Source organism: Capra hircus, chromosome 16 (genome assembly GCF_001704415.2).
Source record: "Capra hircus breed San Clemente chromosome 16, ASM170441v1, whole genome shotgun sequence".
NCBI classification, from domain to species: Eukaryota; Metazoa; Chordata; class Mammalia; order Artiodactyla; family Bovidae; genus Capra; species Capra hircus.
This window is the reverse complement of record NC_030823.1, coordinates 42,398,283-42,469,792: the sequence shown is the minus strand read 5'-3', so window position 1 is coordinate 42,469,792 and position 71,510 is coordinate 42,398,283. Positions and strand designations below refer to the sequence as shown.

At 46.4% G+C, this 71,510-nt stretch overlaps 2 protein-coding genes across 3 annotated transcripts in view; both read left to right on the top strand.

Annotated features, from left to right (window-relative positions):
- On the top strand, window positions 28,725–60,527 carry SLC25A33 (solute carrier family 25 member 33). Its single transcript, XM_018060386.1, has 7 exons — window positions 28,725–29,026; window positions 44,463–44,642; window positions 50,539–50,616; window positions 52,601–52,701; window positions 55,181–55,247; window positions 58,539–58,819; window positions 60,025–60,527. Exons 1-7 carry the CDS (start codon window positions 28,971–28,973, stop codon window positions 60,225–60,227), a joined length of 966 nt encoding a protein of 321 aa, XP_017915875.1. The 5' UTR covers window positions 28,725–28,970; the 3' UTR covers window positions 60,228–60,527.
- TMEM201 (transmembrane protein 201) overlaps window positions 65,157–71,510 on the top strand; it is a 26,387-nt gene continuing 20,033 nt past the window's right edge. The window contains exon 1 of one of the 2 annotated variants that reach the window (XM_018060385.1): window positions 65,157–65,389. In XM_018060385.1, coding sequence (XP_017915874.1) covers window positions 65,277–65,389 — 113 coding nt within the window. In that variant the 5' untranslated portion in view covers window positions 65,157–65,276. The remainder of the gene's footprint in view (window positions 65,390–71,510) is intronic. The other variant, XM_018060384.1, reaches the window with a different exon arrangement.

The following is a 71,510-nucleotide window of genomic DNA, read 5'->3' as shown; positions in this document are numbered from 1 at the left end:
ACTTAAACCAACCTAACCCTACTGCTGTAATCACGTCCATGTTTGATCTGGCATCAGAAAGTGGTCCCCCCACCCCACCCCCACCCTGGAGGTGTGGGCCACAGTCCTACAGACAGGGCTCAAATTCTGTCACATAAAAGCAACAACAGCAGAACTGTCCCAGGTTCCAATCCCAATTCAAGCCCTAGAATGGAGGGAAAGGAGGGTCCAGAGCTGAAAAGACCCTGACAGTGTTTTTGTTCACGGCCTGCTCCATCTCTGGGACGCATAGCCAAAGAGGCTTCACAGGTGTGCATGGCCAGCTCCTGCGTAAAGCAGTTCTGAGCACCTTTGAATAAACCTCCCTGGCTGGTTCTGGGTCGACCTGAAGCCCAACTTGGGGCTGTCATGAAAATAACCCTGTAACCCTGAGTCATCCTGAGAATTCACAGAGTGAATATGACTCATCTCAATGGATATTGCCTTAGCACAAATCAGTGAGGGAATTGCTTTGAGTTGTTTTGTAACAACTTTATGAAGCTGTAATTCACATACCATACGATCCACCTATCTAAAGTGTACAATTTGATGGTATGCAGATGATACCACCCTTATGGTAGAAAGTGAAGAGGAACTAAAAAGCCTCTTGATGAAAGTGAAAGTGGAGAGTGAAAAAGTTGGCTTAACTCAACATTCAGAAAATGTAGATCATGGCATCTGGTCCCATCACTTCATGGGAAATAGATAGGGAAACAGTGGAAACAGTGTCAGACTTTATTTTGGGGGGCTCCAAAATCACTGCAGATGGTTGCTGCAGCCATGAAATTAAAAGATGCTTACTCCTTGGAAGAAAAGTTATGACCAACCAAGACAGCATATTCAAAAGCAGAGACATTTCTTTGCCAACAAAGGTCCGTCTAATCAAGGCTATGGTTTTTCCAGTGGTCATGTATGGATGTGAGAGTTGGACTGTGAAGAAGGCTGAGCGCCGAAGAATTGATGCTTTTGAACTGTGGTGTTGGAGAAGACTCTTGAGAGTCCCTTGGACTGCAAGGAGATCCAACCAGTCCATTCTGAAGGAGATCAGCCCTGGGATGTCTTTGGAGGGAATGATGCTGAAGCTGAATCTACAGTACTTTGGCCACCTCATGGGAAGAGTTGACTCATTGGAAAAGACTCTGATGCTGGGAGGGACTGGGGGCAGGAGGAGAAGGGGATGACACAGGATGAGATGGCTGGATGGCATCACTGACTCGATGGACGTGAGTCTGAGTGGACTCCGGAAGTTGGTGATGGACAGGGAGGCCTGGCGTGCTGCGATTTATGGGGTTGCAAAGAGTCAGACACGACTGAGCAACTGAACTGAACTGACTGAGTATAGTCACAGTCTTGTGCAGTCATCAGCACAATCAATTTTAAAACATGTTGATCACCCCTTAGCCATTGCCGGCTAATTCTCCCTCCCCTCAGCCCCTCGCAACTGCCAGTCTTCTTTTCTTTCTGTCTATGGATTTGGCTGTTCTGGACATCCCATATAAATGGAATCATAGTAACATAAGACAGGGCCTTTTGTCTCTGGTTTCGTTCCCATAGTGCACTGTTTTCAAGATTCATCTGCGCCGTAGCCTGTATCAGCGCTTCTTTCCTGTTTCTGCTGAGTAATATTCCATTATGAGCACAGACCACATTTTGTTTATCCACCCATCAATTGATGGACATTTGGATTTTTATGCTAATTAGTTCTCAAGGATATGCTGCTATGAATATTCGTGTAAGCAAGTTTTCAAATTGCTTTCTTTTTGGCATCACCAGCCAGTAGATGTACAAATGTCCTTAAGGGAACCACATGTACCGTCTAGCTGGCCAAAAAGTTCATTCAAATTCAGGGCAAATGTGGAGTTTGTCTCTGAGAGACAACAGGTGATGTCATAGTAGGAGGTACCCAAAGTGATTAGAGAGAAGGATTTTCAAGGATGATAAATGCTGGTGGCCAGGAGTCCATAGAGAAAGTCGAGTACAGTTAAAATGCATTTGCAGTAACAGAGATGGACCTAGAGATTATCATTCCAAGAGAAGTAAGTCACACAGAGAAAAACAAGTAACATATGATATCACTCATAGGTGGAATCTGAAAAGAGGATACAAATGAACTTGTCTACAAAATGGAAATAGAGTTACAGATGTAGAAAAAAATGTATGGTCACTAGGGAGAAGTGGGGGAATGGATAAACTGGGAGATTGGAACTGACATATACACACTACTTTGTATAAGATATGGAGAAGGGAATGCAACCCACTCCCATGTTCTTGCCTGGAGAATCTCATGGATGAAGGAGCCCGGTGGGCCCCAAGTCATGGGAGCCTGGTGGGTACAACTCATGGGGTCACAAGGAGTCAGACACGACTGAGCGACTCACACACACACATACATATATAAGACAGATAACTAATAACCACTGTAGAGCACTGGGGACTCTACCCAACACTCTGTAATGATCTGTTGGGAAAAACGAATCTAAAAAGGGGTATGTGCATATATATATTACATATAGCTACTCGGGTGGCTCAGTGGTAAAGAATCCTCCTGCCAATGCAGGAGATATCGGAGATGCAGGTTCAATCCCTGGGCCGAGAAGATCCCCTGGACAAAATGACAACCCACTCCAGTATTCTTCCCTGGGAAATCCCATGGACAAACGAGTCAGGAGGGTTACAGTCCATGGGGTTGCAGAGTCAGACATGACTGAACGACTGAGCATGGCACAGCACATATATTAATGTGTGTGTGTGTATGACTGATTCACTTTACTGTGCACCTGAAATTAACACAACACTGTAAACCAACTATACTCCAAAAAGAATTTGTTAAAAAGGAAATGAGCCATAAAGCCATGAAAAGACAAAAATAAAATAATAAATAAAATGCAGGAGATAGAAATTGAAAACTGATCAGTGGTTGCCAAGGGTTGGAAGGAAGGCACAGGAGAATGGGGGGGGGGGGGTGGAATGAAACGGTTCTATATAACACTGTGATGATGGATGCACGACATTGTCCACTGTCAAATCCCCAGAGCTTTACAGCACAGAGCAAACCTTAATGGAGACACATTTTTTTAAAAAATTCATTTAGGAGATAGTGGGGGAATCCCAGGATAGAGTGCAGACTGTGAAAAAAGAATGTAACTGTATTAGAAAAGTCGCATAACCTCCCTGAAGGAGATGGGGGAGAAGAGGTGCTGATCTGAAGTTTCTTAAGCAACTGTGGGAATGACTGGTGGCCATAAGACTTTGTTGTTGCTGCTCCATCACTCAGTCGTATCCAACTCTTTGTGACCCCATGGACTGCAGCACGCCAGGTTCCCCTGTCCTTCACTATCTTCTGAAGCCTGCCCAAACTCATGTCCACTGAGTCAATGATGCCATCCAATTATCTCATTCTCTGTTTCCCCTTTCTCGTCCTGCCAAAGTCTGTTGACAAAGGGAGCTGCATGTAGTGCTGTTCTCTTGCTGATAAATTCATTGCTCATGGTGAGCAAGCTAACACTGCTGAATCACATGGACAAATAAATAAGTAAAGGGATGACGGTGGTGGGAGCTGAGTTTCTCCCATTTGCAGAGGGAAGTTATAGATGAGCAAGGGAAAGGCTGGAATGAACCACGTGGTACTGGTTTAAAGTTGGAGATATAAGCAGCAACTCATTTATCTTATAAAAATATAGGTGGGTAAATACAGAAATGCTGTTGTTGTTGGTCAGTCACTAAGTCATGTCCAAGTCTTTGTGACCCCGTGGAAAGCAGCATGCCCGTCTCTCCTGTCCTCCATTATCTCCCGGAGTTTGCTCAAATTCATATCCATTGAGTCAGGGATGCTATCTAACCGTCTCATCCTCTGCCACCCCCTTCTCCTCTTGCCCCTAATCTTTCCCAGCATCAGGGTCTTTTCCAATGAATTAGCTCTTTGCATCAGGTGGTCAAAATATTGGAGCTTCAGCTTTAGCATTAGTCTTTCCAATGAATATTCAGGATTGATTTCCTATAGGATTGACTGGTTTGATCTCCTTGCAGTCCAAGGGACTCTCAAGAATCTTCTCCAGCACCACAATCCGAAAGAATCAATTCTTTGGTGCTGAGTCTTCTTTATTATCCAACTCTTACATCCATACATGACTACCGGAAAAACCTTAGCTTTGACTAGATGGACCTTTGTCAGCAAAGTGGTATCTCTGCTTTATAATATGCTGTCTAGGTTTGTCATAGCTTTCCTTACAGGGAGCAAGCATCTTTTAATTTCATGGCTTCAGTCACCATCTGCACTAATTTTGGAACCCAAGAAAATAAAATCTGTCACTGCTTTAACTTTTTCCCCTTCTATTTGCCATGAAGTGAAGGGACTGGATGCCATGACCTTAGTTTTTTTTAATGTTGACTTTCAACTCAGCTTTTTCACTCTCCTCTTTCACTTTCATCAAGAAACTCTTTAGTTCTTCTTCACTCTCTGCCATCAGAGTGGTATCATCTGCATATATGAGGTTGTTGATATTTCTCCCAGCATCCTAGTCATGTGTATTATACACAGGTTATCTATATTTCCACATAAATTTCCAATTTTGTTCCTTTAGAGGGCACACGGCACCCAGACCTAGGTTCCTGAGCCTGTTCTCCTTGATAACAGACACCAGGGCTCCTGGAAGAAGTGTCTGATTCCAGCCTGGGGGAGGAGCCTGGAGCATCTTGGAAGCCGGGAAGGAAGGAAGGAAATGCTTCCAAAACAAAGGGATGGGGCCACATCAAAGGACCACAGAAGCTACTAAAATTGACTCAACCCAGAGTCAAAGGTAGGAACAATGTGAACAAAAAAGAAATAACATATTTGATAACAACTCAAAGGATAAAATAAATATCTGTGAGTCTGTATTGATGCAAATAAATGATTGAATAAGCAAATAAAAGAGGGAGAGAGGTCTCTGTATGGGAAAATTATCAATAATTGATGTAAATATTGACCCCTCAAGGAAATGAAGCTTGACTCCCCACTCACTAAGCAGGGGCTACACCTACTGACTTCTTCCAGGGAGCGCAGTATGGAATGAGAGACAAAGAAGACCTTTACAGACACCACCTCAGCCAGGTGATCAAAGTCAACACCCACGGCAGTGAGCATGTTGACATCAGGCAGCCTTGAAACGTTGTGATGAGGATGACATTTTGTTTCTGTGGTCTTCCTCCCAAGAGCCCTTAAACACCAGTCTAGTCATGAGAAAAACAAACAAACCACCACACGAACCCCAAATGAGGGACAGTCTACTGACAACCATACTTCCCCAAACCATCAAGATTCTCAAAGACAAGGAAAGTCTGAGAAACTGTCCCAGCCAAGAGTAGCCCAAGGAGGCATGACAACAGAATGTCACGTGACATCTTGGGTGGCACCCTGAAACAGAAGAAAGACATTAGATAAAAACTAAGGGAATTTGAGTGAAGTGTGAACTTAGTTAATAGTAGTGTACAACTGGGTGAGAGGGTTGTATATGAGAAGTCTCTGTATACTTTTCTGTAAATCATCAATGTTTCTAAACATAAACAGTAGAGGAGACCAGGGTTCAATCCCTGGGTCAGGAAGAAGGAAATGGCAACCAACTCCAGCATTCTTGCCTGGAGAATCCCATGGACAGAGGAGCCCGGCAGGCTACAGTCCATGGTGAGGTCTCAAGAGTCAGACAGGATTTAGCAACTAAACCACCATCAAACGTAAAACTTTATTTTAAAAAAAAATCTAAAAGAGGGGCCACTGATGGAGCTGGAGGAGAGTCGGGAGCACTTGGCCTGGGGCCGGAACTTTCCACCTCCCAGGGAAGCAGGGGAGAAGAGATGGTGCCGTGTGCAAGGATTGCTGGCAGAAGTCACAGGAGTTCAAGGAGGCAGACAAGTTGGCATCATTTAAGGTCAGCCGGGGGCGGGGGTGGGGGGGGCATGGAGGAGGGTGGCAGAGGGTGGTTCCAAGCAGAATAGAGATTTGCAGAGGCCACTGCTGAGAGAGAGCACAGTGGAGGACAGAAAGCTTGAATGTGCCAGCATCATCTACTAAACTATGGAATGTGAGCATTTGGTTTCCTTACTCTTGGAAAAAAGAACCCAGCTATTTGTTACTCCCTCCCTTCCTCCTTAAGACATACCAACTGGGTTTTGAGGCTGGACACTTAGAATTCTCTGCTCTGAGGCCAAATTCGGAGTCTTCTTAGACTCAGAAAAGAATTGAATTGCCTGCGGCTGGGGGCTGAGGGAGGGGCTGGCAGAGAAGGAGCAAACTGAGGGCTGGTCTGTATCCTTGGGGGGCCCTGGGGGAACAAGCACCTGGAGGATGTGGGGGCAGGTGGGAGTGGGGCTCCCAGTTTCATCTGGAAGTGGGCAGCTAGGACAAGGGCATATCAGCACCGACCAATGAGGAGGAAAGTTCCAAGGGTCCTGCCCCCTAGGGTCTCAATGGCCTCCGGAGACCCTCAGCATCTCTGCAGGTGGGAAGGCAGGAAGCCAGAGCTGCCTTCCTGAGAGTGAATTTCCCTTCCATGCTGCCTGACAGGGTTCCAGAACAGTTACACTTTTTAAAAATATAATTTTTTTTTAAATAAAATAATTTATTTGCTGGTGTCAAGACTTAATTGGGGCTGGCAGAATCTTTTTTTTTTTTAATATTTATTTATTTTTAATTTTTGGCTGTCCTGCAAACGTTTCTCTAGTTTCGAAGAGTGGGGGCTACTCTCTAGCTGCGATGCACTGGCTTCTCATTGCTGTGGCTTCTCTCGTTGCAGAGCACAGACTCTACAGCACACAGGCTTCAACAGTTACAGCTCTCAGGCTCTAGAGCACGGGCTCAATAGAGGTGGTGCACAAGCTTAGTTGCTCTGAGGCATGTGCGATCTTTCTGGATCAGGGACCGATCCCCTGTCTCCTGCACTGGCAGGCAGATCCTTTACCACTGAGCCACCAGGAAAGCCCTTGCAGAATCTTTCATTGCAGCACATGGACTCTCTAGTTATGGTGCCCAGGCTTATATGTTCCCAGGCAAGTAGGATCTCATTTCCCCAACCAGGGATTTAACTTGTGTCCCCTGAATTGCAAGGTAGATTCTTAACCATGGGACTACCCAGGAAGTCCCCAGATACACTCTGATTTAAACGAAATTAAGAAAATTAAGTGACATGGGTTGAATCACATCTCCCCCAAAACTCAGGCTGAAATTTTCAAACCCAAGTCCGTGTGCTTGCTGCATAGTTCATTTCACTCGCTCAGTCATGTCTGACTCTTTGCAACCGCATGGACTGCAGCAGGCTAGGCTTCCCTATCCGTCACCAACTCCCGGAGCTTGTTCAAACTCATGTCCATCAAGTCAGTGATGCCATCCAACCATCTCATCCTCTGTCATCCCCTTCTCCTCCTGCCTTTAATCTTTCCCAGCATCAGGGTCTTTTCCAGTGAGTCAGTTCTTTGCCTGAGGTGGTCAAAGTATTGCAGTTTCAGCTGCAGTATCAGTGCTGCACAGTGAGGCCAAACAAAACAAAACACCGAGTTTCTGGAGAAAGAAAGATTTATTTGCAAAGTACCAAGGAGAATGGGCAGCTCATGATTAAAAGACTCAAACTCTCTGATGGCAAGGATTTTTAAAGACAGTGGTGGTGGTGGTGTTCAGTCGCTAAGTCACCTCTGGCTTCTTGCAACCCCAAGGACTGCAGTGCACCAGGCTTCCCTGTCCTTCACTATCTCCCAGAGTTTGCGCAAACTCATGTTCATTGAGTTGGTGATACCATCCAAACATCTCACCCTCTGCCATGCCCTTCTCCTCCTGCCCTCAACCGTTCCTAGCATCAGGGTCATTTCCAGTGAGTTAGCTCTTCCCATCAGGTGGCCAAAATACTGGAACTTCAGGTTCAGCATCAGTCCTTCCAAAGAATATTCAGGGTTGACTTCTTTTAGGATGGACCTCCTTGCAGTCCAAGGGAGCCTCGAGAGTCTTCTCCAGTACCACAATTCAAAGGCATCAGTTCCTTGGTGCTCAACCTTCTTTATGGTCCAACTCTCACATCTGTACACGACCATTGGAAAAACCACAGCTCTGACTACATGGATCTTTGTTGGCAAAGTTTTGTCTCTGCTCCTTAATATACTCCTAGGTTTGTCATGGCTTTCTTCCAAGAAGCAAACATCTTTTAACTTAATGGCTGCAATCACCATCCACAGTGATTTTGGAGCCCAGGAAAATAAAATCTGTCACTGTTTCCAATTTTTCCCTTTCTATTTGCCGTGAAGTGATGGGACTGAATATCATGATCTTAGTTTTTTGAATGTGTGACACTAAAGACAGTGTTTAGGGGGTAGGATGGCTGATCATGGACCTTCTTCTGATTGGTTGGTGGTGTGACAATAGCGTGATGAATGGGAATCTCAGGCTTTAACCTTCTGCTTCCAACCAGCCTGGGGTCTGGTGCTTGTGGTCAGCATGTCACCACCATCCTCCACTAGGTGGGGTCTAAGTGTATGCAGAACAACTCAGAGTTAGATCAGATAGTTATCTCTGTCCCTTCAGGAGGAACTAGGAGTCCTGGGACTTTATTGTCCTAATCATTAACTGCTGGATCTGCTCTTTGGAACTTGGGGAAAGCCTAGGAGACTAAAGTCTTTTTCTACAAACAAGAAACAAGAGACAGTGGAGGTAACTGTTGTTCCCGGGGGGACACCGGAGAGTCCTGCTTAGTTCCAATTCCCCACTTTTCTTAGATACTCCTCAATCCTGAGGGGAATGGAGAACAGACAAGAAAGAGAATAAAGTTTTGGAAAGAGAGGTTAATCATAAACTCGGCAGGAATACTCGATTTCAGTTCTTTCAGTTTTGATGTAGACTCAGTTTCAGCAGCCATAACTGGTAGGACCTCAGCACGTGACTGTATTTGCAGTCAGGGCCTTCAAAGATGTGACTGAGGTTGAATGAGGTCATACAGATAGGCTCAAAGCTAAGAGAGAGAGACGCCAGGGAGGGAAGGCCGGCTGAGGACACAGGGAGACGGTAGTGTCTGCAGGCCTAGAGAGAAGCCCCAGGAGAGACCAAACCTTCAGCACCTCGATCGCGGAGTCTCGGCCTGCAGAGCTATGAGGAAATCCCTCTCTGTGGCTGCAGCTGCCCAGTCTGGTACTTTGTGCAGGGAACCCAAGCAGACTGAGACATTAGGTAATCTGGCATTTGAGAATAAGGAGTGGCATTGACACCCACCAGGCAGGGAGGGTGAATTCCTGAGAAGGGTGGGCGGGTTCCTGGGTGACCGGCCAGGGCGCAGTTTCCTGAGAATCTCATCCTCGTTGTCCAGAAGTGTGTGGGCTTCTGGAGGCCATGACCACCACATCTCCCTTCAGGGTTTGATGCTGGTGCAGCCTGGATCTGAGGTGAGTGGGTCCAACTCAGTCGTGTCCGACTCTGTGACCCTATGGACTGCAGCCCACCAGGGTCCTCTGTCCATGGAACTTTCCAGGCAAGAATACTGGAATAGGTTGCCATTTCCTACTCCAGGGGATCTTCCCAAACCAGGGTTTGAACCCATGTCTCCTGTGTCTTCTGCATTAGCAGGTGGATTCTCTATCACTGAGCCAGCTGGGGAGGTGGGGGGTGGGGGGAACCTGGATCTGGTAACAAGAACTTTGAAACCTCCATATGAGACCAAGTGATCTTGCTCATTCCCAGCATCCATTCCTTCCTTCCTTCAGTGTAAGTTATGCTTAGTGTAAGGGGCATTGTACCGGGTGTGGCAGTATCATTAACTCCTTTATCTCCAATATCACAACCCAAGGCTCAGTGAACTTTCCGCACCAAATAGTAACTATTTTCAGCTTTACAGCCACCACAGTTATGTCTCTACTACACAGTTCTGCCTACATAGGGAAAGCAGCAGCCATGAGCACTACATAAATGAATGGGCAGGGCTGTGTCCCAACAAAATTTGAAGGACACAGAAATTTAAATTTCTGTAGTTTTCACCTGTCATGAAATATTATCATCCTGGTGATTCTTTCCCAATCCTTTAAAAATGTAAAAACCAGGACTTCCTGATGGTCTAGTGGTTAAGACTCTATGCTCCCTATGCAGGGGACATGGGTTCAGTCCGTAGTCGGGGAACTAGGGATTCCCAGAGAATCCTAGGGAACTTGAGATCCAGCAAACCACATGATGTGGCCAAGAAAAAAATACAACTTAAAAAAAAATCAAAAAAGTAAAAATAAAACTTCCCTGGTAGTCCAGGGGTTAAGAATCCGCCTGCCAATGCAGGGGACATGGATTCAATCTCTGGTCTGGGAAGTTTCCACATGGCAGGGGGCGACTAAGCCCATGTACCACAACTACTAAAGCCTGGGCACCAAAAGTCCATGCTCAGCAACAAGAAAGGCCTCCACAGTGAGAAGCTCAAGCACTGCAACTAGAGAAAGTCCTCTCACAGCAACAAAGACTCAGCACAGCGCCCAAAATTAAGAGTATAAAAAGAATTTTTAGCTTCTGGGCTATACAAACACAGACCTTAAGGTTACAGTTTGATGACCCTTATTCTGTTTTTTCAAAAAATTCATCAAGCCAAATATGTAATAAAATGACCCAGAGTCTAACAGATTCATCAGGGTTCTTCTGTTTCAATGCCTTCTTGATGGATATGAGTCTTTTTTTTTTTTAAGATTTATTTAATTACATGTTTCTTTCTTTATTTTTGGCTGGGCTTCCCGGGTCTTCCTTGCTGCACTAGGGCTTTCTCTGGTTGTGGTGATCAGGGGCTATTCTTTGTTGCAGTGCTCGGGGTTCTCTTTGCAGTAGCTTCTCTTGCTGTGGAGCGTGGGCTCCAGGCACCCGGGATTCAGTAGTAGTGGACACGGGGTTAGTTGCCAAGTGGCATGTGGGAATCTTGCTGGAGCAAGGGTCAAACCCATGTCGCCTGCATTGGCAAGCAGATTCTTAACCACAGGACCACCAGGGAAGCCAGATGGATATGATCCTTGATGTCATATCTGAGCTACAAAATCGAAGTTAAGATGGGTTCCTCCCAATATTCACAATAGCCAAGATATGCAAACAACCTAAATGTCCACTAACAGATGAATGGATAAAGAAAATGTGGCAGATGGATGCAATGGAAAACGACTCAGCCATGAAAAAGAATGAACCAATGCCACTTGCAGCAACACAGATGGAGATTATCCTAGAGATTACCATACTAAGGGAAGCAAATCAGAAAGAGAAAAACAAATACTATATGATATCACTTAGAAGTGGAATCTAAAATATGACACAAATGAGAAACAGAAGCAGACTCACAGACTTAGAGCACAGACTTGCTGTACTCTTGTTGTCAAGGGGGAGGGAGAGGGTGGGAGGAATGGACTGGGAGTCCAGGATTAACAGATCTGAACTATTATATATAGGATGGACAAACAACAAGGTCTTGCTGTATAGCATAAGGAGCTATATTCAATATCCTCCAATAAACCATAATGGGACAGAATATTTTAAAAAAGAATACACCACAGAAACTAACACAACAGGAACATCTCTGCTGTTCCAGTGGTTAAGAATCCACCTTCCAATGCAGGGGACTTGGGTTTGATACCTGGTTGGGGAACTCAGGTTCCACATGCTGCAGGGCAACTAAGCCCACTTGCCACAGCTAGACACTACAGAAGCCTGCTTCCTGCAATGAAGACCCAGCACAGCCACAAACAAAAGCAAAACAAACCAAAAAAAGAAACAAACACACATTGTAAATCAGCTGTGGTGGTTGGTGGTTTAGTCGTTAAGTCGTGTCCAACTCTTTGCAACCCCACGGACTGTAGCCCTCCAGGCTCCTCTATCCATGGGATTTCCCAGCTGAGAATACTGGAGTGGGTTGCCATTTCCTTCTCCAGGGGATCTTCCTGACCCAGGGATCAAAGTTGGGTCTCCTGCATTGAAGGCAGATTCGTTACCAACTGAGCCACCAGGGAAGCCTAAAATCAACTTCATGTCAATTTTTTTTTTAATGATGACAGAACTTCCCTAGTGGTCTAATGGTTAGGGCTCTGCATTTCCACTGCAGGAGATGCAGGTTCAATCTGTGGTCAGGGAACTAGGATCCTGCACGCTGCACAGCATGGCCAAAAAAGAAAGAAAATGTAAGATGGGCTATTTATGCAGGATGGGTATCTCCACCTCCACCCTGGAAAGTTGATTCTGGAATGGAAATATTTACTTATATTCACTTTCCCAGTTTACTCATCACTCAAGACTTGTGACTTGTGTGACCCAATCTGCTTCTAAAGTTCTGGGAATGGAAATCTGATCCGTGACTGCACGGGCTGCCTATAAGGGCACAGACGGGAGCCACGTCCCAGCGTGATGTCCCTAACAAGCAGGCGTGAAGTGCCAGCTCTGCTCCTCCATTGGAAGCCTGGCTCATCCCTGTGGTTGCTAAAGTAGTGCTGGCAACCCCAGGCTTATCCTAGAGCATCAGCCAAGTTCCTCTGTGCTCCCCCAAGGAAAGCCCTAGGAGTGAGAGGGCAGATCTAGAGGAAGGAAACATCTCCAACCTCACAGTACAGCAAGTACCTGGGACCACTGCCAGGACCAGCCAGTCTCCCAGGGATGCACAAATAGAGAAAGCAGGGAAGCGGCATCAAGTTGGCCGGTGCATGCCCCAAACCAAGAAGTGTGTTAAAACCTCTCTCTATGGATAAAGAGGGGCTTCCCAGATAGGTAAAGAACCCACCTGCCAATGCAGGAGACACAAGAGATGCGGGTTCAATCCTTGAGTGAGGAAGATCCCATGTAGAAGGAAATAGCAACCCACTCCAAGATTCTTGCTTGGAGAATTCCATGGACAGAGGAGCCTGGGGGGCTACAGGCCATTGTGTCGCAGAGAGTCGGATACAACTGAGTGACTGAGCACATGGATAAACAGCAAGATCCTATAGTATGGCACAGGGAACTATATTCAATACCCAGTGATCTATATTCAATACCCAGTGATAAACCATAGTAGAAGAGAATATGAAAAAAAGTCTGTGTAAGTATTGAATATATATGTGTTGACTATGTATGTAATGAATATAACTGAATCACTTTGCCGTACAGCAGAAATCAACACAACATTGTAAATCAACTATACGTCAATAAAATAAATAAAAAAGCAAAAACCTCACTCTACACTAAACGGGAGGTGAATTTCACCTCAATTTAAAGCCAAAACCAAAACACTTTAAAAGGAGATCTGGTCTAAAATTCATAGACTTTTTTTTTTAATCTTATGGCGGCACAGAACAGCACGTGGGATCTTAGTTCCCTGACCAGGGATCAAACTGGGGAAGTCCCATAAAATTCACGGACTGTTTTAAAGAAGTAAGTGTTATTATTTTCATGGGTACAGAGTTACTTACTGAAACTAAGTGGCCCAACTTTTCCATAGCAAGGCTCACCCTTGCTGAGGTGATGGATGAGAAGGAGGTCGGAGCAGGTCAGTATCTTTCACAACTCTGTTATCTACTCATTTTATTTGTACTTCCTGGGCTGGGCACAGGGTGAGCTGTAAACACTGTAGCAGGAAAGACAACTGTAAACAAATGCTTCTCCCTGGGACATCCGGCTGAAATGTCCTAGGGAGTCCCTGGGGGTGCAGAGGAAGGAATGCTGAGTGGGGGTGGGGGAGGACAGCAGCAGGGCTCCCCCAGGAGAGGAGGTGACATTTAAGGTTACTTTACATCAGCAAAAGGGGAAAGAATCCCAGGGAGAGGGCATGGCATGTACAAAAGCATGGGGACATGAAAGTGTCACATGGAGGAAGGACTGGTGATAGTCTCGGGGAAGATTGTGCTTTTTTTTTTCCACCACACTTAGAAGCATGGGGGAGGGCTTCCCAGATGGCTCAAGCGATAAAGAACCCACCTGCCGATGCAGGAGGCACAGGAGACATGGATTTGATCCCTGGGTCAGGAAGATCCCCTGGAGGGGGAAATGGCAACCCACTCCAGTATTCTTGCTTGGGAAATATCGTGGACAGAGGAGGCTGGCAGGCTACAGTCCATGGGGTCACGAAAGAGTTGGACACGACTGAGCACACTCACACGCACTGCACGTGTGATCTTAGTTCCCCCACGAGAAACTGAGCCTCGTGTCCCCTGCAGTGGGAGCGCGGGGTCTTAACCACTGGACTGCCTGGGAGGCCCCGGTGAATTTGGGCTCGCATTCAGCTGGGCACCTTAGGATGGGAATTCTGCAGAGTCAGGGTTGAGGGTATGAGGCCTCTGCCAGACCCTCCAACCCTGCTCCCAGGACAACTGAACTTAATGGATTAAAACATTGTCCGGGATTCACCGCTTCTCCTCAACCAGCCCCACGTCATGGTGGACACTTCCCAGTAGGCCCCCATGGCTTCTGGAATCCTCTGTGAGGACAAGAACATTTCCAGGCTGTGGGGACACATGTTCAGAGTGAACCAGGAGCTGGTCCCCTGAGAGTCACTTTGATGGAGAGATGCCCAGCCCCCACCCCCCGCAGGGACATTCTGAGCTTCATTTCACTCAGTCTCCCTGGGGTCCCTTCAGGGTCTGGCCCCACATCCCCACATGAGTAACAGCTCCTTGGCACCCCATTATCCTTCTTCTCCCTACTCACCTCCCTGCCCCACCTATGAACACCTCCCACACAGACTGGCCCAACCCAGGGCCTTCTCACAGGCCCTACTTTGAGGAAAAGCAAAGGCAAACATATATGGATATGAGAATTAAACTATAAAGAAAGCTGAGGGACGAAGAATTGATGCTTTTGAACTGTGGTGTTGGAGAAGACTCTTGAGAGTCCCTTGGACTGCAAGGAGATCAAACCAGTCAATGCTAAAGAAATCAGTCCTGAATATTCATTGGAAGGATTGATGCTGAAGCTGAAACTCCAATACTCTGACCACCTGATACAGAGAGCTGACTCATTTGAAAAGACCCTGATGCTGGGAAAGATTGAAGGCAGGAGAAGGGGATGACAGAGGATGAGATGGTTGGATGGCATCATGGCCTCAACGGACAGGAGTTTGAGTAAACTCCGGGAGTTGGTGATGGACAGGGAGGCCTGGTGTGCTGCAGTCCATGGGGTCACAAAGAGTCAGACATGACTGAGCAACTGAACTAAACATAAATAAAGGCAAACGTAAATTTCCCCTTTGGTTTTTTTTTTTTCTTTTCTTTTTTTTTTTTTGGCTGTGCCAGGTCTTGGTTGTGGCATGTGGGATCTAGGTCCCTGACCAGGGATTGAATCCAAGACCACATGCGTTGGGATCACGGAGTCTCAACGACCGGACCACCAGGGAAGTCCCTCCCCTTTGGTTCTTTCTGGATCACAAAGGTGGTATAAATTCAAACTCCAAACTCACATGAAGGCAGGCCTGAGGTCACAAGTTTTCAGAGGAGCTCTTTTGTTCTTTCTCCTTGTGTCCAGATGAACAGACAAGTTTCGTCCCCTGACTTTACGGGCAGTTATGTTAAAATCCAGGCTTCCCAGGTGGCTCTAGTGGTAAAGAACCTGCATGCCAATGCAGGAGATATAAGAGATGCAAGTTCAATCCCTGGGTTGGGAAGATCCCTTGGAGAAGGGAAAGGCCAGCCACTCCAGTATTCTGGCCTGGAGAATTCCATGGACTTTGTAGTCCAAGGGGTCACAAAGAGTCAGACACTACTGAGTGACTTTCGCTTTCACTTTCCCTGGTGGTCCAGTGGTTAATAACCCACCTGTTAATGCAGGGGACATGGATTCAATCCCTGGTCTGGGAAGTTCTCACATGCCACAAAGCAACTAAGCCTGTGAGCCACAACTACTGAAGCCCAAGTGCCTAATAGCCTGTGCTCTGCAACAAGAGAAACCACTGCAATGAGAAGCCCATGTACCGCAACAAAGAGCAGCCGCCCCACCTCACTGCAACTAGAGAAAGCCCATGCACAGCAATGAAGATCCAGCGCAGTCAAAAATAAATAAATAAAGTAATAATGTGAAATTGTAAAAGTATTTGTTAAAAAGACCATATACAAAAATATAAATCATTTTTAAGGGTATATTAAAAAATTTTTAATAAATAAATCAGAGAAAAACTGATTTTGTGTTTTAAAAGTTCTCCTTTGTGTCCCATCTTGATGTGGAGGAGTTTTTTCAGGATCTCAAATCAGTCGTATTTCCATAAACACAGGCTCTGGTACCAAAGCGTGAAGGGCCTGCAAGATCCCTCAGTGTCCCCATCAGCATCCCCTTCACAGTCTTGTAAATGCCATCAGAGAGCCTGCTTCTCCCTGAGTGTGTGGTTCAGTCATGTCTGCACTGCTACAGATTCATGAGGCTTGAATTAGTGAAGTTCTAGGATGTATTCAGAGTGTAGGTTGCTGCAAGACAATCCCCAGACTAGGGGTGTGGGTGGGGTAAAACCAGATCCTGAAGTCCATGTCTGTGCACACAGCCTGTCTGGCCTGGTGCTGACCTGGCATCTCCCCTCCCTCTCCAACAAGGCTCCAGCCACCCAGGCCTCCTTCTTCCAGTTTCTCACAAATCCAAGCTCACTCCCACCTTAGGGCCTTTGCACCTGCTGTGTCGCTGGTGGGGACACTCTCCCCAGGCTCTTACACATCTAGCTCCTTTGCATGCTCCACATCTAGCCTAATACCACTTCTGCAGACAGGCCTTCCCTGACCATCCTCTCTGAAATGAATGTCAGGTACTTAAAACAATTTACCATCACAGCACCCTACTTACTTCCTTCATGGAGTAGGACATGAGGTAATAATTTAACTTCACAGACCATTTGTTCCTTTGTTTATTGACAGTCACCTCTGCTGGAATTTGAGCTCTGTGATGGGCGGGGACCACTTATTTTTCTTACTTGAGTTCCTAGTGCCCAGATCAGAAGGAATTCAGGTAGAAGTTGTGTAAAAACAAAAACAAAAACAAATCACAATGACTCCATTAAGCCCTTGAACCGAGCTTAGACCTAGAAGACAACCTGTGAGTGAGGCTACACTGGGTCTCCGTTGCCGTATGCGGGCTTTCTCTAGCGGTAGGGAGCAGGGACTACTCTTCGTTGCGGTGCTCAGGCTTCTCATTGCAGTGGCTTCTCCGGGTGTGGAGCACAGGCTCTAGGATCTGTGGGCTCAGTAATCGTGGCTCCCAGGCTCTAGAGCACAGGCTCAGTAATCGTAGCCCACAGGCTTTGTTGCTCTGCGGCCTGTGGGATCTTCCCAGATCAGGGATTGAACCTGTATCTCCTGCATGGACAGGCAGACTTTTTAACCACTGAGCCACCTATGAGAGACAGTATGTGTGGGGGAGATTCTGAACAACCTGGTGAAGTAAGCACTATAAGCATCTTTTCATAAAAGAGGAAAGTCAGGTAACTCAACCCAAGTTATACAGCCCATTAAGTAGCACAACACATAGTGATGTGCTCAGCTGTTATTAACTTGGATGGTCATGGCCATGGCAGCCAAAGTCCTTCTGGTAAGAACCCAGTCTGTCTTCCTTCCCTACCCTTGTGTTCCTCCCCCTTCACTGGTAACAGATTTACCAGTTAGCACAAAGAGGAGTGATCAGTGGGAAGGTGCCTTACAGGTCAGGGAGAAAGAATGGGAATGTATTCTGCTGAGAGTCCCTAACCCAGTGCTGGGAGGGTTGGAACATGGTTCAAAAACTCTGTGCCTTGGTCTCTTCCTCTGTAAAATGGGGACAAGAATAGCAGTCTTCACCTCACAGGATCTAGGAACAGTTGAATGAGTTCACACAGGTACAGGTGCTCTATAAAGGTTAGCTAGAGGACTTCCCTGGAGGTCCAGTGGTGAAGACTCTATACTCCCAATGCAGGGGGCCTAGGTTCGACCTGTGGTCGGGGAACTAGATCCCACATGCCGCAACTGAGACTTTCATGCTACAATTTAAGATCCCACATGCCACAACTAAGACCCAGCATAGCCAAATAAAATTTTTAAATACATATTGAAAAAAAAAAAAAAAAGTTAGCTAGGATCCTGGGTCGCTGTTTTAGAACAGCCACCTCCCCTTGACCTGGGCCCAGGGCAGTACCTAGCTCAGCCCCTGCTTAGACTGTGAGACTGCCAGGCTTGCAACCAGAGCCAGCTCCCTGGGAGGACTGAAAACATGGGATAATTTCCAGGAGCTAATGAATCCTTCAAACCCTGGAATTGCTGGCACATCACCCCTTCGGCCCTCTGAAGCATGCCTTGGTTCCGCCTCCCTGGGGGAGTAGGCCCAGGACAAAAGCCCATTGAGAAGTGACCATCAGAGCTTGAAGGATAATTCAAGGATATGCAGGCACCTGTGCCCCTCTGCACGTCTGCAGGGATCTGCTGGGACTCCCAGCCCTGCTCCCATATCCCCCAGCTACCAACTACCTGAGGTCCCACAGGAGGCCAGAGAGAGCAGTTTTCCCCCCGATTTTGTCAACTACAACTGAGCTGAAACTGCCCTGAGATAAAGAGCTCTTCTCTCAGCTTCCCCAAGGGGAGTTCTCAACGCATTTCTCCCTGTTTGCTAACATGGGTGAAGGATTTCACAAAAGGATGACGGGGGTTCCCACTGGGCTCTGACATTTGTGGTCATCAGTGTTGATATTGAGATGAGCACCCAGGCTCTACGTCATCTACGTTGGGTCTACACTTTTTTTTGGCCATGTCACACAGTTTGTGGGATTTTAGTCCCCCGACTTAGTTTGTTACCCATTAATCGTCAGGTCTCCAAGAGACTGAAGTCCCAGGCATGCATGACCCTCTAAAGTTTAGCCCCTAAAGATGCCTTCTGCTATGCTCAGCTCTGCAACAGAGTAGGGGGCAAATCAGTATTAGCTGCGTGAATGAATGAATTAGTGTCTGCCTTGTCTCTCCTTTCTGCTCAGCCCAACTCTTCAGCGGTTAGAGGTTGCTTTGTGTCTAGACACAGTTGTGTCTCCCTGGGATAGCTGCATCTATGTTGATACTCCTGGCCCAGCATCCCATAGAGGTCAGCACAGTCAGTCTCAGGTACCAGGTTGAGGAGAACAAGGGCCTCTCCCCAGTTCAGAGCCCCAACTTGTGGGTAAGGACCCAGACCCCACTTCTCAAAGTCTCTCTCTCGCCTAATAGCCTTGGCAAATGCCAGCCGCCCCCACCAATCAGTGTAGCTTAAATCTTTATGGGTTTATAGTCTTACTGGTGGCTCAGATGGTAAAGAGTCTGCCTGCAATGTGGGAGACCCAAGTTTGATCCCTGGGTCGGGAAGATCCCCTGGAGAAGGAAATGGCAACCCACTCCAGTGTTTGCCTGGAAAGTCCCATGGACAGAGGAGCCTGGTGGGCTACAGTCCAGGAGTTTGCAGAGTTGAACACAGCTGAGCCACTTCACTTTCAGGGGTTTCCCTGGTGGCTCAGATGGTAAAGAGTCTGCCTGCAATGCAAGAGACCCAGGTTTGATCCCTGGGTCGGGAAGATCCCCTGGAGAAGGAAATGGCAGCCCACTGCAGTATTCCTGCCTGGAAAATCCCACGGACAGAGGAGCCTGGCAGGAGTTTGCAGAGTCGGACGTGATTGAAGCGACTTAGCATGTATGCATGCATGTTTACTGGCAGCTTCTATGATCAAGGGACAATTATCTTATGTAATCCTCACCACAACCCTGAAAGGCAAGCACTATCATTATTTTTTATTTGTTCATTTTCTTTTTGGCTGCACCACTTGCCACGTGGAATCTTAGTTTCCTTACCAGGAATCGAACCTGTGTCCCCTGAAGTGGAAGCACGGAGTCTTAACCACTGGACTGCCAGGGAATTCCCAGCAGGCACTATTTTATTGTCCATCTCCTCTTTATAGTTGGGAAACAGATGCTCAGAGAGGTTAAGTGACTTGCCCAAGGTTCTGGCCTTTGAACCCACATGGCCTGACTCCAGGGTGAGTACAGTTATCTTCTGCCCCCTCTTGGTGATAAAGCATTCCCGTTCTGCAGGCAGGGTAGCTTACTTAACCTCTCCTAAATTCAGTGTGCTCAGCTATAAAATGGTATAGTAAGAAGACATGGCTTGATGGGAGGATTAAATTAGGTAGCACTGGATCTGACTGGCATTCCAAAGAATAGCAAGGAGAGGAAGAAAGCTTTTCTCAGTGATCAATGCAAAGAAATAAAGGAAAACAATAGAATGGGAAAGACTAGAGATCTCAAGAAAATTAGAGATACCAAGGGAACATTTCATGCAAAAGAAAGTGAAAGTGAAGTCGCTCAGTCATGTCCAACTGTTTGTGATCCCGTGGACTGTAGCCCACCAGGCTTCTCCGTCCATGGGATTCTCCAGGCAAGAATACGGAGTGGGTTGCCATTTCCTTCTCCAGGGGAATCTTCCCGACCCAGGGATCAAACCCAGGTCTCCCACATTTCAGGCAGATGCTTTAACCTCTGAACTACCAGGGAAGCCCAAGAAAATCAGAGATACCAAGGGAACATTTCATGCAAAGATGGGCTCAATAAAGGGCAGAAATGGTATGGACCTACACAGAAGCAGAAGATATTAAGAAGAGGTGGCAAGAATATACAGAAGAACTATACAAAAAAGATCTTCAAGACCCAGATAACATGATGGTGTGATCACTCACCTAGAGCTAGACATCCTGGAATGCAAAGTCAAGTGGGTCTTAGAAAGCATCACTATTAACAAAGCTAGTGGAGGTAACGGAATTCCAGTTGAGCTATTTCAAATCCTAAAAGATGATGCTGTGAAAGTGCTGCACTCAATATGCCAGCAAATTTGGAAAACTCAGCAGTGGCCATAGGACTGGAAAAGATCAGTTTTCATTCCAATCCCAAAGAAAGGCAATGCCAAACAATGTTCAAAGTACCACACAATTGCACTCATCTCACATGCTAGCAAACTAACACTCAAAATTCTCTAGGTCAGACTTCAACAGTACATGCACTGAGAACTTCCAGATGTTCAAGCTAGATTTAGAGAAGACAAAGAAACTAGAGATCAAATTGCCAACATCTGTTGGATCATAGAAAAAGGAAGAGAATTCCAGAAAAACATCTACTTCTGTTTTATTGACTAGGCCAAAGCCTTTGACTGTGTGGATCACAACCAACTGGAAAATTATTAACGAGATGGGAATACCAAACCACCTTATCTGCCTCCTGGGAAATCTGTATGCAGGCCAGGAGCAACAGTTAAAACTGGATATGGAACAACAGATTGGTTCCAAATTGGAAAGGAGTATGTCAAGACTGTATATTGTCACCCTGCTTATTTAACTTATATGCAGAGTACATCATGAGAAATGCTGGACTGGAAGAAGCACAAGCCGGATCAAGATTGCTGTATCAACAACTTCAGATATGCAGATGACACCACACTTATGGCAGAAAACAAAGAGGAACTAAAGAGCCTCTTCATGAAAGTGAAAGAAGGGAGTGAAAAAGCTGGCTTAAAACTCAACATTCAAAAAACTAAGATTATGGCATCCAGTCCCATCACTTCATGGCAAATAGATGGGAAAACAATGGAATTTCTTGGGCTCCAAAATCACTGCAGAAGGTGACTGCCGCCATGAAATTAAGATGCTTGCTCCTTGGAAGAAAAGCTATGACCAACCTAGACAGCATATTAAAAAGCAGAGACATTTGCTGACAAAGGTCCGTCTAGTCAAAGCTATGGTTTTTCCAGTAGTCATGTATGGATGTGAGAGCTGGACTATAAAGAAAGCTGGACTGTCAACTGGCTGGTGTAAATGATCTTGCCATTGTTGCACTCAAGACTCTGTAACTTCAGGCAAAGTCCTCACTCAGCCTGGCCACTCGGGTGGAAGAATACCCACCTCCCAACCCTGATGGAAGGATGAAGTGAAACACTACTCCACTATCCCTTAACCACCATCCTAAATTCCAAAATGCTCTGAAAATCGGAGGCGAACTCCCTTGGCAGCAGAACCTGACCTGGATCTGGATCTGCCTCATTTGGTAGCAGAATCTGACCTTGCTGGATCACAAGACTATTTACACCATGTTTGTTTGTTTGTTTTTCTTTTTTTAGTAAACTTTATTAAAATATAATTTAAAATAAAATGTATATATCTAAAGTGTATACTTTGATAAGATTTAATCAAAGCATATACCAATATAATCACCATACATTCACAATAGAGGGCATTTCAGTCATCTTATTTGTTTTAATATTTATTTATTTGACTGTGCAGGATCTTAGCTGTGGCATGAGGGATCTTTAGTTGGAGAATGTGAGATCTAGTTCCCTGACCGGGAATGGAACCTGGGACCCCTGTATTGGGAGCATGGAGTCTTACCCACTGGACCTCCAGGGAAGTCCCTCTGCCCTCTTAAAAAGTTCCATTTACACAGTGTTTTTTAATCCCACACAGTGTGGCTGCTGATGGACTGCTGCCCTGGGCCTGGAGTGTCATCTAGCATGCAGTTTATGGACTGTCCAATGTCTCTAAAATCGTCAGAATAACTCAGACTTGTGAAACACACCTGAGATTTTAGATAAGGAGCTGTGTTTATAGCACCCTTTGCACAAGGCTGGCATATAGCAGGTGATCAACAAATAACCCTCCTCTCTTTTTCATGTCCTTAACCCCTCTTTCCAGCCCACTTTACTCTTCTAAATCAGAAACAAGAGTTCTTGTGGCTTTCAATGGATGCAAATAGATAGTGGTGCAAATTCTGGCAAAAACTACCATGTTTTCAGTGCTGATCATGGGTAGGGCTCTAAGCCCATCATGTGTTCTACCTCTGACCATGCAACTGGATGATTAAGCGCATTCTCTTTGTTCGAATTCCAGCTCGGTCAGTTACTAGCAAGGCATGCTGTGTGACCGCTCTACCCCATGACACAGTAAATGGGGATACAAATCATAGCTCCAACCGAAAGGGTCCCAGAAAGACTCAGGACAATGTCTGGCACATAATAAGTGTTAGCAGAATTATTATTACTATCATTATTACTTTAATATTTATTTATCTGACCACGTCGGGTCTCAGTTTCTGCACTTGACATCTTTGTTGCAGCACGTGAGCTTCTCTAATTGTGGCACAGGCTCAGTAGTTACAATATGTGGGATCTTAGTTTCCAGACCAGAGATGGAACCCGAGTCTCCTGCGTTGGAAGGCAGATTTTCAACCACTGGGCCACCAGGGAAACCCTCAGAATTATTGTGAACCCTCACTCTGAAGTATGTCCCTTAACTAGCCTTGTTGAATAGGTGGGGTGACATGGGGAGATTAAGTAACTTGGCAGTTGGGCAACACAGCCCTATGCTCCACTGCCTCTCAGAATTTGGGACAAAGGAAAGAGTGGGAGAGGGGGAGGAGTGAAGAAAATGGGCATTATCCACCCCAGCAGTGCCTGCCCAGCAGGACAGACCGTCCAGTCAGTTTCCAAGTTTTATTCCAAACATATCGGGAACATGAGTCTGGGCCTCCCAAAACTGACCTTTTACCTAAGGTGCTTTCCTTCTAAGGAACTGTCAGGAAAACGTGGGGGTAGGGACAAAGCTTACAAACGTTTGAAAAAACAGGTTCCAGACTGGTGGACTAGGAGAGAGAGACCCGCTGGCAGTGGTTTATTCTTGCCAGAGCCAGAACAACAGGGCCTTTCATCAACAAGAAGGCTTGGCTTTGCAGAGCCTCATTAGGGCTGTAACCGGAAACCCGGCTCAGGCCGGGTCTAGTAAAGAGAAAGGAGGGAGAGAGGCCTGCTGGGCGTGTGTCCTTTGCCCCCAGTCTCATCACCTGCCCCTGTTTCCTTCCAGCCACCAGGCAGGCACAGGCCTTTCAGCATTTGTGGTGATTTGGGGCCTCCAGTATTCTTGCCTGGAGAATCCCATGGAGAGAAGAGTCTGACGGGCCATAGTCCATGGGGTGGCACAGAGTCAGATACGACTGAAGCGACTTAGCATGCATGCACGGGGTCTATCCCAGCCTTAGGCTCTGCAAAACGAAAATGCTCCTTACAATTTCCTGCAAAGAAATGAAATCCCAGCCACAGTCATCAAGTCCAACTGGGGTTGGTGCAACTACTGAAGCCCTTGCGCCGAGAGCCTGCGCTCTGCAATAAGAGAAGCCACGGCAATGAGAAGCCCTCCCACCGCAACTAGAGAAAAGCCTGCGCAACAGGGAAGACTCAGCACAGCCATACATAAGTAAATAAGTAAAAATGAAATCCCAGCCCCTGGAGGGTAGGGTGAGTGGTGGAATGTTTTTCTAATGCTATCCCTTTTGCAGAAAAACAAGGATTAAAGAAGCAATTAGAGGTTCGACAGTCAGAGGAAGAAAGCAAAAACAAAACAGGTTCATAAGTCAGCAGGAAGGTTCAGGCCCTTTAATGCCAAAAACCTCAGGTTTGGTTACCAAAAACCCAAACAAGCCTCTCCTCCAGACCCAGCCAAGTCTGGGAGTAGTTCACGTCTTCTGAAATTCAGCAATGTCTAAGTGGATCTCTCAGTGTAAACATCCGTCAGCCCTTTCTCATGTCTAAACTTGATATGATGTTCACATATGCATATATGTAGCCTGCCTTACTTTGTTTTTCTTTTTGATTAATATTATTCACATATAATTTACACACAATAAAATGCACCCATTTTAAGTAGAAGTTTTATGGAGTTTTGACAAGTGTATATACCCTGACCAGAATACAGAACATTTTCATCACCCCAAGAAGTTCCTCTGGCCTCTTTGTCATTAATCCCCTTCCCAACCCCTAGTTCAGCCCTAGCCCCAGGCATCTACTGATCTGTTCTCTGTCACTAAAGGTTAGATTTTTCTAGAATGTCTCATAAATATAGAATCCTGTGGCCTTCCCTGGTGGCTCAGATGGTAAAGAATCTGCGTGCATTGCAGGAGACTCGGGTTCGATCCCTGGGTTGGGAAGATCTCCTGGAGAAGGGAATGGCTACCCACGCTGCTATTCTTGCCTGGAAAACTCCTTGGACAGAGGAGCCTGGTGGGCTACAGTCCATGGGGTTGCAAAGAATTGGACACTGAGAGACTAACACTTTCACACTTTTCATAGAATCATGTACTCCTTTATGTCTGGCTCCTTTATTGTTGTTGGGGTTTTCTGATACTATTATAAATAATTTTTAAATTTCATATTCAGATTGTTTGTAGCTAGCAAAAGAAGTATTTCTTTTTTTGTATACTGACCTTGTCTCCTTTGATCTTGCTAAATTTACTGATTAGTTCTAGCAGATGTTATACAGATTCCTTAGGATTTCCTAGTAAACTATTACATCATCTATGACTAAAGACAGTTAGTTATACATCTTCCTTTTCAATCTTTAAGCCTTTTCCTTCTTTTTCTTGTCTTACTGCACTGTGACCTCAGGTACCACTTTGAATAAATGATAAGAGTAAATATCTTTCCTTATTGCCCACCTTAGAAGGACAGACATGCAGATTTATGCCAAAAATTATGATGTCAGCTGTAGGTTTATTGTGACACCTTTCATTCCTTGCTCCAGTTTGCTAAGAACTTTTTTCAGGAATGGGTATTCTGTGTTATCAAATGTCTTTTTTTTCCTAAATTTTTGGCCACACTCGGAGGCATGTGGGGCCTTACCTCTCCAACCAGGGATTGAATCCATACCCTCTGCATTGGAAAGCGGGGTCTTAATCACTGGACTGCCAGGGAAGTCCCTCAAGTGCTTTTTCTAACAGAGTCAATGCTCAATAAAAATGTATTGAAAAAATGAACCAGATAGCTTCCTTTCCTTGACATGGAGATCAAACGATGCATGCATACGTGCATTTCAACATATTGTCAGAAATTCATTTCTCTCTGAAAATGTCCCAGTCTTCACTCCCACCAACACATACACCAGGGAATGAATGCTGGTGTGTTGTTGTTCAGTCATGTCCTACTCTTTGCAACCCCATGGACTGTCACACCCCTGCCTCCCCTGTCCTTCACTATCTCCCGGAGTTTGCTCAAATTCATGTCTACTGAGTTACGGATGCTGTCCAACCATCTCATCCTCTGCTGCCCCCTTCTCCTTTTGCCTTCATCTTTCCCAGCATCAAAGTCTTTTCCAGTGAGTCAGCTCTTTGCATCAGGCCAAAGTATTGGAGCTTCAGCTTCAGCATCAGTCCTTCTGATGAATATTCAGGGTTGATTTCCTTTAGGATTGACTGGTTTGATCTTCTTGCAGTCCACGGGACTCTTAAGAGTCTTTTCCAGCACCACAACTGGAAAGAATCAACTCTTTGGCGCTTACCCTTCTTTTTCACCCAACTGTCACATCTATACATGACTATTGGAAAAACCATAGCTTTGACCATAGGTACCTTTGTCAGCATTCTAGGCTGAGCAGTGAAGGCCAGGAGAAAGAAGCACTCCATGGGGTGACTTCACAAAGAAGGTGATTTCTGAGCTGGTTTCAGAGAAGGTCCAGAAGGAGCCTGGCCAATTGAGGAAGAGGACATCGTAAGCAACAGCATGGCCCAAGTCAAAGAGGCATGAAAGGTTGTTGCATCATCCACTAACTAGTTGAGTGACCCTGGGCAAATCTACCCTGCTTATCCATAAAAAGGAAGGAAAACAAGAGGGCTGCCAAACAGTGTGAGTATCCAATGAGATTAATACAGAAAGACCTTGGAAAAACTCTAACCTGAAGGCAGCATTACTATTAACAAGGGGATGGGGGAGACTGCTTATGTGTTGCTAGTGGTAAAGAATCTGTCTCCAATGCAGGAGACATAAGAGACGTGAGTTTGATTCCTGGGCCAGGAAGATCCCCTGGAGAAGGGCATGGCAATCCATTCCAATATTCTTGCCTGGAGCATTCCGTGGACAGAAGAGCCTGGTGGGCTACAGTCCATAGGATCGCAAACAGTCAGACACAACTAAGGCGACCTGGCACACACACACACACACTTATGTGTCCGGCACAGACTAGACTGACAATGCTTAGGGAAAGAGGAGGAGGGGGGCTGCTGCGTGGGTGAGAAGCCTGGGTTCCAGTCTCAGACACCTGTGTGAAAAAGCAGCCAAGATGGAGGGTTGTGCTCCAAGAGTGAATCTCCTTGGGTTTGGAATCTCACCCGGATGGGAACAGCTTTCTCCTGGTTAACATGATTGCATTACTCTCTCCTGTTTTCTACTCATGCCTCATAAACCATCTTCAGCTAAAACAAACATTGACTTTCTGAGCAACTGAATCAAGGGATTTGAGAGATCCAGGAAGCAGGAAGAAACAGCTTTCTTTTTTTCCTGGCCGCCTCATTTCCTTCTTCCCTTATTTCTCCCCATATATGGAGCACTGATGTGACTTTTCCTGCTCCTAGGGGGAGTAATGGCTTTAATATACAGTAGTCACCATATTTGTATTTTGGATGACTGCTCTTAAGACTTGTTTTTAAAGAGCCCCAGCAATCAAATACCTAGCTCCTGTGTTTGCACACAATTTCCCTTCTGCCTAAGCTCTCACTGTGTTTACACACAGGACAGCTAGCAGCCTGGTCTGGTTGAGGTACTGCTTTTAGCAGAGATTGAAAACAAAGTGTTGGTATAGTCTGTACCTGGTGCCTCTGGAGGGGGATGAGAGTGGAGGGCAACCAACTAAAGGGATGAAAGGGTGGCTTGTGACAGGTGGAAGATTTTTGCTGCAAGAGACAGGAAGACTTGAAACCAGCGGCCGCAGTGGAAGGAACACAGAGAGGGGGATGACTCCGGGAGAATTCCAAGGACAGAAGTGCCTGGTGGGCTGAGGAGAGAGGACAGAGAGAGAGGAGTCGAAAGTAATAGGAAAGCTATTGGCGTTGGTGGCTGTGCAGATGGTGGCATCATCTTCTTCCAGGACAGGAAATACAAGAGGCAGACAGGTTTGGGGGAGGGGAAGAATGCAGTGACGAGTCCTATTCAGGGCATTCATTCATTATTTTCTTGGGCCTATACCTTGGTATCTCCCAAGGGGCAGACACCTTCTCAGGGAAAACCCTGAAAGAAAGGAACAAAGTCCCTGCACTCTTGAAGCTTACACTCCAGGGGCGGAAGGACAATTTACACAAATAAAACAACAAAAAACCTGCAGCAGCCTATGTGAGGAAATTAGATAGAGTCACGTGGTAGAATGTACAGCAAACGGGGACAAAGGAAGGCCTGCGTGAGCGTGGAGACTTGGAGTTAAGTTCCCAGGTTAAGCTTGACGATGACCCAAAGACACACAAGTAGAGAAACAGCTCGGATACAGAAACTTGAAGCTCAGACGTCTGGGCTGGAGATGATCAGAAAAGAGACCAAAAAGCTATTTCTAGAAAAATCAAAGAAACACAAAATGATACCACTGGGAGTTAAAACTGTTTGGATCTTGTTTTTGCCCTAAACTGGGTGATAAGCACAGAGCTTGAGTTGTCATACGTAATTTATATACTTTTTTACACACTTTAAGTATCACAAAGTAAACGACTATAAAAATGAATAAAGGCCAGGCGCACGGTCTCGCTAGGCTCCACCAATCCCAGTTCTAAGCCTCCCGGATCAGGCACCAGGCAGCTTTAGCCGGTTCTCACTCCAAGCGCATTGGCTCCCGCGGCTCCCACCCGTCTTTCCCTCCAGGGCTGCGCAGTGGCTCCGCCCAGGTGCGCCCTCTGACCAATAGGCGCGCGGAATCCGGGCCCACACCCCCGTCGCGCACCGCCCCGAGCCCGCGCCGCCGAGTGACGTCACGACCCGGCCCCCGCACGTGACAGCCGCGCGCCTGGTTCCCTCTGGCTGCCGCGCTCGCGCTGCAGTGGCCGGTGAGGCGCCTTCAGCCACGCGGCCGAGGGCGCCAGCTGAGGGAGCCGGTCGCGGGGTTACGCGCGCATGGAGGCGGCACCGGAGGCCGCCTGAGGGCAGCCGGGAGAGCGGAGCGACTACCTCGCGACCCCGTCGAGCCGCCTCGAGCCCGCGGCACCCAGCGGCTGCGGGCCGCGGAGCCGGCGCGGCCATGGCGACGGGGACTCAGCAGAAGGAGAACACGTTGCTTCACCTCTTCGCCGGCGGGTGAGTTACCGGCCCGACCCCGCGCCCCCGCCCTTCTGCCGCGCCGCGCACCCTCGGTGCGCCGGGGCCGGTTACCAGCCCTTCTGGGCTGAAATGCGGGCTCTCGAAGGAGGAAGTCCGGGCGATGGGGCAGCGGGGAAGCCTGAGGGGCGCGAGGCCTGTCCCCCTCCAGACCACATCCCCCGACGGTGGTTTTACGCGGCGCCCACGCCCATCCCCATCCCCGCGGCGTCTCCTCCTTTTTCTTCTCTTAAACAATTAGTGGCTGGTCTGACGAGTGACACTCGGCGGTCCTGTCTGGCCACGCTGCACTTAGCGACCTCAGAGTTCTCCCCCAAGGCCTTTTCCCGAAGGCCCTAGGCGGGCTTGGAGATGCTCAAAGTGGCCCAGGAGTTCCTCAGTGTAGCGCAGGGACGAGTTGATAAGGTAGAGATGCCGGTATTGGGCATCAGCAGGGGCCTGGGAAGTGCTGGTGAACCGTGATGCTGGGGTCAGCAACCGGTGTGAGGGCTGATGGGGGACCGCAGGATCAAGTGAGAACGGGAAGGTGTGAAATGCTTCTTACCTTCTGGTTGGAGCGTCAGAAACAAGGTAATTCTAAGATGTGCCCTGTTTTGAAAGCATCATTTGGCGGATCGTCATGGCATCTTATGTTTCAGTGGCGGCAACGTATTTTTAGGGAGGTTAGGAAGGGAGCTGGTGTTTTTGTTTTTCAGTAGATAGAAGTTAAAATATTTTGTATTAGTGATTTGTTTTCTTTCAATACAGCCTTTGGGTCCTTTTGGAGTCTTCTAGATGTTTGGAGTCTTGTTTAAGGACCTCAGAGCCCTGGCACAGCCATTTTTAAGTGTAGGACAATTCTACATAAAGTAGCACCTATCCTATTCTGATTTGAGTATTTTAGTTGCAGTTTTGTGTTTTAGTTGCTACCCAGATATGTTCCTTATTACAAACAAGCAGTGGTTAAGAATTTGTCTGCAAAAATACCCTTGATGAGAGTGTTCCTGAGTTTTTTTGTACTTTTTATTGTAGTTGTTTACCTAGGTACTCTGTTTGTCCGGCCAGAAAATTTGATTGTTCTTCAGACATAGGCATGATTTCTCATTCATCTCTTTTCTGCCCTTCCCTCTCATTTTGCTTCATCTTTCCATTGAGATTTATTTTGAGAGTAACACAAGGTTTAGGGAGGGGGCCGCGTTCCTAAATTAAGACAGAATATTGATTTGTCATTCTGGAGGATTTTAAACAAGTTGGCCATGTTATTAAAGTAATTTCTTAAGCTAACAGGGATTTAAAAAAAAATTATTTTATTCTCAGTGATTTTGATTTACTGTTTCTAGTGAGGTGGCCTTTTTTTTTTAATGCTTGTATTCCGAACCCAGAGAGTTCCTTGCTCTGGAGCAGCCTCTGTGAGGCTCGCTGCGTGATCGATTCCCCTGTCGACTTGACTCTCCCAGCGCGCCCTTCACAGTGCCCTCTGGCTGCTGATTCTCCTGCTGGAGCACCAGCCTCTTGTGATGGAGGAAAACTGCATTAGCCAGCACAGCTCCGAACTTATTAAAACGGGGGAGGTTATTAGGGTGGTGCCTGGGGCCATTGTATTTAACAGGTTTCTATTCCTTCATTAGCAGTTCAAGATTCCTTGCTGATCTGCAAGAAAATAAGTGTTTGAAAAGGATGCTTTCAGAGTAGCTAATTGGATTTTGACTCATTCCCACCAGCCTAGAATACAGTGCCTCCAGTTCTTTTAGGGAAGAACATTAAAGGAGCTAAAATATCAAATGGGTGGGTGTATCCTGCAGTTAAAATCAGGCAGTGCAGTGGTCCCATCCTGTCTGTTGGAAGGCTGTGTTGCTTTGCTCAAAGTAACTAGCTTCCGCTGTTAAGCTGCCCTCTTAACAGAGAACTGAGTTTACTGCTTTTGAAAAGAAGTCAGAGACCCTACTTTTTAGACTGTCACATTTCTCCTATTTATTGAATAGCTGTTGGAAACTAACATCAAACATGTTTAATGCTATCACTAATTGATGATACTGAGTTAATATTTTTACCAGGTCTAACAGACTTATGAATAGTTGAAAATTAATTTTAGGTCCTAGAAAATAAAAACCTCACCCAAAACAACTCATATAGTCTTTTAAATTTCCTACATTATTAAAAGCAGGGGTTCTTTGCAGAGGCAAAAATGCTCCTAAATTAACCTGTAATAGTCAGGTTTTTATTAATAGTCATCTTTTTAGTATAGCATTGCCCTTTAAGAAAGAGGAGAACTGAAGAGGAAACCACCCACAAACCAATACCTAGAAATAAGCACTTCAGAATCAGGTCTGTGTGCATATATGTATGCAGCAAAGGTAATTTCATAGTTAATTTTAAAATAGGCTCCCCTTCTTTATGTGTTGCTTCCTCCTTAGAAATATGTTGAGTTTTGATGGCAGCATGGTAATGAATTCTCTGAATAGACTTCTAATCAACCCTCACTGTTCCCTGGTTGCAGTGAGGAATGTAAACATTTCCAAGCCCAGTGGCAGGAGTTCAGTGAGGCTGTTACCATCATTTATGACAGGGCTACCTAATTTATTCTGATTACATAATTTCTTTCTGACCTCTCATTGCTCATTTTTTTGAAATTCTTTTTATATTTGACTCTGCCCGGCCTTCATTGCTGCGAGTACTTTCTCTAGTTGCAGCAAGTGGGGGCTACTCTCTAGCTGTGATACGTAGGCTTCTCATTGTGGTGGCTTCTGCTCAAGGGCAGGCTCTAAAGCTTGGGATCCGTAGTTGTGGCCCTAGGGGTTTAGTTGCCTGCAGCATGAGGAATCTTCCCAGACCTGGGATCAAACCCGTGCCCCGTTCATAGACAGGCAGATTGCTACCCACTGTATGACCAGGGAAGTCCTCATTGCTAATTTTTGCCATTATAAAACTGGACATCTTTATGTGTACCTGTGTAGTCATCTGATTGTTTCCTGAGGGTAAACTGTGTTAATGGTATGTAAAATTGCTGAGTCAAAACACAATTTTAAGACTTTTGATCACTATCAGCACCTTCATTAGCCATCTCCTAGGGTGGGTTCTTTGTGTGAGCAAACCTTATTCATTTATGTTGGTTTTTAGTGTCTCTGGCCACCCTGGTGGCTCAGGCGCTAAAGAATCTGCAATTCAGGACACCTGAGTTCGATCACTGGGTCAGGAAGATCCCCTAGAGAAGGGAATGACAACCCACTCCAGTATTCTTGCCTGGAGAATCCCATGGACAGAGGAGCCTGGTGGGCTACAGTCCGAGGGGTTGCAAAGAGTCAGACACAACTGAGCGACTAACACTTTCACTTTAGTATCTTTAGGGATTCTACTGTTTTCTGCTTTCTTCTCTCCTATCCCCAAATCTGGGTGGCACTGTCAAAAACCTAAACCAATTTTACTGTTACTCCCTAACAAAACCTATCAAAACAAAACAAAACCTATCAAAATCTTTCTACTGTTTAAACCCAACCCATTAAGAGAAACTCGGAAATCCTCCAAAGTAGCCCTTCCATGTGTAGACCTCATGACAGAGAAAAATCTTTTAAACTTTCCCTATGGAATGACTTGGGTTTCCCAGATGGTGCTAGAGGTAAAGAATCTGCCTGCCAGTGCAGGGGACATGGGAGACGCGGGTTCAGTCCCTGGGTTGGGAAGATCCCTGGAGGAGGGCGTGGCAACCCACTCCAGTCTTCTTCCCTGGAAAATCCCTTGGACAGAGAAGCCTGGAGTGCTGCAGTCCATAGGGCTGCAAAGAGACATGCCCAAGCAACTGAGCACACATACGTGGAATGACTTGGCAGTTCTGGTTGTGAACAAGCAGCATTCAGGAGAGTACTTAGCACCTGAAATAGCTCTACTAAGCTGTCTTTAGATTAGAGCTTGATGGCCTGGATTATACGCTTTAGGTCTTATTTTTATGGCATGGTGTTTTCTCTTGTCACTAAATGTATTTACAGGACCTTTAAACTGTACTTTAATGGGGATATGTATGTCTTTAAGGTTTTAAAAATAATATAATCTAAGTTATGTTCACAGTTCAGTCTTTCCCCTCATTGCAGACAGCTGTCACCTGTTGTACTCTGTACTGTCCCTGTCCCTGCAGGTTTAATCTGTATCAGCTAAGTGTTAGCTTTGAAGTATTAGGTATACCTGATAGCTCAGTTGGTAAAGAGTCCGCCTGTAATGCAGAGACCCCGGTTCAATTCCTGGGTTGGAAAGATCCACTGGAGAAGGGATAGGCTACTCACTCCAGTTTTCTTAGGCTTCCCTTGTGGCTCAGACAGTAAAGAATCCACCTGCAATGTGGGAGACCTGGGTTTGATCCCTGGGTTGGGAAGATCCCCTGGAGAAGGAAACAGCTACCACTCCAGTATTCCTGCCCGGAGAATTCCACGGACTGTATAGTCCATAGGGTCACAAAGAGTCGGACACAACCGAGCAACTTTCACTTTCATTAGGCATACGTTAATATATTTGCTCAGGAACCATATAGAGAAGATGCATGATTTATTTGCAATGATTAAAGAAGCTTTGATAAGACAAATATAGTATGCCCATGTATTTTATATGAGGCTTATATAAGTATACTAAGGCTGTAAATTGATTTTCTCCAGTGTATTTCATACATGCAACTTTGTTTTTTAATGTATTATATTTGGATGAAAGATTCCTGTTAAAATTTATGCGTCATGTAAGTTTAAGCCTTACAGGTAGCAGCCGTGTCTGTTTTCTTCACTGATCCATCCCAAATACAGTAACCCCCATGTGTTAGAGATAACATCATTCCTACTTGTTTAACGAGTAACTAGATGAGTAAAAAGTATCGTGCATCTAACCTGGAGGTGTGTAGCCTGTTAAATTGTCCCAAATAAAAGCTCTACTGTATTTGTAATTATAAACATGGCTCTGTAGTAAAATTTGCTGAAACTGCATTAGTATAAGGTAACATTTTGGATTTGTGTGTTTGTAAAAGATACTGATTCTCTTCCATTTCAGAAAGTACTGTAAAGTTGTTTTTTAGGTCCTTATTTATTTATCTTTGTCTGCGCTGGGTCTTTGTTGCTGTGCACAGAGTTTTATCTAGTTGCACTGAGCAGGGAGTTTCTCTTGTTGTGGAGCATGGGCCCTAGAGCAAGGGAGCTCAGGAGTTCTCTAGAGCCAGGGGCTCTGCAGTTGTGGCACACGCACCAGCTTAGTTGCCCCACAGCATGTGGAATCTAACTGGGCCAGAGATCGAACTCCTGTCCCCTGCATTAGCAGGCAAATTCTTATCCACTGTACCACCATGGAAGTCCACAGTAGAGTTTTTGGTTCAGGTGCTACTTCATTTTTTTTTCCTAAATGAAGTAGGATATAGAAAATAGCATCTAAAGGATAGTTAGCTGCATCAGAAAGGAAGCATTTTGCTTTATTGAGTGAACACAGAATTTGTATAATCGAAATCTTCTAAGCCTTGTGCTAAGTATTCAAATAAAACATTCTAGAAAATTATGTGTAAAGAGGCATTCATTCCCTTTTTTTTCAGATAGTGACTATAGGGATAGCAGATGAAAGGGAGAAGTTATCAAAGGCTCTGAATTTAGGGACCACAGGGTGTCTGGCCATATTATTAGTCAGTAGAATCCATATTGTAGTTACGTGTAAGCTGTGAGTCTAGAAACCAGTTTACTGTCAGTTGGGTAGCAATGATAATAAAGAGTGTTTTGGTCTTGGCTTTAGTGTCTAAATTGAGTGAGTCTGTGTATAGAAAACAGCTTCTTGTTGAGAACGTCTAGGTTTTAAAATTCTCTTTGTTACTTGCAACTCAGAGTTAAAAGGTAAAAATGTATTAAAAGGTAAAAATTCATCTTTGATCACATAAGGACTATAGAAGAAATTCTAGTGTATATATTGTAGTAGTAATGGTCCAGCTTAGCTTTGTTCTGCTATAAAGTAGAGGGGAGGAGCCTAATCCACAGCCTTTAGAAGAATAACAAGCAAGGCCTACATGGGTAAAGATAAACAGTTAAATACATCTTTATGTAATAAACAGGAGACTTCAGTTCTGAGCAGGAAGAATGAAAGGTAGAGAATGAGGGTAAGGGGAAGGACAAGTAGTAAAAGAAGAAAAAGGTACAGAAAAATACAGGTCATAAGTTTTGTTTTGTTTTAGAAAATCAGGCAGATAGATTTCAGAGAGCCTCTTGTTGCTACTCTGAGACATGTATGATTTAACTGCTATTCATGGCCTTTCTGTTGCCCTGTTCAAGCCCTTGGGATGGTTTCACTGAATAGAATATCCCAGAGGTATTGGGTATTGGGTATGGAATAGTCCAGTGGCCTCTGGCTTTGGCATCCGTGACTAGAGCAGGATTTTAGGAATGAAATTAAATTAATATCCAGGGAATTTCCTCATAGCCATTAGAAACATAGTCCACTGGAAACACAAGTCCTCAGTGTGTTTTAGAAGATTACTGATAATAGTTAATCCCTTTAAGTACTTTCTTGAGAAGCTTGGGTATAATTTTTTTTTTAATTGACTAGGCTCATTTGGGAGACTTTCAGTTATAAGTAGTAAATCAAATTCACTTACAACTGCCTTGATTATTGGCATGTATACCCAAATTTTAGAGCACAGGCTTCAGAGAGGGCTTACCTAAACAGCTCAACAGTGTCACTGTGGGACCCCTCAATGACTGCTCTGCTTTCCAGAAATATCTGCTTGATTCCAAGGTTGGTCCCTGCATGAACACAGAATGGCTTCCAGCACCTCTCAGCTTGTTCTCCTCCACTGAACAAGCCTTGAGCTTAACTCTGACTGGACCAACTTGGATGTGCATCCAGCTCTAAAGCGGTATTGCTCCCCAGGGAATTATGCCACTTATCTTGGGCTGAATCATGTGCCATCTCTGAACAGATGACATGGCTTTATGTTGATTAAGTGAGTTAGGACTAAACTGCTGCTGCTAAGTCACTTCAGTCGTGTCCAACTCTGTGCGACCCCATAGACGGCAGCCCAGCAGGCTCCATCCGTAGGATTCTCCAGGCAAGAACACTGGAGTGGGTTGCCATTTCCTTCTCCAATGCATGAAAGTGAAAAGTGAAAGTGAAGTCGCTCAGTCATGTCCGACTCTTAGCGACCCCATGAACTGCAGCCTACCAGGCTCCTCCATCCATGGGATTTTCCAGGCAAGAGTACTGGAGTGGGGTGCCATTGCCTTCTCTGTAGGACTAAACTAGAAATGGGTTTAATCCCATTCAGACTATTTGTTGTTTAGTGGCTAAGTCGTGTCTGACTCTTTGTGATTCCATGAGCTGTCCATGGCATTTTCCAGGCAAGAACACTGGAGTGAGTTGCCATTTCCTTCCCCAGGGGATCTTCCTGACCCAGAGATCAAACCCCTGTCTCCTGCTGTGTCTCCTGCATCGCAGGTTGGTTCTTTACAGCTGAGCCACCAGGGAAGCCTGTCCAAACTGTATGATTTAAGAAATTTGGGACAGAGAAAGCAGGAATGGATGCTGGGAACAGTACTCCGCAGTGGTTATACCACCTTCAAATACACACACTGTCCATTTTACCGATCTGGAGCCAGGTTTCTCAAGCTCGGGCAAACAACTGTTTAGAGGTCAGGCTTGTCCTGTGCATTGTAGAATGTTAGCAGCATCCCTGTCCTAGGTGCTAGTAACCCCTCCCCCAATTTTGGCAACCAAAAGTGTCTCCAGGCATTGCAGGATGCCACTGGAGCCAGGGCAGCAGCATCCTGGCTGAGACCACTGGTCTAGAAGAGTGGTCTTCAGACTGATCACACAAGCCTGTGATTAAAATGTTTGTGCATATCCCCATGTATATTTATATTAACCTATTAGTTCTATACCTGTTATAAAACATACACAGGAAATAGAAGTTAAATGGTGGTGATTCTAAATGAAATTTTATTTTTGACTGTAATACTTTCTTTCTATAGGCCGTGGATCTTTGTACGTGCCTTTTAGAGCATTCTCCCACTGTGGAGGTTAGTGGCCTAAAATACAGGTGTCCGATCAGAATTAGTCAGTTGCCCAACTGTGTAGGGCCAGCACTGTGTCACCATGAAACTCCAGATCCAGTGTGACTTTCCCTGCTGTCTGAGCATCAGCTACCCGGGCCCTCAGCTGAACCTACTCTGAGACTTAGAAGGAGGACAGCCATTGGCCACTGCATCCGAGGCTGCATAGGCAGGGCAGAAAGGCTATAGATTATAGTTGCCAGCGTTGTGGCCTGTGGAGTGTTGAGAGAGGCTGTGCCCATCACTGTTCCCATCCCTGTCACCAGCCCCTTGTGAGGCTGAGATGTGGATACCTTGTTCTGTGTCCAGAGGCGTCCTGCAGGGGGAAGGCTGCTGCCTTATCAGCCACCGCCAGCAGGATGAGAAGGGACCGGTGTGGTATGCTCGGAGAGGGCTTGGGATGACTTCCTACTGAGTGTCCGTCTTGTTGCCTCGTGGTGGGCGTGGAAGGACACTAGTGGGCCCCGTTGGCTTAATATCAAGGAATGAGGACCAGAGGAAGGGGAGACACACCTAGTGCTGCCAGCAAGGTTCTCAGGCCAAAAGGAGATGAGGGGGTGGACTGCTGGGGGTCTGAATACAGGGCTTCTCAGTGACGGGGCTCTTGGGGGAATTGAGCAGTGCCCTGAGGAGGCCTGCACACCATTTACACTGACTCATGACATTTGATGAGGCCACCAATACATATACACGTAACATGTAGCCAGGTGGACCCACAGCTAGACCTAGACCTGTGCCCAGAGAGCCCTAAAAGGATGGGAATGGGGAAAAGGTGAAAGAGCAGACCAAGTCCCCTCAGTCTAGCTGGCAGTGGCAGAGGCAAATTGTGAATCAGATTTGAGATTGAAGTTCTAGGGGACTAAATTTGAAAAGCTGAAAGGACAGGAGAGGCGGGATTCGGTGGAGAACAGCTGAAAAGAAGTACTGGCAAGGACTGGGGAGGACTGGCGGACAGAGCTGATGTCTCCACCCTTTCTGACTGCAGATTCTTGAAAAGCTCGGTTAATATTAATACCTTCAGCAGAGTTGGTGTCGATGGGGCTTCATCCCGGGTAATTGATCATGGTGAGGAGCTGGGCTAACTTGGAAGGTCTTTGCACTGAAGCATTGAGAATTGACAGGGCCTTTTTTTCTACAAAGAATATAATTTGTTGTATTCTTAAGTGCTTTGGACCCAAACTCATTAAATATCTAGAGAATTTGGAAAGCTGATCTCAGAGAAGTCAGTATTTTGATTCCTTTTGTCTACTGTCTTCCTCAGACTGGTGAATGTCCTGCGTGTTTGGTTCATAAAGAAAGAAAAAGCAGTTGAACCAAAAGATTAACTTTTTTTTTTTTTTTTGTGGCGCGCAATAGTTGCAGAACTTGAGTTTTTAGTTGCCCTGAGGCATGTGGGAATCTTAGTTCCCTGACCATGCCCCCTGCACTGCAAGGCAGATTCTTAACCACTGGACCACCAGGGAAGTCCCAGAAAGATTAGCTTTTAAAATTCTGCTATGGAGTGTCTTAAATTTCGGGAAGAATCTTCTTTTGGACAATTTAGTGTAATGTTAGAACCTTTGTCTTCTAATTAAATATCCTTTGGGTAGTTTTCATTTAAGTGTTTCCTGGTAGATGAGAAGGGACTTGGCTGCTGAGCAGGTACTTCTTGCTGCACTCACTTTACAGTTTCCAGTGCTTTCCCAGCACCATGTATGTTTCCTGGGATGCCGTGGGGCGGGCGGTACCACCCCTCTTGTAGAAGAGGCACGTGGAGACCCTCTGTTTGCCCCTGGAGGAGCCTGGGCTCTTTTTACCACCCAGCCCTCTGCCCTGGGCACGTGGGTGTGTAACATACAGAACGGTGGCTGTAGAGCGAGTGTGGCCTGCCACCCCCACCCAGGAGGTGACCAGCTCGCTGTCAGCGGGTGTTTGCTTAGCACTTCTGCAGGCCGTCCTCTGACCAGTGGCATCCCTGTAGACGACAGTTGGCTGAGGTAAGAAACACGGCTGACCTGGGGACAAGGCAGAGGTGGTTGACCAGTGTCTTATTGGAACTTGTTGACTTACTGATGCAAGAATTTACCGCAAGCTCTGTTTTTTTGTTTTTTTTTTTTTTCTTCAGTGACATGGAGTCATTACCTAGTTTTTATTGTAATAGATTAAGAGCAATTTATTTTATGTGAATCAATACAGGTTTGGAAGGGTTTTTTGTTTTTGTTTTGTTTTTCCCTTTTTAAAATGCTATTATATCCCATTTTCTTTAGATATGTTTTTGTGCTCGGAGCATGTTATATCAACCAACATTGAGTTGGGCTCAGGATTTTTTCTTCATACTGAAAGACATTAAAGTTATAAGTCGTAGTTGTCTTAATTGACAATTTACCATCTTAACTGGAAATTGCAAATAGTGTGAACTAGCTTTTAACAAACTATATATAAATACCTGTCCTTCTGTAATACTCCCAGAAAGGATACCTTGGTATAGAGGGAAGCACAGGCTCCGCAGACAAAGGGTCTGGATTTGGTTTTCAGTTGAGACACTTAGGCACTTGTGGCTTTGAGAAAGTATATAAACCTCATCGAGGCCCAGGTTCCCTGTGAGGTCAGGACGGTACCACCCTGCAAAATCGGGAGCTTACATGATAGTTGTCCCAGGCACAGGTCAAGTCCTTCCTGCCATCCTCCCTTCCTGTTCTGGTTGAGATATCCTCTAGGTTGCTTTGTGTTCAGTGGGTTTTGGCCACAGTTCAGCAAACACTGGGTAAAGAGACAGCTCTGTTGTTTTTTTTGTTACATTTGTTTTTTTGCCACAGTTTGTGAGAGCTTAGTTCCCAAACCAGGGATTGAATCCAGGGACTTGGCAGTGAAAGCTCAGTTTAGGGTGGTATTGCCATCATGATTTAAAGGCAAGTTTACCTGCATCAGGCACTCTATCCATCAGATCTAGGCCCTTAAATCTATTTTTCACTTCCACTGTATAATCATAAGGGATTTGATTTAAGTCATACCTGAATGGTCTAGTGGTTTTCCCTACTTTCTTCAATTTAAGTCTGAATTTGGCAATAAGGAGTTCATGATCTGAGCCACAGTCAGCTCCTGGTCTTGTTTTTGTTGACTGTATAGAGCTTCTCCATCTTTGGCTGCATAGAATATAATCAGTCTGATTTTGGTGTTGACCATCTGGTGAGGTCCATGTGTAGAGTCTTCTCTTGTGTTGTTGGAAAAGGGTTTTTGCTATGAGCAGTGCATTTTCTTGGCAAAACTCTATTAGTCTTTGCCCTGCTTCATTCCACATTCCAAGGCCAAATTTGCCAGTTACTCCAGGTGTTTCTTGACTTCCTACTTTTGCATTCCAGTCCCCTATAATGAAAAGGACATCTTTTTTGGGTGCTAGTTCTAAAAGGTCTTGTAGGTCTTCATAAAACCGTTCAACTTCAGCTTCTTCAGCGTTACTGGTTGGGGCATAGACTTGGATAACTGTGATATTGAGTGGTTTGCCTTGGAGACGAACAGAGATCATTTTGTTGTTTTTGAGGTTGCATCCAAGTACTGCATTTCGGACTCTTTTGTTGACCATGATGGCTACTCCATTTCTTCTGACACATCTATTTCTGCTTTATTGACTATGCCAAAACCTTTGACTGTGTGGATCACAATAAACTGTGGGAAGTTCTGAAAGAGATGGGAGTACCAGACCACCTGACCTGCCTCTTGAGAAATCTGTATGCAGGTCAGGAAGCAACAGTTAGAAGTGGACATGAAACAACAGACTGGTTCCAAATAGGAAAAGGAGTACGTCAAGGCTGTATATTGTCACCCTGCTTATTTAACGTCTATGCAGAGTACATCATGAGAAACGCTGGACTGGAAGAAGCACAAGCTGGAATCAAGATTGCCGGGAGAAATATCAATAACCTCAGATATGCAGATGACACCACCCTTATGGCAGAAAGTAAAGAGGAACTAAAAAGCCTCTTGATGAAAGTGAAAGAGGAGAGTGAAAATGTTGGCTTAAAGCTCAACATTCAGAAAATGAAGATCATGGCATCTGGTCCCATCACTTCATGGGAAATAGATGTGGAAACAGTGTCAGACTTTATTTTGGGGGGCTCCAAAATCACTGTAGATGGTGATTGCAGCCATGAAATTAAAAGATGCTTACTCCTTGGAAGAAAAGTTATGACCAACCTAGATAGCATATTCAAAAGCAGAGACATTACTTTGCTGACTAAAGTCCGTCCAGTCAAGGCTATGGTTTTTCCTGTGGTCATGTATGGATGTCAGAGTTGGACTGTGAAGAAGGCTAAGCGCCGAAGAATTGATGCTTTTGAACTGTAGTGTTGAAGAAGACTCTTGAGAGTCCCTTGGACTGCAAGGAGATCCAGCCAGTCCATTCTGAAGGAGATCAACCCTGGGATTTCTTTGGAAGGAATGGTACTGAAGCGGAAACTCCAGTACATGGCCACCTCATGTGAAGAGTTGACTCATTGGAAAAGACTCTGCTGCTGGGAGGGATTGGGGGCAGGAGGAGAAGGGGACGACCGAGGATGAGATGGCTGGATGGCATCACAGACTCGATGGACGCGAGTCTGAGTGAACTCCGGGAGATGGTGATGAACAGGGAGGCCTGGCATGCTGCGATTCATGGGGTCGCAAAGAGTTGGACACGACTGAGCGACTGAACTGAACTGAACTTACCTACATAGTTCCAAATGGCTATTTTCCTCTCCTCCCTGCTTCCCTAGTCTGTATGTCATTGTTTTTTTTCTGACATTCAGGTTCTTTGTGGTAAATTGAAGCTAAACAATCCTACCTTACTAGGATTGTTGGAGGGTTGAATTCTTGTCATAAAATAATCACTCATCAGTGGCAGCAGTGCAGTTTAAGTTGATAGCATCTATCTAGCTTGTAGTTATCAGGATTTTACTTGCTATATGTAACTATAGGCTCCTGGTTTTAAAATGCTTCCTGGGAACTTGACTTCACCCCTTACCTCAGGGCCTGTCCTGGGGGCTGAGGGGCTGGGTTCGCTTCCAGATTTTTAACACCTGCATTGATTCAGAAAGCTCACTTTCAGGTTCTGTGTTTGCCAAGGCCTGTCCCTCCTCTTTCTTGTTGTTTTTCCCAATCATAGATGCTTCTGCTGTTTCATTTTTATTGAACCGCCTGTTTGGCCAGTACTGTGCTCTAACCAAGTGCAAGAACATACAGTACACAGCTCCTGCCTTCCGGCCTGTGATAGAAGGTAGACAGTAAGTGCTACTTTCAAACATTTAGCTCCCTTATAGGGCAGTTTAGTAATTCCTCTCCTGACAAACACATATTGTTTGTGAACCTGTGAATCTTAATGCCAGGGATACAAAGATGAATACGATGCAGGTTCTGATCGTCAGTGTTCTGATCTTCTCCAAAGAGAAGAACCTTTGTGACTGGTGGTCTAGAAGTGGCTTCAGGTGGTACTGGGACATTGTTATCTGGAACCAGCCCACCAGACATGTAGTTTCATGGATATTATTCTTTAAGAAAAGACAGAAATAGCTATTTCATGATTGTTGTACAGTTGCTAAGTCGTGTCTGACTCTGCGAATCCATGGACTAGAGCACGCCAGGCCTCCTTGTCCTTCACTGTCTCCCGGACTTTGCTGAAACTCATGTCCGTGGAGTCAGTGATGCCATCCAACCATCTCATCCTCTGTCACCCCCTGCTCCTCCTGCCCTCAATCTTCCCCAGCATCAGCGTCTTTTCCAGTGAGTCAGCTCTTCACATCAGGTAGCCAAAGTATTGGAACTTTAGCATCAGTCCTTCCAATGAATATTTAGGGTTGATTTCCTTTAGGGTTGACTAGTTGGATCTCCTTGACTATTCAAGGGACTCTCAAGAGTCTTCTCCAACACCACAGTTCAAAAGCATCAATTCTGCTCTCAGCCTTCTTTATGGTCCAACCCTCACATCCACACGCAACTGGAAAAACCATAGCTTTGACTAGATGGACCTTTGTTGGTAAAGTAAGGTCTCTGCTTTTTAATATGCTGTCTAGGTTCATCATAGCTCTCTTCCAAGGAGCAAGTGTCTTAATTTCATGGCTGCAGTCACCCTGCAGTGATTTTGGAGCCCAAGAAAATAAAGTCTGCCGCTGTTTCCACTTTTCCCCCTTCTGTTTGCCATGAAGTGATGGGACCAGATGCCATGCTCTTAGTTTTCAGAATTTTGAGTTTTAAGCCAGCTTTTTTACTCTCCTCTTTCACTTTCATCAAGAGGCCCTTAGTTCCTTTTCACTTTCTGCCATTAGAGCAGTATCATCTGCATATCTGAGGCTGTTGTTATTTCTCTCATCAGTCTTGATTCCAACCTGTGATTCACCCAGCCTGGCATTTCACATGATGTACTTTGCATATGGGTTAAATAAGCAGGGTGACAATACGCAGCCTTGACGTACTGTATATTAGGATAAATAGGTGAAAATATTTAAATTTTAAGTACAGGTAATATTTTTATATGAACCAATTGTGAAGGATCATTAAGGGAACTCTGACCCACAGAGCCAGTGCATCTAATGAAATTCTGGAGGATGAATTGATTAGTTCTGAGTGAAACACACAGACTTCATTATTAAAAGGTAAGCTTTAGTTTGATTTTCAGTGGAGTCCAAATTAGTCAGATTTTAATAAAAATCTGGCTTGTAGTAAACACTGATTTTCAAAATAGTAGCACTACCTGAATAATTTTTATTTCACTGTGAAAAGATACATTTTCTAGAATATTGATTGCAGCATGAGAGTGAAATTGGAAACGACCTGAACATCTAATATTACACACTGATAGATAGGAATAGGATGCAACCATTGCAAATGATGGTGATGTAGGTGTATATATATTGACGTGGAAAGACATTCATAATATCTAGATAAGAAGAAAAAGATGTGAGGTTAAAAAGCCAGTAATGAAAAGCCCTGAAGGATGTACTAACATGTTATCTGTGGTTATCTTTTTAGCTACTGGGATTTCAACCAGTTTTTTTTTTTTTTAATTTATTTTTAATTGAAGGATAATTACTGTATTGTGTTGGTTTCTGCCATACATCAACATGAATCAGCCATACGTATACATATGTCTCCCCTTTTGAGCCTTTCCATCCCACCCCTCTCGGTTGTCACAGAGCCCTGGTTTGCATTCCCTGAGTCATACAGCAAATTCCCACTGGCTATCTGTTTTACATATGTTAGCGTATTAATGTTTCCATGCTGCTCTTTCCGTTTGTCCCACCCTAATGGTATGCTCTAATTGTGAAATGAACATAGGTACCTTTTTTTTTCTTTTTTTAATAGAGAAAAATTCCATTTCCCATTTCATGTATTCACAGCTCAGTCTAGCTTTTCTGAGCCTGTTGTGGTTTCCTTTCTTACAGGTGTGGGGGCACAGTTGGTGCTATTTTCACTTGTCCACTAGAAGTCATTAAGACAAGGTTGCAGTCTTCAAGATTAGCTCTTCGGACAGTCTATTATCCTCAGGTTCATCTGGGGACCATCAGTGGAGCTGGGGTGGTGAGACAAACGTCAGTGACGCCTGGACTCTTACAGGTTCTGAAGTAAGTGCAGTCCCGGTTCTGGCCTCATGCCACCTGCCCTCCTCGCCCCGCACCCCGCAATGTCAACACAGAGTGTTTATCCGGCCCATTGGATGGGATATTCTGTTTGTAGAGGCTGTGACCAAATTTAAGAACTAGGTATCTATACCAATGTCTTTAGCTCTGACTTTGCTCTCTTGGCCTCAGGGCTCCCGGCACGCAAGTGATCACCATCCAGAGCCAGTTAAAGTAAACCTAACAGAGCAAACTCAAAACAATCCATGTTTAAATTGTTACATCAGAGTGTTGCTCTTGCCCCAAGTCTTTTGAGTGCTAGTGAGAAGCTCTGAGGCTTGTAGAATGAATTTTAAAATTGCACAAGAGAAGTGTTGTGAATATTTTAAGAGGAAGTAATATGGAAACAAAATGTTGTAATTTTTTACTTTTTATTTGAAAATAATTTTACATTTATAGGAAAACTACAATATATGTTTAAGAAGCTGATCTTTATAATTTTTGTTTCATACCTAGCCTACCCACCTAGTTTATCTGTTTTTACTGTATTAAAATATTTCATTTGCTTACCAAGTTGTCGAATATTCTTAAGTTGAATTTGGCTTAAGGCAAAATAAGAAATTCAGAAGAGCACTTGGCAATGTCTGCATTTTAGCTTGGGGACCCTGTGCTTTTAAAGGAGAACTTTAAAATGATGACTGACTTTGACTCCACGAGTCACTCAGAGCTCTAAAGCTGATCTTTGGGAGAACGCGGGTTCAAGAGACACAGCCGTGTACCAGTGTGGATGTTTAGTGGGGAAGCGTTAGAAAAAGATGCAATAAAATGGAGATTCTCTGTCTTCTTAACGACAACACTTTGAATTTGGAGCAGAGTTCAGTTACAGTTTAGATAAGGTAGAATGGATTTGAAAGTGCTTAATTTATTTTTAGGTACATTTTGTTTGTAAAGCCAACTTCTGGGTAATTCAGGCACCCACACCAAACACATGTACCAGGGTACATCCAAGCTCAGGCCAAATTGGGCAACAGCACCAGCTGCTGAGGGCAAGGTCCCAACTAGAGAAAGAGGTCGCTGATAGCCAAGACTCGAGGCAAATCTTTTTTTTTCAATTGAATGCTGAGAAGGATTGTGGAGTCACAAAATGCAGAAGGTCAGGGGCAGGCCAAGAAAGGTGGGGCACTGAGAAGGGAGGCGCGCTTTGCTGTCAGTAAGGAGAGAGACTGGCTCTGAAGACACCCGTCCCCGTTCGTCTAGTCACTAGCAGTGTCTCCAGTGACGCCTTGCTCCTGAGGAACTTGAAGGGCTTTGGACATAGTCAAACTGAGGTTATTTGCCAGCTTTGCTAACATCCAAGGTGAACTTCCTCTTACATACTTGCCAATCTTGCATGGCTGGTAGATGTATTTATTTACCGTAACTGGGGACCTCTTACCCAGAAGTCGAGGGTGTCCTGGGGCCAAGCCCCTAAGACAAATGGGAATGTTTCTCTAGTTCAAGTGTGTTAGGACACATCTTCTACTAAAATGTAAACCAAAAAAAAAAAAACCAACAACCTCTCCATCTTTTCAAACACATGAACAGCGCCCACACCACATGCAAGACAACCACCTTCCTAACTGGCCTGGCGGAAGACCTTGCGCCCTGCTCCATCCCCAGGCTGTTCTCAGCAAAGCAGAGGAGATCCTTTTGCCCTCGCTCCAAGTAAAAGCTGAGGCTGCCTATGGGGCCTCCTGGACCCCTCCTATTACCTCCTTGACTTCGCCCCCTTGAATTTCTCCCTCCTAAACCGTTTTGGCTATACTGGCCTCCTTACTGGCCCTTTAAAAGACCAGAACGTTGGAACATTCCACAACAGGGCCTCTCTGCTGGACATTATCTGCGTGGCTGCCTCTCAGCTGTCCCCTTTGCAGGAAGGCCTTGCAGTGACCATGCTATTGAAAACCAGGCCCTTCCTTCACATTCTATCCATCCTCCTCTGTTTTTATCCACAGCATTTACCTCTGTCCATCGTGCACTGTAATGTACTGATTTATATTGTTTATTTTCTCTCCCTGCGGGGGCTTCCCCCCAGAACAGAAGTTCCCCAGAGGTAGGGACTTCGATTTGTTCTGACAACTGAGGTGTCCCCAATCTATGAGAATGACGCCTGCCTCACGGCAAGAATGCAGGACAAGGAGAACATGACGCATCAGTAAGATGTTGAATATAAAGAGCTTGACACCCACTCCTCCCCCTGCCGTGCAAATAGCCAGTATTAGCTGCTGTCATAATACCTACTTCCTGTACTTTTTAAACATAAGATTTATAGCTGAGTTTCCTGGTAATGAAGGCAAAAGGAGGGCTGTCACCCTACATAGCTCTCATCTGGAGAAAGCACACATGCTCCTCGGGGTAGGCGTATCTTTCTTGTCACTAAGTTCTGAAAGCAGAATGTTACCCAGTACTTGCATCAGACAGTGTACCAGTGTAAGCAGCATTGTCGTTTAGGATAGTTTAATAGAAGATGACTGCTTTTTGGTTCCCCACCACCTTTCTCACCCGCCTGGATTACTGGACTGTGCTTTCTGATTCTTCTTGTAATCACCCCTGGCTAGAGCAGTGGTGAGGGGCTACTGAGCAGGCCCTTTTTCTAGGAAGTGGTGAACTGAGAGCAGGGATCCAGGCCTTTTCTCTGTCCCACAAAGCCCACCAAGGTCATCTGCTCACAATTAGAAGCCATTGGGTTTATCAGGCGGTTTCCCTGGTGGCTTAGACAATGAAGAATCCACCTGCAGTGTAGAAGACCCAGGTTCGATCCCTGGGTTGGGAGGATCCCCTGGAGAAGGGAATGGCAACCCACTCCAGTATTCTTTGCTGGAGAATTTCATGGACAGAGGAGCCTGGTGGCCTATAGTCAGATGGTTATTCATTTAAAACTAAGCTGCTTATTTTTAATCTTATTCTTCCAGGAAGTGCTACATTTAAAGACTTAACAGACAACAGAATTTGTTTACAGGAATTTTATTTTTCAAAATACAAATCAGTGTATGCTTATGTCTCAGGTTAATTTATTAGAGAAAAGGTATTCTCCATTGGAGCACTGATTACCTTTATATTTTGAATATAGTTATTTGAAGACAAGATGTTAACACAATTAGGCTCTCTCTATTAAATTTTCCAAAGGGTCATAATCAGTTTATTCAAGTATCTGCCTTAAAAAGTCTTAGGACATAATCTTTAAAAAAAAAATTCTTCCAATCAAAACTCTTGTTCTTTAAACTATTTCAGGGTTTTCTCAAGTACCTTTTTAACGTGAAAAGTAATATGTTGGTGAGGTAGTTTTTATTTTAAAAGCTGATGGCTTCAGCTCAGAACTTTGTCTTGGAACTTGATCTGTGGTATGCATAGCCTGATCTAAAAGAGGGAAAAGAACAAAACACTCCAGACAAGACCCTAGTTTCCTTCTGCATTTCTTTCCTAAATGAAAGCTTATAGGACTGTGGGAAACTTAGTCTGGGCCCTAAACATGCTTTATTTTGAAGCTGAGGAGTACCATTTATAGTAGGCACTTGATTGTTCCAGAAAAGTTTTGTAAACATCCAGATAGGTTGGAAGTTTGAATTATATAACAGATTTGACTTTTTGCCCACTGTTAATGTGCGTCACTATGGAGACAGCCTTTTTGCAGCTCTTAAAAGGCCTGAGTCACTTGAGGACACCAGTTCCTCACTGCATTATAGATGCATGGCTCCCAGCTTCCTGGAGCCAGAGACGCCCTTAATTGTGTTTAAGTGTCTCCTAGGGCTGGCAGTACAGTGAACAGTTGTGGGGACCACAGACAGAGCCTAAACTTGAAGAAATTCTAAATGTATTGAGCATTTGAAAGCTTTCACATACTATCCTATGAGATGTAGGTCACTTCAAGGTGTGGTTATTTGAGAGAAGTTTTGTTTCCCAGAGAGCATGGTTTGTTTTTGTTTTTGTTTTAAACTGAATCCTGTTTTGAGAAAGAGTTAACAGTAAAGAATTTAAAGTTGAAAACACCAAATTCTGATGTCTCTGTTAAGGACCAAGTGGCTTGGTTCTGGCCAGTATGAAAATGCAGTAAAACATGTAGTTCCTTTAGAGTGTTAGGATGAGTTCAGTATTTTTATAACCTATGACCTATAGCTTTTTCATTTTTAAGTTTTTTATTGTGAAATGATTTCCAACTTAAAGAAAAGTGACAGGAACAGGGCACATACCTTGCTTATACTCTACCTCAGGTCTCTTGTGTTTAGCATTTTGCCACATTTATTTATTTGTTTGTTTTCTATATACATACTTTTTTTTTATCCCCTGAACCATCTGAAAATGTTCGGTTTTCAAATTTAGGAAATTTAATATTGATATAACTAATCCACAGTCTGTATTCCAGTTATATCGTTTATCTTTTGTTAAGCGATTGATTTAGCACAAGAGCAAAACCATGAAAACTGTTAAACTGCCAATATTTCTTTCATCTTTTAGAACTTCTTCAGTGAGTCTCTGGGTTTCTTGGTTTAACTGCTTTAGTAAGATGTAATTCAGAGTGCTTCCCTGGCAGTCCAGTGTTTCCACTGCAGCAGGCACCAGTTTGATCCCTAATCGGTAACTAGGATCCCACATGCCAAATGGTGTGGCCAAATGAAAAAATAGAGTCAATTAAAAATTTTTTCAAAATGTACTTACGATGTAATTCACATACCATACAATTGCCCACTAAATGCACACAGTTCACCTGTTTTAATATGTTCACAGAGTTCTGTACAACCTTGACAACAGTTTGATTTTAGAATGTTTTCCTTCCCACTACAAAAATCCCCTCACTGTTTGCAGTCACTCCCCATCCCCAGACTCACAGCCCTAGACAACCAACCACTATTCTATCGATACACTTGTCTCCTGATTATTTCATCTAAATGAAATCATACAACATATGGCCTTTTGTGTCTGCTTTTACATAACCTGATGTTTTTTGAAGCTTCATCCTTGTATGAGTCATCAGTTCTTCCTTTTTGTTGCTGTTCAGTCGATCAGTCATGTCCAACTCTTTGCAACCCCATGGACTGCAGCATGCCAGGTTTCCCTGCCCTTCACTATCTCCCAGAGTTTACTCAAACTCATGTCCATTGAGTTGATGATGCTACAACCATCTCATCCTCTTGTCAACCCCTTCGGCTCCTACCCTCAACCTTTCCCAGCATCAGGGTCTTTTCCAGTGAGTCAGCTCTTCATATCAGGTGGCCAAAGTATTGGAGCTTCAGCATCAGTCCTTCCAATGAATATTCAGGGTTGATTTCCTTTAGGATTGACTGATTTCATCTCTTTGCTGTCCAAGGGACTCTCAAGAGTCTTCTCCTTTTTATTACCAAATGATACTCCATTGTGTGGCCAGGTTTCATTTGAAACAGTGCTTTGACCTTCCCCAGATGCCATGAAGAAAGAAATGTGCATTATACTTTAGTGAGGTGTCCAGTGTGGTGAGCAGAGAGTTAGTGACCCTCAGTGTGACCAGAGAGTGAGTCTGGGCCTTGCAGACAAGAGTGCACCTTGGGGTCACTTACAAGGCTTGGACTTGATACCAGCTAGTAAGGAAAAGATTCTGTGATACCTGTCAGGTGCTCTTTTTGCCTTACAAGAATGCCCATATGTTGTGCAAACCTTGAACATTACTCCTGTGTGGACAAGAGAGCTTTTGAAGCATGTTTTTTCACTGTAGTAATGAAGGCAGTATTCTTCAGTCTTCTGATTCTGTATTGTAGTATAATCAGATAAGACCTCAGGGGGTTTGTAAACATTCTGTTCTTTATTCAAGGAGCTAATGTGAAGATTTACCCCTTATCATTTTGCATAGCCCTTGCCTAAGGATTTTAAAGATACACCTTTTCTTATTATTCAGGTCAATCTTGGAGAAGGAGGGACCAAAGTCACTTTTTAGAGGCTTGGGTCCAAATTTGGTTGGAGTTGCACCATCAAGGTAAGCATTGAACCTTTCGGCCCGCCCGCAACATACAGTATGTAATATACCAAGTCCTTTCTTAACCAGAGGGGCAGTACTGCTAGATGACTAGTTTCTTTTTCTGTGTAAGAATCCTAAATGGATCTGATGTATAGAAATAGTGTTAACTGTTGGTATGTCTTTCAATGGGTGTGTGTTAGAAAAAGGCTGTTGGTTGTTGTATTCTTAAGTTGAAAATTATTCTGCTCCCATCACCTAGAACTTTCTCTGTTTGCTCCTCCTAAGTGTGGTGTGTGGTCAGCAGCAGTGGCATCACCCACCAAAGAGCTGATTTATATGACAGGATCTCAGACCCACATCAAAATTTGCATTTGGAAACACTCATCTGAAGGAATTTTAAAGGCTTTTAGGTTTTACTTTATGTATTTTTTAAAATCCCCATTTTTGTTACAAGGTTTAATTTCTTTAAAGTTTACTTGAATACATCGAGCTGCACTGTCCCAATACAATAGCCACTGGTTACATGGGGCTACTTGAATTAATTAAGATTAAAAATTAAGTTCCTTGGTCTCACCAGCCACATTTCAGGTACTTAACATTCACATGTGGCTAGTGGCTCCTGCCTACGGGACCATAGGCGTAGAGCATTTCCAGTTCCGCAGGAAGTTCTGTTGGTCAGGACTGATGCAGAAGATACACACGTGGATATGAAAGGGAATGAATGTTTCTGCGTGTGGAGGGGTGGGGGCAGTGTGTCTCTGAAAAGTAGGTAAGAAACTGCTTCTAGAAGTTGCCTTCCGGAAAGGGGAGCTGGGTGTAACTGCTAGGACACTTATATGAATTGACATATACAGTAGACTTTAAGGAGAATCTTTATAACAAAAATGAGAATGTCATTTTATATAAAGTGAAGACTAAAAGCTTCTTGAATTCTTACAGGTCAGTGCTCCAGTTTATACACAGATTTCCTGAGGATATCATAAATATGCAGATTCTTATTAAACCCTTTTGTTCCTTTAGAAGTTCCGTAGCTTGTGTGTGTGTAATCTATTGAAAATACAGGAAGTACTAGCCTGTGAGATTATACGGGGCACACATTATTAAGAGAACACAGACATGCTGCATATATGTAGTTGATGAAGAACTGGAATCATTCTACTTGTGGACAGTGCTTAACTTGGTAACGCCCGTCAGTCTGATATAGAGTCTTGGCTACCACACCCATTTAGAACAGTTGGGACCTAGGAAAAAAAAAAAGACAGTTTCATAACACAACCATGATAAGTAGTCAGCATCCTAGGTTGAAAAATACATTCTGTAATTGATCCATTGGCCAGCTGGAAAAAAAGAATGCCATTTTCCCTGGCATTGCTGGTGAAGAGCAGGGAAAACCACAAGCAGGCTCTGCTCCTCAGCCCTGATCTGAGAGGAGACAGACGAGGGGAAAGCAGACAGGCAGAGGAGACTGGAGAGCCGGGGCGGGGTGGGAGGGGCTGCCACCCCTCCAGCGGTCCCGTTCTGGGGTAGGGAGTGCATCAGTGGAGGGAGCCCTTTATGGAAACGTGTGCCAGCCTGCATGTTTCCTTTGTGGTTCCGAGTTATCAGGAAAAAAGTCCAAATTACATGTGACACACTCCTTGTGGTGTAAGGCAGGACACATGTGATACACGTTGGAAATGTATTATAAATTTTAACAGTTACAATATATGTTGGTGCTTAAGAGGATTGGCATTTATCCAGAATGAAGAATGTGAATGGACTTCATATGTATACTATCAAAACCTCGTCTTCCTCAGTTATTTAGGACACTTCCATCATCATGCTTTCTGGAGGGACAAGAAGGGAGCTTCCCCAAGGCGCCTGCAGCAGGTTTTGGTTTGAGCCCAGATGAGGTTAAGCTTGTGATTACCTGTTAACCTCTTCCCCGTATTCCTGAATTTATCAAGAGGTTGCATGGAGCCAGTGTCCCAAGATGTCCTGACCGTGTTCTCTGCTCTGACAGGGCTGTGTACTTCGCTTGCTACTCCAAAGCCAAAGAGCAGTTCAATGGCGTCTTCGTGCCAAACAGCAACATCGTGCACATATTCTCAGCTGGTTCTGCAGGTGTGTTACACCAGTGAGTGCTGAATGTCTCAGCTCCCTAAAGCATGCGTTGTGCCAGAAAGTCTCTTTCCAGGAGTTAAAAATTAGCTCTCTGTTTCTTTTGCACCTGAACTCATTTTTCTGAAACTGTGTTAGAATTGATAAAATCTGAGTATTTGAGAACAGCTTGTAACTTGCTTCCATTTATTCTCCCTTAAGATTGACATGTTAAGATTGACATGTTCTCATGCGTGCTGTTGGTTAGTGTGATGTGTCTTTTAAAGGAATATTAATGTGTTTTCATGTCTTTCTATCACATTATTTTCTAAACTTTGAGCTGCTTTTTCTGTGACTTCCCAGGTGTCTAGCATACCCTGTGTACAGTTGTCCTTAGCAGTTGGATTCTGTGATGAGGGCTTGGGACTTGTAGTGGGGTTTGTTCAGCAGGGTTGGTGATAGATCAGGTGTCATTTCTGTTCTGTTTTGAGGGAATCATTCCACCTACCATAGAAAATTCACAACAGGATTTTTCTCCCAGGAAATTCTTGGCAGAAATATGTCAGTTGTAGATTGCTGCGAGAAGGCCATGCCATTTTCAGTATAAATTTTATGTCTGTTTAAATAGATGGGTATTTTAGAGAATTAAATTGACGTTTTATGAAAAATTTCCACCCTCTGCTGACCTCTAAATTGTATGTATCCATTTTGTTCCTGTTCCTCCAAATAAAAGTACTAGGAATCCATCTGAATAGTTACAGATAATTTTTGGATCCCAAATGGAAAATGACATTAGCAAAGATGCTTCACAAGAAAGGTGTTTACAGGATATGGAGCTGGCAGGGAGGTCAAAGGGATGGAGTGTGGGGCCTCACTGCCTCAGCCAATAGTGAGTTAGCCATAAACTAAAAGCTGTGTACCGGTTTTGCAACTTTTGACAAATTAACTGAGAGAAACCGTTGGTAAATCAAATGGACCTGAAGGGAAATTTTGTTTTTTAAATAATCCTCAATTTGCTGTTTCAAGGAGCTAATGTTGCTGTAATTGGTTTTGCCCCTCCTTCCTGGTAGCATTCTTTTTTTTTTTCTTTTTTTATAATGCAAGTGTAGTTGATTTACAAAGTTGTGTTAGTTTCAAGTATACAGCAGAGTGATTCAGTTTCTTATGGTCTATTACAAGATACTGAGTATCGTTTCCCATGCTGTACAGTAGGTCCTGTTGATCTGTGGACTATCCGTGTGGGTCTTCCCACAGAGCACTAGTGGTTAAGAACCTGCTTGCCGGTACAGGTAGACGTAAGAGATGCAGGTTTGATTTCTGGGCCGGGAAGATGCCCTGGAGAAGGGTATGGCAACCCACTCCAGTATCCTTGCCCGGAGAATCCCATGGACAGAGGAGCCTGACAGGGTCCATAGGGTTGAAAAGAGTCGGACACAACTGAAGCATGTCTAGGGTCATATTATCTAATCAATTTATCATATTATCTAATTATCTAATCTAAAATATAAATCTATATATCTAATAAATCTATAAATCTAATATAAAACAAATTATTTCTGGACCTGATGCTTTCAGTTGAGTTTTAGAATAGTTTCATATTAACCACCATAGGAATCACATTAACAGAAATACCAACAGCACCAATCATATTATCTAATCAATTTATTTAGACTGTGGAAGGGATGACATATTCCAGAGGACTTGCTGTGTGTCAAGTCAGTGATACACGATACTGCTGCTTTTTTGGTTGATGGAGAAGACAATGGCAACCCACTCCAGTACACTTGCCTGGAAACTCCCATGGGCAGAGGGCTGTAGTCCGCGAAGAGTTGGACACGACTGAAACGACTTAGCAGCAGCAGCAGCAGTAGAGTGATTAACAACATTAAGATGGAGAAGACTTAAAGATGGTTCCTATAGGCAGACCAGTCTTAAAATGTCGATTTCCTAAAATGAGCAATCAGATATCAAAATGTCTAAGTTTGGATTCAGGTAAATGGAGATTTAGTTTCTTCTATTTTAAGTTAAATATAAGATATTCTTTCAGATTAGATCATTTCTTTAAAATAAAGTATTTCTGGACCTGATGCTTTCAGTTAAGTTTTAGAATAGTTTCATATTTACCACCATAGGAATCACATTAACAGGAATACCAACAGCACCAACTAGAGTCTGGAAGGACCAGTAGTCATCCTCAGTTGCTCAGTTGTGTCTTCCTCTTTGTGACCCTTTCGACTCTCCAGGCAGGATCCTCTGTCCATGGACAGGGCTCAAGAAAATTGAGATTTACTTTAGTTCAGCATTACCAATAGATGTTACATTTTAGGGGACTATATTTTCCATCTGTTGTGTGGAAATGGAACTGCTTCTTACCATGTTTATTATTAACCCATTGAAAGCCTGATTTCAAGGTTTATCATATGGAAGACATGGCTTTAATAAGCATTAGATCTGTTCAGTGATAACATTTTTTATTTGTTTTTGTTTTGTTTTTTTTTTCCAGCTTTTGTCACGAATTCCTTAATGAACCCTATATGGATGGTTAAAACCCGGATGCAGCTAGAACGGAAGTAAGTTTTTACTTGTTACTTCCCTAATGTAAGACTTGAATTCTTAGGGGTTTTTTTTTCTTCCACCAGTTCCAGTTATAGAGTGAGACCTGTAGCATCCTTAACCATCCTTGTCTTTGTTCTATCTGCATATAAGCATATGTAGAAACTTCTCTTGTGTTAAGGTTTATACTGCCAAGCCTCAGGGGGGAGACAGAGGCCAGCAGAAATAACACACAAGGGGATGTCAGGAGTTCATTCAGGTGTGGCCCCTGATCCCCAGGGTAGTCCTGGGAGACCCTGCCCCAGGTAGAGTGCTGTGAACTGTGCTCTAAATGGCCTCTCTTGTGGGAAGGTGCCAGAACAGCAGCGCCCAAAGCCTCAGAAGGGGCATTTTAGTCTCCCAAGGCCCTCGAATATCCTGGATTTCTCCCCCAAAACTGTAGCCAGGGATTCTTAACATCTCTTATGCCCTGGGCTCCTTTGGCAGTCTCTAGTGAAGCCTACAGGCACTTTTTGGAATGATTCTTTTTCTGTCTTTTGCACTGGGTCTTCATTGCTGTAAGTGGGCTTTCTCTAGTTGCACTGAGTAGGGGTGCTTGGACGTCTCATTACAGTGGCTCCTCTTGTTGCGGAGCATGGGCTCTAGGCACACAGACTGAATAGTTGTGGCTTGAAGGCTTAGTTGCCCCTTAGTTGCATGTGGAATCTTCGTGGACCAGGGATGGAACCCATGTCCGCTGCATTGGCAGGCAAATTCTTAACTCCTGTACCACCAGGAAAGCCCTAGAATGACATTTTTAAAAGCAATGAAAACCAATTATTGAAACACAATTATCAATGTTTTTAAAAGTTATAATATGTTAGTATACTTCTTTAGTATATTAAATAACAAGATCAAGGAACATCCCAGTAACTACTGTAATTTCAAGTCAGTGATGATGATGATAAACAACGTTTTCTGACAGGATTCTAAGTACCCTTTTGTTACTAGGTTGCCTAGAAATGTGTGTGGGGCTCTGGAAACTTCCAGCTAGTGCAGTCTAACCTTAAGCTACCTGTAGAGAAAGGAGGGGAGAGAACAAGCGAGAGCTCCACCTAGAAATGAAGGTGGGCTCTGCCTTTGCTTGTTTTTCTCTCTAATGACCTGGGTAACCTCTGAAGTGGGTCTTTGACATTCCCTGTCCGTTCTACCTGAAGGAACCTTCTAAAATGTACCAGATCTAATCATTTAGAAGAGATATCTTGCTCAGAAGCCTTCAATGAATGTCAGTTACTGTCAGGGTCAAATCCCAACTCCTCAGCTTAACCTTCAAGGTCCTTGGCAGTTTTCAAAAAATGTCATGTGGTCTCTTGCTTCGGTCTCCTTGAATCTGCCTTCCTCACCAGGAATAGAACCCTCAAGAACCTCCTGTCCTGCGACCTCCTGACCAGTCCTCTCCTAGAACCTCAGGCAGTTACCTCCAAGTGTGCACACAGTGTCCTCACATCACTTCTGTTTAGCAGGGGGTAAACGCGTGGGTCAGCTGAGAGCCTTCTTTATGTGCTATTTGTTACAATCTGCCTGGTATGACCTGTGCTCAGGACATTTTAAAGCTATGTTTGGGGGGGCTCTGTTGACAGAGCCCTCAACGAGGGTTTGTTGCATGTTTTCCTGTGCACCAGTGGCAACAGAAGCAGCAGAGAACAAGACAAGCCCGGCCTTCCCAGAGCTCACAGCCTCACAGAAAATAGAATTACAGGCTGGTGGGAGAAGGGGCCAGCGGTGTTCCAGGACCCTGAGGGGGTGGAGAGGAGTCCCTGATGCAGTCTGCATGGGATGTGCAGGGAAGCAGCCAGGGAGGGGCTCTTGTGGCAGGAATGTCTCCCTATGCCCAGGAGCCCAGTGGGCACTGGCAGTTAAGGTGCCTCAGGCAGAGACTCAGGTGTGCAGCCAGTTTGGAGACAAGGGAAGCTTTGTTCATTCTGAGCAGCAGACAGAAGGGGTGTGTCGTGAATGTGCTGGGGAAGGAAAGAGGTACAGGGAGATAAGGCTGGAGAAGCCGCATCCTTAAAAGCCCTGGGGAGGAACGGGAGCTTGGACTTGGCTGTATTTGGAGGCAGTGTAGAGCTATTAGAGCAGGGATTCCAGGGCCCTATCCCCAGGGGATGTTTGGCAGCGTCTGGATATTTGTTTCTCACAGCTTAGGTGGTATCTAGTGGGTAGAAACCAGGGAGACTGCTAGAACTCTACAACACATAGGACCACCCCCAGCAGAGAACTGTCCAGCCCCAGAAATCTCAGTAGTGCCAAGACTGAGAGACCCCATATGAGAGGATGGTAAACAGGGGAGTGGGGTGCTTGCATTTGCGTTACAAAGGTCATTCCAGGTAGGGAGCCGGAGTGGGGGAACCCAGTACATTGATCTGCTCCCCCACAGGAGTGTCTCCGACGTGCGCCCAGTGTGAACGCTATCCAGTCCTGGGATTCTGTGTGTATCCAGGCAGTTTATGAAAACTTCCTGTTGTGGGGCAGGAGCATCCAAGCTGAAGGCCTTTTAGTTATTGTATAGTTTCTCCCATGTTTATAATTTCACAAATGTGGGAATAATGGAGGGACTTCCCTGGTGGTCCAGTGGCTAAGACTCCAAGATCCTGATGCAGGGGCTCTGGTTTCAATCTGTGGTCTAGAACTGAGATCCCACATGCCACAACCAAAGATCCTGCACGCCGCAACTAAGACCTGGCACAGCCAGATAAGTAAACTCGAAAAAGAAAGAGTCAAAATAACAGCATTTGGAGACTACAGTGGTAACAAAGAGCACTTAAACTCACCACCCTGTGAGATTCTCGGCGGATTTTCCTTCAGTGTTTCCTTAAAGCGTGTTTGTATTATAATTGTACTTTTCATGGAATTTCGTCTTGCTCTCCACTTGAAGCGCTTCCCCATGTCTTACTGCCTTCACAACTCTTTCAGTCTAGTCTTTGTACCATCCAACCAAATGTGTAGACACATGGATGGTTTTGATTCTATTACAGTCATATTTTCCTCTTTAGTAAACACCCTCCATCTAGCTCTTCCCAAAGGTAGATCAAAGACTCTGAGCACTTGTCTGCGAGTTGGGACAGATGCGTGTGCCATCCTGTACGCCTGTGGCCCCACGTAGCTGATGGGCCTGGCCTCACAGTGGACAGGACTCAGCCAATCCCAGACCAAGGAGGACTATGGTGCCTCCCCATGTACTTTCTCTTTATCATCCTTGTGACTCGGGGGCAGCAGGCAGGCTCCTCAGCATGTGTCGTAACAGCCTGTCATTGGTCCCCTTTGTGCAGAGTGCGAGGCTCCAAGCAGATGAACACGCTCCAGTGTGCCCGCTATGTTTACCAGACGGAAGGCATCCGTGGCTTCTACAGGGGATTAACTGCCTCGTATGCTGGGATTTCGGAAACCATCATCTGTTTTGCTATTTATGAAAGTTTAAAGAAGTATCTGAAAGAAGCTCCGTTAGCCTCTTCTACAAATGGGACTGAGAAAAATTCCACAAATTTTTTTGGACTTATGGCAGCTGCTGCTCTTTCTAAGGGATGCGCCTCCTGTGTCGCGTACCCCCACGGTAGGTCCTGCCTGGCCTTCTGGCGCGGTGCAGTGGCCATTGGTGTGTGTCAGTACTTCCAGGTCTCTGGGGTTCAAATGGAGATGCAGGTACCTGCGGGTGATGCAAGGTAGCTGAGTCCCAGTACAGCCGGCTTCATCTCGTGCATGCAGGTCACGCGGGTGGTGGGAGCTCTGCTTTCCTTGGCTCCATCTGATTGTGGCCAGCACTCGGCAGAATGTGAGCCCTGTGTTGTGGAACATCTGATGTTTTCAAAGAAACAAAAAAATCTGGATTTTATTTAAAATTCCTCAATTAAAAAAAAATGATACGGGAGCCAAGCTTTTTAAAAAAAAAAAAATTATCTCAGCTTCCACCTTGAATGGAGTGCTGAGGAAAGCTACTTTGTTGGGTAAGTTTATTTTGTAAGAAATTCATAATAGACCTCATGTTCTGCTGAACTACTTTAAAAAAAAAAAAACCAGCTCAGTTTATTGTGCCATGAAAAACAGGTTTTGTTTTCCAACGCCTGCTGCACGGTCAGCTGTGGCATTGCACACGGCCAACTTGCAACAGGCCATTGAGGCCTCGTCATGTGCCAGGGCACCGCGCAGCCCCACGGGCTCTCAGGGAGGGGCTCTGCCACTTCCCACGTCACATGCCCTGAAGTCTGCTTGACGGGCAGTGCCAGGTGTCATGCCACAGGGGCCAGGGTGAGGCCGGGCCAGGTGGGCAAGACTCTGAGGAAGGAGGAGGTGGTTTTTTAAGCTGGATGGAGAGGAGAGGGATCCTAGTAGGATGTGAAAGTTGAAGAGTACATGGGAAGAAAGCCTTGTTGGAGATACCACTCACTATATTTAATATAAATTAGGCCTCTAGGGAAGTGACAGCATTTACTTAAGAGTAGAAAACGATAAACTGTCTTAAAATTGTCTCATTCAAATGAAACTATTATTTTTCTAATCCTTTAGAAGTCATTTGGCACTCTTACCCCTTAGAAGTATACATAATAAGTCTTGGGACAATTGACCAATTCCTAGAGTTAGAAAATGTTCTAAAAAGAACTCTTCATGGTCTGTGTGGCTGCCCCATCTTAACGGAGCTGAAGTGGCAAAGAGCCACAGTTGCACATTAACGTGTGTAAAGCTGTGTGCTTTGCCTTCTCTCCATGCACCCTTCGGAAGTTCAGTTCACCCATAGCCTGAAATGCGTGTCTCTTCCCGTAGAAGTCATCAGGACGCGGCTCCGGGAGGAGGGCAGCAAGTACAAGTCTTTCGTCCAGACTGCTCGGCTGGTCTTCCGGGAAGAAGGCTACCTGGCCTTTTATAGAGGACTCTTTGCCCAGCTCATCCGGCAGATACCAAACACTGCCATTGTGTTGTCTACCTACGAGTTAATTGTGTATCTGTTAGAAGACCATGCTCAGTAACAGGCCAGAAAACTGTGCTCTAGAAGAATAAAACTGAGAAACCCTAGAGAATTTTTTTTTTCCATTGACATGTAGAATGTTTGAGACCGAAACAGGAAAGCCATAGAATACTTGGCTCACATCACCTGTTGGACATTTCCTTTTGGATTCATGCTTTCTGGAAGGTGTAAATTCATTAACGTTAACAGTTAATTATAACTACTTTTGGTTGGTGTTTGTGTTTGTTTGTTTTTTTAACTTAAGAGAATACAGGATTAAGCAGCCAGTAAATTAAATCATGGTATTTAATTTAAGTATAAATTTGGTTTGTGTCCTCTTTTTTGTCCACCGTATGGTAAACTGTAGCTAAGGACTTCAGTTAAGCATAAGCCTAGAAACGCAGAGATAAACTAAAAGAACAATTGTTTTCTAATATGTTATATCCTGCTCTGATGGAAAGATAAGTGTCACAGCTTGATGGCACCGGGCAGACCTCCCAGCTGGTCTCCCTTCCTCATTTCTAGATCATCTGAGCTCTCCAGCTGCCAAGTTAAAAAAAAATAAATACAGCTTCCTGACACTAAATATTTTAAACTGTAAACCTTTTCCCAGGTAGCTCAGTGGTAAAGAATCCACCTGCCAGTGCAGGAGACACAGAAGACGCAGGTCTGATCCCTGTGTCGGGAAGATCCCCTGGAGGAGGAAATGGCAACCCACTCCAGTATTCTTGACTGGGAGAATCCCATGGACAGAGGAGCACGGAGGGCTTCAGTCCATAGGATCACGCAGAGTCGGACACGACTATCCCCAGTTTGAACCAAAGGCAAGAGTTTATATTATTTTGGCCACACCGCACAACATGTGGGATCTTAGTTCCCTGACCAGAGAACAAACCCATTCCCCTTGCATTGGAAGCTCGGAGTCTTAACCAGTGGACCACCAGGGAAGTGCCAAAGGCAAGAGTTTTAAAGAACAGTTTACCAACTTCCTTGCCCCTGGGTGTATTTCCCCAGGTTCAGCCTAGTCAAGCCCAGGGACCCTGTGAGAGCCTTCGGCACCTCCCGAGTTGGCTGTGAGTGTGGAACATGGCTAGCAAGCGGCAGACCTGCCCTCTGGGGTCTTCAGCCCTGTTGTGGGGGCTCCACCACTGGAGAAGAGGGGCAGGGTGCAGAATTGACTGCCTGCTCCTCCAAGAGAGTCCCCTTTTATCCTGGTAGGAGGCACAGGTAATACTGAAATACCCTAGTACAAGGTTAAAAGTCCTGGAAATGAGAAATTACCAGAGTTTTAAACCACTCCCCTCTCCACCCCCATTTATAAAGGAACTTTAATAAACAACAAAAAGTAAGATAGAAGGCAGGTAAGATCTATGTACAATCTTCCCATTAGCCCTTTCACTGCGGTCTGTATCTATTATACATTAAGGTTATTTTTCAGCCTGAATATTTAGAAGCATAATTGATTCTAATCATGGATACCTTGTAGTTTCAGTTTCAGGCAGATGTTCTGGTAGGGATGAGAGGAGGATTTTCAAATTGAAATACAGTTGAGTTAACTTTTGTTCACTTTTGGTCATAAAGTAGGTTAGTTGGTGTTTCTGAGCCCTCTAGTATAATTTGCTCCAACTGTCAACACTAAATGGAAATCAAAATAAATGACTTGAGTCAAGTTCTATAGTGCTTGACAGCAAAGAGATTTCTATTCCAGAAGCTCATTTTAACTGAGCAACATCTTCCTATTTTAATATTCATAGGAAAAATCTGAGGGGGCTTCCCTGGTGGCTCAGTAGTAAATAACCCACCTACAATGCAGGAGACGCAGGTTCGATCCTTGGGTCGGGAAGACCCCCTGGAGGAGGAAATGGCAGCCCACTCCAATATTCTTGCCTGGAGAATCCCACAGACAGAGGAACCTGGCAGGCTACAGTCTGCAGGGTTGCAGAAGAGTTGGACATGACCAAACCAGCTTGAATGAAACCCTTTGCATGCATGAAAGTCTGAGTTTTTCCTCAAAAGTTTAATAAGTTAAAAGTTAGGTTTCAGACTTCCCTGGTGGTCCAGTGATTAAGAATCTACCTGCCAATGCAGGAGATAGGGTTTGACCCCTAATCCGGGAGGATTCCACATGCCTTAGGTCAACTAAGTCTGGGTGCCACACCTACTGAGCCTGCGCTCTGGAGCCCCTGTTCTGCAAGAAGAGAAGCCCGAACACCTCAACCAGAGAGCACCGCCCACTCACCCTAATTAGACAAAGCCCGTGCAGCAACAAAGAGCTAGCACAGCCAAAATTAGTTTTTTTTAGAAAAAAAGTTTGCTTAATATCCACTAGATGGGTATGAGAATTTTTGGAGGTAATTCTTACACATTCTTGAAGTGGTAAATTTGATGTTGAGCTGACATCCTTTAGTTCTCTGCTTGTTTCTGCACCAGGGCATTGAAATGAAAGAAATGTTGAATACCAGGAGTACAAGCTGGGAGAGAAGCAGCAGGAAAAAAGCAATGCTTTCCCTATAAAGGGGTTATTGGATTTTAAAGTGGGAAATATCACTGAGCTGCTAATGGAGAAATCCCATGATTGATTGCTTTCTTCTCCACAAGCTTAATCATGGAGATTTCACCATTTTTCAGTAGTCCCGTGGCTTACCCATCGTTTACCTGTTTTTGTGCCAAGCAGTAGGTGCTACTTAATTTCTAATTTAATTCTGACAACCTTGTGAGGCATGTAGTTCTGTTGACACCTTACAGATGTGAGAGGCACTGAGGCTTGCCAAGGTAAGTAGTAAACCGACCACTCGTGGTTTGTGCTGCCTGTTGAGTAGATGCATGTTGGGTGGAAGGGGCCACAGAGCCTGGGCGATGATCTGGCTCTGAGGCCAAGGTCCAGCAGATAGTTCCATTCCATTCACTTAAAGATTATGATGTTCAAGATGAGCTTGTACTAGTCATGCCCAGTGCAGAGCAATGGGGTGCATTTTCTGTCCACATACATCACAGAGCCCTTCCTTTGAGGGGAATGTCATGCCAGCAGTCTTCCTTGGAAAGAGAATGGTGCTTAAATGCAGCGTCTCACATTTTGAAGGGAAGTTTCACTGATACTGATTTATGGTGAAAGCAAAAATGTGGGAAAGACTTTCAAGACAGTGGAGCATCCACCAGACTCCTCACTGCCCTGCCTCTTTGCAACTCCTGGTGAAGGCTCAGATCTAGGATGTGGGACAGATTGACTTGCAGCAGGAGTCAAGGGTAACTGCTGCTAAATCACCCAGTACAGCCCAGGACAGTAAGGACTCTAATGTTAACCTCAAAACATAAATAGTTGTGGCGACACTGAGATATTGCATCACTAAATACAAGCATTCCTTTTTTTTAGTTATAGAAGTAATTTAGCGCAAACCAATACTAAAACACTTGCATGAAGTGAATCGTCTTTACCACGCCCTTCCCAGGTAACTGCAGTTCAATATTAACAATCATCTGTTTCTATAAACATATAGAACCAGACATGGAGCAATGGCCTGGTTCCAAATTGGGAAAGGAGTATGTCAAGGCTGTACACTGTCACCCTGCTTATTTAACCTATATACAGAGTACTTCATGTGAAATGCTGGGCAGGATGAAGCACAAGCTGGAATCAAGATTGCCGGGAGAAATATCAATAATCTCAGATATGCAGATGACACCACCCGTATGGCAGAAAGTGAAGAGGAACTGAAAAACCTCTTGATGAAGGCAAAAGAGGAGAGGGGAAAAGCTGGCTTAAAACTCAAAACATTCAAAAAACTAAGATCATGGCAAATAGATGGGGAAAGAATGGAAACCGTGAGAGACTATTTTCTTGGGCTCCAAAATCACTGCAAATGGAGACTGTAGCCATGAAATTAAAAGATGCTTGCTCCTTGGAAGAAAAGCTATGACAAACCTAGACAGCATATTAAAAAGCAGAAACATTACTTTGCCAACAAAGGTCTAGATAGTCAAAGCTATGGTTTTTCCAGTAGTCAGGTATGGATGTGAGGGTTGGACCATCAAGAAGGCTGAGCATTGAAGAACTGATGCTTTTGAACTGTGGTGTTGGTGAAGACTCTTGAGAGTCCCTTGGACTGCAAGGAGATCAAACCAGTCGATCCTAAAGGAAATCAGTCCTGAATATTCATTGGAAGGACTGATGCTGAAGCTGAAGCTCCAATACTTTGGCCACCTGATGCAAAGAACTGACTCATTGGAAAAGACCCTGATGCTGGGAAAGATTGAAGGCAGAAGGAGAAGGGGACGACAGGATAAGATGATTGGGTGGCACCACCAACTCAATGGACATGATTTTGAGCAAACTCCAGGAGATGGTGATGGACAGGGAAGCCTGGTGTGCTGCAGTCCACGGGGTCGCAGGGGCAGACATGACTGAGCAGCTGAACAACAACACATGATAGTTTATTCAAACATAAATTATTAAAGTTAATGTGCATGTTGCTTTTTTTTTAAGTGTTTCATCCCCCTAAGACAATACCTATAGCTCTGACATTCTAATAGTTGGATTACGTTCCGAAGCGTTGGCCGTCCCATGATCCAAGGAGCAGGGGTCATGTTTCTACAAACTAATTTTTTGACCATTGGAGTGGCTTCAGTGGAAGCAGCTTAAGAAGTTCCAAGTTGCCGCAAAACAGCGTCGCGCGCACGGGCCGGGTTTGGCAAGGCATTGGGAAAAGAGGACAAGCAGGGGAAGACACTAGCTTGAGATGCTGAAGTTGGCGGACTTGCGGAAGGCGCCAGTGAGAGAGGCGGGAGCAGAAGAGGGCTGGGCCGGGCTCCGCGTCACCTCCCACCTCCGGCCACGGGAGGGCGCGCTGGGGCCAATACCGCGACTTCCGCCGGCGCCCCGCCCACCGGGCTCGCCCCGCGCTCCGATTGGCTGCGCGCCGGGAGCGCGCCGAGTCAGGGGGCGGGCCCGCGCCGGCTACAAAGCGACGAAGGTCACGGCGGGAGGAGGCGCGCGCCGCCGCTCTGAGTCCTACCCGCGGCCCTCGGCCCTGCTGCCGCCGCCGCCTGCCACCGCCCACCGCTCTCGCCGGGAACCATGGAGGGAGTGAGCGCGCTGCTGGCCCGCTGCCCCACGGCCGGCCTGGCCGGCGGCCTGGGAGTTACGGCGTGCGCCGCCGCCGGCGTGCTGCTCTACCGGATCGCGCGGAGGTGAGTGCGCGCGGCCCACGCAGCCGGCGAGTATCGCGCCCCTGCCCTCCGCCCGCGGCTGCCCCCACCCGCGCCGGCCCCCTGGCCGCCCGGCACCTTCTTGTCCGTCAGCCTCGAGGCCGCGGCGTGGCGGTGGGGCCCGGCCGCTAGCCCCCGCGCCGAGACCCGCCGTGCACGCCCCGCCCCCGGAAAGAAAACCGGGCTGGGGCTCCTCTGTCGGGAAGCGGCGGAGAAGCGGGTTGGGGGAGCCCAGGAATGTGGGGCGCGTGGGGTGTACGAACTTCCTCCCCCGCGGAGACCCGTGCAGACCGAACCGCAGGATCTGCAGGGCCCCCCACCCCTGCGGCAGAGTCGAGTGGGGGTCGGGCCGCGCTCTCTTCCGCCAGGAGCCCTGATCCCTGGTCCTCAGGAGCACGTTGGGGTAGGTTGAGTACTAGCCGGTGATTCCTGAGGCGGCATAGGCTGCCTCAGGCGTTGTTGTAATCTCACATAAGCCCATTTCAGTCACAACCGCGCTATGTCTAGAGAAGCGGAGGGACAAAAGAGCTGCAAAAATTGTTATCAATTAGACGAGTCAGGATGTGAACTGAAGCATCCCGACCGTGGAGCCTGCGTCCCTAACCTTTGGACTCTGGAGGCTCCAAGAGCAGGAAAGCCTGACATGACATACTTTAGGGGTGTTTAAATACTGCGCTGGGCTCCTGCTGGGTGGGTTCATTGGCGGCCCCCTGCCCTGGCTCAGGTTCACAGACCTTGCTGACCCCTATGCAGAGCTGGCCTATCATGGGCTTCCGTGGTCAGGGATAAAAGCTAACTGGCCCTCTTACTTCAGGAGGACCTCAGGGGCATCTCCACTGTCTCCCCCACTTGATCCACCTTCGCAGGGGACAGGAAAAAAGGTGGGGTTGTGAGAACATTCTGGGTGGGTGGGTTTGTAGCTTCAGCAGCAGATGTTGGAAGCGCAGCTCTTAGGTGGGAGAAGCGAAGGAACTTGCCCACGGCCAGTCAACAGCAGGCGGGGGAGCTGAGACTTGAACCTGGAGGGTTTGTCTGTTCTTCCTTAGCCACCACCGTGTACCTCTTCTTACCCAAGGGGAAAAGACGTGAGAGCGACTGAGTCACAGTCTTCCCCGGGGGAGGAAGGGGTGGGAGGGACATCAGCTGTGTCTGCAGGATGAGCCAGAACGGCAGGCTGCGGAGGGGGTGGCCTTGAGGGACCCCTGACAGCCCACATCTCAACATGTCCAGGCTTCTGCCCAGTTTTTGGAAGCTGGAGGGGCTCGCAGGATCAGCTGGTTCACATCAGTCATTTTATACACGAAGGTACTGAGGTGCAGAGGTGCCTGCCACTTGCTCAGATTCCCAGAGCAATGTTGACAGCAGAGGTGTGTCCAGAGCCCAGTTTGCCTCCCAGGAAATGGAATGAAGAAGTGTCAGCCCAGAGATCACAGCCTGGGCCAGGCACTGCCACCAGGCTTTGTGGCCCCCACCCGTATTGTGTGGCTGGATTTGAGGTGGATATGCCCACTGTGCCTCCCTCTTGTGCTACAGCTGTTCTGGGGGTGGAGGGGGGGGTGCGGGGGTGGGGGTGGGGAGGAGCCTATTTCTTCCCCTCCTGGGCTGCCGGCCACAGCCTTCCCTTTCCCCGAGGCAAGAGCCTGAGACCTGCGTGCAGTGTCCTGCAAGCTGCTCTGAGGGGAGCCATGGGGGTACCAGTGATACACCTGAGTCGTGATGTGGCCCTGGGACCCATTGGCCGAGAAGACAGCCCTTTCCCGGGAGACTCTGAGATTCTCCTTGAGTGCTAGCTTTTGTCTGGGGTTATAAATTGGCCACGATTCAGAAGCAAGACGAGCCCCCAGACTGAGCCCCTCTCCCTCCTGGAGGAGGTCGGTGACAGTGAGGAATGGCTTTGGCCATAGTGCGGGTTTTAAATGACCCTGGAAAGGGCATGTGAGGAGAGTTGTTTTTGGAAGTGAACTTGGCCGGGTGGGTGTTTGCAGGCTCAGCAGAGAGGGACAGGGATGGAGGACTGGCCAGGGAGCAGGGGCAGCAGCCTGCTTCTCTGAAGTGCTGTGGTCCCCAGAGCCTCGGGCAGGGCCAGCCTGCTTCCTGCCCATGGAGTCCTCTTGACTGGACTGCCTGGGACCTGGGGGGGCAGTGCGTGCTGCTGGTGGCCCCACTCAGCAGATGAGAAAATGGAGGCCGAGGAGTTCGGGCTTCCTGCTCAGCGACACCACGACCCTTCAGCTCCTAACCAAGCCTCATGCCCTCGGTCCTCACTGAGCACCTTGGCTGCCGCTCTGCACCCAGGAGGCCAGGTGGAAGCCCAGATTATACTTCACTGGGCTTGCTCGCCCTGGACCCGGGCAGTCCTGGTGGCTTCCTATGCCCACTTCACCCAGACTCCCGCCCCCGGACTCTGCTGCTGGGCATCGTGTTTGTCTTCTGCCAGCACAGCCTGCTCATGGCTGCTGGAGCCCCCAGACGTGGTTATTGGATTGTCCACTGTCTGGTGTTTGGAGACGAGAGGGCGCAGCCTCCCGGGTAAAGGAGTGGAGCCTTGGCCACACTCCTGCACACCTCTCACCATGCTCTTCTGCAGCCATGCAGTCTGGCTCCCCACACCTACACTGGGTGGTCCCTGCCCCCTTGCCTGGCAGTCCCAGCCATTTGAAGGCCATCTGCCTGTGGGCCCTGCTGGCCGGCAGGCCTGTCCTTGAGGGTGACGGCTGACACTCTGCCCGTTGGCTCTCTGCTGTGGCGTCTGTCTCAGCTGCCCTGTGCAGTCGTCGTTCTGTCCTTGCGTCCGGCTCAGGAGTGGGGAGCCTCGTGCATCTCTGCCGCCTTGCTAGCCCAGCCTGTGCCTCTCCAGCCGGGCCATGCTGAGGAGGCCGTCCACTGAGAGCAGACCCAGGCCTTCTGTCTGGTGTAGGCTGGACCGCTGTGGACCGAAGTGTGCTTTGCCTAGAGGCTGGAGTGGGCAGTCTGGAGGCCCGTTGGTGCTGGTGCCTCTGCCCTGCAGGAGGCCCTTGGATTCTTGCAGGTGGATTGCACAATACTCAGGGCACAGAGTAGCAAGCAAGGCAGTGCGTGGGATCCCTCAGGGACCCCTCACCTGGGAGGCTGACCTCTCGAGTCCTGAGGGAACCAGCCTGACTGTCAGAGACCATCTTCCAGACCCGCTGGACCAGCACACGGGTCACAGGCTGTGTGCCCGGTTCCCCTTGGGGGACTTCACAGAGCCTGATGTGGTGGAGACTGCTTGACACATCGGCCTCCCCCAGACTCTGAGCCCCCTACCCCCGCCCCCAACCCTTAAGAGGGACTGAGCCCACAGTGTCTCCTCCGCCTCACACGGCACTGGGCTCACCGCTGATGCCCACCCCCGGCAGGGGCCAGGGCCAAGGGGCATGGAGCTGCAGCCCTCAGAGTGGTGAGCTGGAACTGACCCCCTGCCCCCGCCTGACCTCTTAGGACGTAGTGGGATGTCAGGGCACGCGCTTTGCCATCACTAAGCGTGCACGTTTGGGGCTCACGAGGCAATACCATCATTAGGGTCTGTGTTCATCTTTTTTCCTGTTGTGTGTGTGGGGCTGTGGAGGGATGGTTCCGGAACACACAGCTGCCCCCTGGTTCCTCCCACAGGGCCCATCCCTTGGCTGCCTCAGGCCTTTCCCTGACCCAAGCAGAGCCCAGAAGCTCAGCACAGCAGGCAGCAGGAGCTGGGCAAGCACCTTCCAGAGCCTCCAAGCCAACCACCCATCCTCTGGAGCCTGGTCTTCTACTGGAGGTGGCCAGACCTTGACCCATCTAAAGTTGCTCCTGGCCCGTGTCACGAGGTCACTCTCTCTTGGCCCTCCGACCTTGTCCACCACAAGGGGTTTTGACCAGAGCTTCCGCTGGGGACGGAGGTGGTTGGGCTGGGAGAGAAGTAGGTCAAGGGGTTAGGAGGGGCACAGGGTGGGGGCGTTAGCCTGAGCAGGATGGGGCTGAGCTGGCTCCCGCGTCAGGCCCGGTAGAGGTGGGTTCAGGCCCACAGGCCAAGGCCGCCCAGCCGCTGTGGAGACTATGAGCTGCAAGGTCAGCCATCAAGTGCAGCCCGCGAATGTGAGTCACATGCGCCCATGTGTCTGGCATGTGAAGCTCCGGGCAGGTGGGAGCATCGTTGGTCCTTGGAGAACTGACATCCCCACCTGGCATCGCTGGTCCATCTGCCGCTCACAGGCCTTAGCATGCTTTCAGGGCGCTCCCCAGGGGAGCTGTGAGGGATGACACCCCACCAGTTGGAACCCATCTGGCCGGGGTGGCCGGCAGCTTCTCTGTCTATGAGAGAAGACCCTCACCCCCACAACCCTGAGCAGGGATTACCAAGCCAGAGCTGCTGGCTCAGCATGTGCGTGCTGAGTCGCTTCACTCGTGTCTGACTCTGAGACTCTAGGGACTGTAGCCCACCAGGCTCCTCTCTCCATGGGATTCTCCAGGCAAGAATATGGAGTGGGTTATCATGCCCTCCTCCAGGCCCCTCGTCCGACCCAGGGATGGAACCCCGTCTCGTATGTCTCCTGCGTTGGCTGACAGGTTCTTTACCACTAGCACCACCAGGGCTGGCTGAGGCCTAATCCCCCCTCCCCTCCTGGTCACCCCTTTCCAGTCCGGGCTCACTTCCCCACCAACGAAGCTGGTGATTGAGGGTAAAAACGATGACTTCCTGGGCAGGAGGGGCTTCATGCCTGGCCCACCAAACCCAAAGCCTCAGTTCCTGGTCGCCCACCACGGGTCATCTTTATTCACTTCCTGTTTGTCTTTATTCGTGGGCTGCCAGCTCTTCCGCTGGCTTCTCTCCAGTAGCAGGTGTGGTATGGTGGGTATGAGAAATGGGAGGACCTCTGAGATTCTCCTTGAGTGAGCTTTTGTCTGGGGTTATAAATTGGCCACGATTCAGAAGCAAGACGAGCCCCCAGACTGGACCTCTCCCCTCCTGGAGGAGTGTCGGTGACAGTGAGGAATGGCTTTGGCATAGTGCGGGTTTTAAATGACCCTGGAAAGGGCATGTGAGGAGAGTTGTTTTTGGAAGTGAACTTGGCCGGGTGGGTGTTTGGCGCTCAGCAGAGAGGAACAGGGATGGAGGACTGGCACGGAGCAGGGGCAGCAGCCTGCTTCTCTGAAGTGCTGTGGTCCCCAGAGCCTCGGGCAGGGCCAGCCTGCTTCCTGCCCATGGAGTCCTCTTGACTGGACTGCCTGGGACCTGGGGGCAGTGCGTGCTGCTGTGCCCCACTCAGCAGATGAGAAAATGGAGGCCGAGGAGTTCGGCTTCCTGCTCAGCGACACCACGACCCTTCAGCTCCTAACCAACCGCTCATGCCCTGGTCCTCACTGAGCACCTTGGCTGCCGCTCTGCACCCAGGAGGCCAGGTGGAAGCCCAGATTATACTTCACTGGGCTTGCTCGCCCTGGACCCGGGCAGTCCTGGTGGCTTCCTATGCCCACTTCACCCAGACTCCCGCCCCGGACTCTGCTGCTGGGCATCGTGTTTGTCTTCTGCCAGCACAGCCTGCTCATGGCTGCTGGAGCCCCCAGACGTGGTTATTGGATTGTCCACTGTCTGGTGTTTGGAGACGAGAGGCGCAGCCTCCCGGGTAAAGGAGTGGAGCCTTGGCCACACTCCTGCACAACCTCTCACCATGCTCTTCTGCAGCCATGCAGTCTGGCTCCCCACACCTACACTGGGTGGTCCCTGCCCCTTGCCTGGCAGTCCCAGCCATTTGAAGGCCATCTGCCTGTGGGCCTGCTGGCCGGCAGGCCTGTCCTTGAGGGTGACGGCTGACACTCTGCCCGTTGGCTCTCTGCTGTGGCGTCTGTCTCAGCTGCCCTGTGCAGTCGTCGTTCTGTCCTTGCGTCCGGCTCAGGAGTGGGGAGCCTCGTGCATCTCTGCCGCCTTGCTAGCCCAGCCTGTGCCTCTCCAGCCGGGCCATGCTGAGGAGGCCGTCCACTGAGAGCAGACCCAGGCCTTCTGTCTGGTGTAGGCTGGACCGCTGTGGACCGAAGTGTGCTTTGCCTAGAGGCTGGAGTGGGCAGTCTGGAGGCCCGTTGGTGCTGGTGCCTCTGCCCTGCAGGAGGC

Coding starts and splice junctions, on each gene's coding strand:
- SLC25A33 (XM_018060386.1), top strand. CDS start 28,971: ATGGCGACGGGGACTCAGCAGAAGGAGAACACGTTGCTTCACCTCTTC. Junction 29,027..44,462: donor CTTCACCTCTTCGCCGGCGG/GTGAGTTACCGG, acceptor CCTTTCTTACAG/GTGTGGGGGCACAGTTGGTG. Junction 52,702..55,180: donor ATTCTCAGCTGGTTCTGCAG/GTGTGTTACACC, acceptor TTTTTTTTCCAG/CTTTTGTCACGAATTCCTTA.